This window comes from Lissotriton helveticus, chromosome 3_1, assembly GCF_964261635.1.
Source record: "Lissotriton helveticus chromosome 3_1, aLisHel1.1, whole genome shotgun sequence".
In the NCBI taxonomy this organism is placed as follows: Eukaryota; Metazoa; Chordata; class Amphibia; order Caudata; family Salamandridae; genus Lissotriton; species Lissotriton helveticus.
The window spans coordinates 1460406154-1460478242 of NC_136061.1; positions in this window are offsets into that span (position 1 = coordinate 1460406154).

Genomic DNA, 72089 nt, shown 5'->3' on the forward strand with positions numbered 1-72089 from the left:
ACAGGTACGACCTTCTGTCAGCAATGCAAATCAGAATGTCAATGGAGACAATGATATGATGTTCTCTCCGGAACAGAAATAGAGACTTTTGAGTAAACTCGCACACGGCGTTCCCTGAATTCGGCCTTCAACTTTAAAAATAAAGTCACATGAACAATTACAATCCAGTTCACGGACAGCAACTTTTTTCAGCAAGCCCCTAAAATATTTTTCTATATATTTTTTCCCGGGACACTGATTTTCTGCTTAAAGTAAGAGACTATTCCTAGAGAACTAAGATTTCTATTTTAGATACTTTATAGACTTTATAGACTTTTGCTGCCCGCTGGTATGTTCGCAATAGATTTTATGTGATGAAATGGTTTCGACTTTTTTTCTGTATAGCCATATTAAGAGCCATTTCATGTGTATTTCTCATATACCAACAAGCAATAATGCATAACAATGCGTGTTTACTTTTGCATTTAATTCATAGCTTAAGTGCATACAATATATATGACTGCAATTTTTCAGTATATTTGAAAATTTCGAAATGCATTTATGTATTTTGGGGTGGTAAGGTATACACTATACTCTATAGTATGTTGTACTATGTTATACTATGCATAGATTAGTAGATATGACCATAGTTAGCGTGGAGTGGGTGTCGTGTATTTCTATAGGTTCTGATTCGATCCCCCTATTCCTGACCCTATTCTGGTTAAACTTACTAGCTAGTTAACTAACAGTCAGCCCATGAGGCAAGAAAACCCCCATGATGCAGATACCGTTATCTGACGCAGTCACACTACGGCACAGGAACGTGTTATCTGATTAGGTCATAACGCTTGAGATCTAATTAGACAAGCGACATTCCTCCAGCCCCTGATAAGGCATACGACGTTCTCATAACAAATCAAACCTATGACAACCTGGATAATCCGTGCGGCCATTGTTTTGATTTCACAGAGAACTTTAGTAAAGAATGTGCTAACGAGCAAGTCGTATGACATCTTTATTGACGTACCTATGTCCATCCTTACGTCAATCTCGGCACCTTTAAGGTATAAATATTGCCGACCTTGCCCTATGCAAACACACGCGTGGTGACAAGACGGAGCAGCCATACTTGCCGAAGCCGAGAGCAGAAGCAGACCCCGCAGGCAGCAGCCCCGCCTTCCTGACGCGCTGAGAGACGCGCTGCTATCTCAAGCCGAGAGACCCAGCACCGGCGCTTCTGGGCAGCCCTCGCAGGCAGCCTGGAATATCGAGAGCAGAGAAAGAGATACCATTCCTCATTCATCCTAAATTCCAGGTACAGAACTGAATAACCCCTCCTAGAGAATTCTTTAGTTATTCACTTGGCAAAAACAAACTTAAACTAAACTGTAACTTTCTATTCCCGCCCACGCATTAGACTTAGGTCAGGTACACGGGGTAGGCGTATTTAGAAACACCAGTTGAGTACGTTTAGTCAAATGTATATGTGTATGTAAATATATTTTAATCATTTTAAACATCATATGGCTCAGAAACCATATCAATGTTTTTACAGTATTATTTTATACTATTGCTTCTAACGTATGCACTTTACTTAACAATAAGTATTGCAATAATATCGATCCATTTCTCTTGTACGAGAAAAGAGACTGATCAATAAATAACATCTTTTATTGAACACGCCCGTCTCTTCCTTTTCTCTACATTCTGATGAGACTAAGAATGCACGTACTGACTGAGTAAAATAATTGCCTTGTGCTCACACGACTCTCGAGATTGACTCTTGATTAGGGGAGAGCAAAGTTGTCATGTTCTATGGTTGTCAGAAACTAAATCCCTTCTTGTCTAATCAGGGGAGTTAATCCTTCCTTGAACATTCGAGAAAGTTTCTAGCGAACTCTGAGCTTAGCTGGCAAACCCAAAAATTAAGTCTAGTATCGACAGTAGTAGACCTAGTTAACGTCTGGCCTAGGCCTTTACTGCTGTAGGCACTATTCCAATGCGCAGAGCCTATTGGGAAAATAGGAGCTACACTACACTCTCTGTACCTTTCTTGACTCTTTCTGCACCCCTCTTGCCACTTTCTGCACCCTTCTTCCCTTTTCCTGCACCTCTCTAGTCTCTTTCTTCACCTTGCTTGCCTCTTTCTGTAATTGTCTTGCTTCTTTCTGCACCCCTCCTGCCTCTTTCTTCACCTTTCTTCCATCTGTCTGTACCTCTCTTATCGCTTTCTTTACCCCTGTTCCTTCTTTCTACATCCCTCTTGCCTTTGGGGAAGGGACCTACCCATCCTCCCCTTTTTTCAGTTTACCTGCACGCCGCTACTGGCTTTCATTTTCCGTCACACCCTTCCAGACCGGGTTGGAATTATCACAGGTCTCACTGTGAGTTTTCACTGTCAGGTCTCCCCTTTAGGGTCATTTACCTTTAATGTCCAGGTACATCAATTCAATTCAATTCAAAGATAGCTTTATTCGATTCATATAAAATCATAAAAGCACAGACAAGTTCATACAGTTTAAAAATTACAATTATTTATAAAATAGCTTCTAAGACAAAGTAAAAAATACACATAGATGGTTACTCTATAGCACAATTGGGTACCTGAATACAGTTCATCTTCATAATTACTGTGCGAACTCATTGAAGAACAATATTAACAATTCAAAAGTATGTTTAACCCATAGAAGCTCTGCATCTAATTACAAATTTCAGAAACTTGGATACAGCATTAATAGTCACTTCATCCTGCAATAAAAGAATCTTAAATAGGGCCGGTCTGCACTGTCTTAAACCCCAAGACTTTAAAGGGGGAATTAGGTATCTTCTCCTGCCCCAAGCATAACATTTACAGAATAGAATGCAATGTATAGTTGATTGCACGGAAAGATCATCACATGGGCAATGGCTTAGATTTTTAGACCAAGCATTAATATCTGGATGAGTAACCATCCTAAAGTAGCTACCCATTCTCAACCGTGCTAACAGCATTCTATCATAGCTAGACAGCTCAGGGGACAAGTAAGACTGTAGGCCAGGACCCTGTAATAATAAATGATGATGAATGACGGAGGCCTTCTTCCCTTCAACTGACCAACGTTGATCCTCCAGAAAAGCAGAGCATCGTTCCATCAGGGTTTTTTTTTATATTGAGGATAGCAATAAGGGCGTATTATAAAATTCTGGTTGCCCTATATTTGTTAAAAAGGCCTTGATGTACGAGAGCCACTGAATGTTTTTCGACCCCTCAAGTTTCATACAGTCTGCAATGATTACCCTGTTAAAATCAGTTTCAGTCGACGTCCAAATCTTGTGCCATAACAGCACAGGGCTGATCCTGATTAGATCAGAGATAAATACCAGAGCAAGTTCTTTGTGGCAAGCGTAACTTGACGTAGACTTAGGGACAGCCAATAAGTATCGGAGAAAAGTGTTTTCCTTTACCTGTATTTCTAGACAATCTGAAATTCCCCAAATGCCCGCCCCGTAAATTGCAGTAGATACACATTTAGCTTTGTATATATCAAGCAAAATGCGTACAGGCCTACCCCAAAGTTTATTAGCAAACTGTCCTAGTGCACCAATAGCGCGTGAGAACGCTAAGTTTCTGGTAGTAATGGCTGTAGTCCATGAGCCTCTATTGTTAAAAAGTATTCCCAAATAGGAAAAAGTACTAGTTGTCTCTATCTTTGATTGCTCTAAAAAAGTGTTGCAGGAAACCTTGCTTTTTGATGAGCAGCACATGGTAACAGTTTTCCTGATGTTTATCTTTAGGCCCCTAGATCCCATGTAAAGTGAAAAACTAGCTAACGCCTTCTGGAGGCCTATTTGGGTTCTTGCCATGATCACCGCATCATCTGTGTATAGTAGAATAGGCACCGCGGCGCCTTCAATTCTTGGATAATCCACATTTAGTTTAATTAGATGGTCTGCTACACTGTTAATATAAAGATTAAAAAGAAAAGGGGCCAGGATACAACCCTGCCGTACGCCCTTCATTATAGGGAATTTTTCTGTACAATCACCTTTCTTACCGTACCGCACCTTTGCCCCTGCACCTCTATATAATTCTTTAAGAAAGTTAAGAGTATTTAGCTCCACGCCAAGGTGTAATAAAGTGTCCCACAAAACATCGTGACTCAAACAGTCGAAGGCTGAACTGAGGTCAACAAATGTCATAAATAAATTGCCCTTTTTTGCCACTTTTTATTTCCCTATTAAAATTGCCAAGTTTAAACCTTGTTCAATAGTGCCCAATCCTGACTTAAACCTGTACTGAAATTTGGATAAAATACATTTCTCCTTGGCCCATACCTGCAATCTATTTAATATGACTCTGCCTGCTATTTTCATTAGGGAGTCAAGCAGTGAAATAGGCCTGTAACATTTGGGGTTGTTGCGGTCACCCTTTTTAAAAATAGGCACTACTATCGCATCCTGCCATGTAAGTGGAAAACCATTAGTGTTACAACTATTAAGTATGTTTGTCAGGAGCTGTGCACATAGGGCGACATTATCCTTATACATATCAATTGGTATTCCGTCAGGGCCTGGGGCTTTATTATTAGAACTTTCTTTAATGGCCAATTCGACCTCTGACACGGTAAAAGCAATCTCCAAGGGGAACAAGTCATCCTGAGAAGCAGATCCTATGGTTGCAGTCTGATCAGGGCCAAAGCTTTCTGCTCTAACCGTAACATCTTTCTTGTAAAGTTCGGTAAAATGATTTACCCAGACAGATTGATCAATGTCAATCTCTATCAAGTCACAATTCCTTTCAACAAAAAAGGAAGCGTTTACCGCTCTCCAGAAGGCATTATTATCTCTTAAAGAGTACGCCTTAAGCAGTATTCTACAGGCATCCTCCTTCAACTCTTTCTTCTTTTTCTGTAAGGCTAATTTATAACAAGCTCTGGCCGACCTAATATCAAGAACGTTTTTAGGCACTTTTTTTAAGGTTTGCTTTAAATGTGCGTGCGCCTTGCTGTATTCGGAATTGAACCGGCCCTCAACCTTGAGTATTTCCCCTTCCCGTGTAATCCCTGTTAACTTGCTGCTAATGTGTGAGGTTATTTTCGTAAAAGCTGAGATAACCTCGGTTGGGTTAGGATTGTCCACAAGACAGGTCATAAAATCAGAAAGAAAATCTGTTAACAAACACTGCAAAAAATTCGTAGGATCGACCTTACTCCATTTTATTGAGTAACCATTTGTTCTATTCAAGGAGTTCCCATAACTATATATATTTTTAGCTACATCAGATGTTTGTCTGCAACTCAACTCAATAATAAATATTGACCTAATCGGGAAATGATCACTGAGGGCAATGTCCTCTGTTTTAAATGACAGGACATTGCAATGGTGGCTTGTGGAGGCTTATGTATAGTCAATAACAGACTTTACCCCCTTCCATTAAAAGTAGGTTGAAAATTACCCTGGGGGTTACATAGCTCATTTACAAAGCCTAAGTCCCGCTCAAATAATAAGTTGTTGAACAAATTTCCAGATGTAGTATGCTCAAAGTGAGTGCAGGGATCTCCGTGAAAGGTTAGCCATACCACATATATCTAAATTACTGTAGGGGCAAAGATGGCAGTTAAAGTCTCCAGTCACTATGACACACCCTCCCTCTTTCCCAGGTCCACTATCATTACAGAAATCATTATTTAATTCATCCAGGACCCTTTTTTGATCATCCCTAGAGATGTTAATATATAGATTAATCAGGGTGATATGCTGGTTTCCACCCGTCTTAATTGAGAGTGCTTGATAATGATAATTGCCCCTACTAGATAGACATTTACCAGTCAAATTAGCTGTCTTGGATATAAATGTGCATAATCCGCCTGGGCATCTACCCCTGCTAGTCTGCTGCGCTGCGTTGAAGTAGGTGCGATAACCACTAATGTGTGTCTCAAACTGTTCCCAGCACTCCTGAAGGCAAATCACGTCATCATTTTCTATAAATGCTAAGAAAATAGGATCCTTTGCCTTACCAGACAGACCCGCTATATTCCAGGATAGCAAAGCCATCCTTCCCCTGCAGTCGACCAATTGGGCAACTTCAGCTACTACTGATGGGGCAACCTTAGTTTTGCCTTTTATCTGAGCCAGAGATACTGTACTATCTCCAATGCCCCTTACTGCTTCACCTGAATGATTTGGAGGGATCAACACAGTTGTCCAGGTACTTTTCCGAGTACTCTTGTGACCTCCTCCTTCATTGTCTCCTTTCCAGATTGAACACATGCATTGTATCTACATTCAGGTTTTTAACCTGCTTATTTTACATTCATTTTGTTTCCGTTCTCCGAGTCTGGTCTCGCTTTTCGTCTCAGTTAGGCCTCACCCGAGTGTGCCTTCCCCTGTTTTCTGCTTATCCTCTTCTCACCTGCTTACCCGCCTGATTTAGTTGTCTCTACACGTGTGATTAAGCTACTTGTTCCTAATTAATAAATTTTGTTTTACTTATATAGCTGTAATCCACTTTTCGTACATTATTTAATGGTGAATCGTCCTAAGAAAATACCCAAATTAGACAGTTGGTTAGCTATCATTTCATCTACTCACATTGTAAATTTTATGTCACTTTATTTTCACGTACTCACATGTCACTCCACCATCGTCGCTATTTGTTTGGACTACGTTATGTGGTTTAGAGAGTTATCATTCTGCTGTTATTCGTTCCCTTGATGTTATACTGTTTATTTTGCCTATACACTTGCACCACATTAGGTTTCTTCCAGTTTTTTTTGTGGAGTCACTAATTTTATGTCCTTTTCACGATTCTTATAGGGTTTGCACATACACAGAGGTGTTTTTCTTAGCATCACCACACAGATTTCAGCATAAATGTCAGTCGGACTGCTTGCCTTTATTTACCATGCACTTTACTATACCTAATATGTTATCCCTAGCCCTGAAGAGTCACAGGTGATTACCCAAGTGACGAAACATGTGTCGGCTGGTTTTCCTTTGATGTTACTGTTTGAAGAAAGTTGCCAATACATTTCTAAAAAGCATCCACTGGTGTCGACCCTGTTATTATTCTTGTTCGCAATACGAGTATTATTGATTGACATTCGTAATATCTATCTAAACGTATGCCCAGGACTTGGTTTGAATCCCTCTTGCCTTTTTTGCACCCTTCTTCCATCTTTCTGCACCACTCTTGACTCTTATTGCATCCCTCTTGCCCCTTTCTGCATCTCTATTGCTTCTTTACGTGCCTCTTTTGCCTCATTCTGGACCTCTCCTGCCTCATTCTGGACCTCTCTTGCCTCTTTCTGTACTTCTGTTGCCTCTTTCTGCACCTCTGTCTCAGCACCTCACTTTCTTCTTTCTGCAACTCCTTTGCATCTTTGTGCACTTACCTTTCCTCTTTCTGCACTTCTCTTGTAGGTGGGACTTCCAGCCCATAGGTGGGACTTCCAGCCCATAGGTGGAGATTTCGGCCATTGCTAAATCTCTGTCGCCGGCCGGTATCCCCACCTCCGGGCCGGGAGTCCCATCTATGGGCCGGAAGTCCCACCTACAGGCCAGAAGTCCACCTACGGGCCCGAATCTCCGCCTCCAGGCCGGAATCTCCGGCCCAAGTGCGGACTTAAAGTTAGTAGTCGTAAATCCATTCTGTGAATACCAAAAGTAGTAAGTGCATTCTGTGAATACCAAAAGTAGTAAGTGCATTCTGTGAATACCAAAAGTAGTAAGTGTAGGATTTTGTCTTAAGTTAATTCTGTGAATCGGGCCTGCTGGCTTTATGCCCTCTGTATATTGTTTGGTAAGTAAGTAAGTAAGTAAGTAAAAATTTATTGTTTTTGATTAATTAAAACCATTACAAAAATACATTCTGATAAAATATTTTGGTTAAATTCCTTTTCGAATGATATTGTGTTAACATTTCTATGTACCAGGATATGCATGAATGATAAGAAAATGCAGAGTGTCGATAGTTCATTTTGCTCAGAGCCTCAGGAGTCTATATGCAGGTTACAGTACCGCTGATCCTTTGCTTGGATGCAATTTTAAATAAAATAGGAACTTAACAAGCTTCCCATTTAGTTGTGGATCCCTTGGGTTAAAGCATGCGAGTACTGCTTGTCTCTGAGTGCGTAGGCCATGTGCATTAAAATGAGATTTTAGAAGGCCTACCCTTTCTTCTTTTAGTTTGATGCAGGAGCATATTATGTGTTCAATGTCATCGTTCCCAACTCCGCATAGCCGGCTCGAGTCCCCATAGTTCTTTCTCAGCCATAGTGGGAGATGAGGTATGGCTGACAGGATCCCTAACCTGTGTTTTAGAAAGGCTTCTTTAGACTTCCTAGAGTACACGAGTTCAAAGTATGCCTGTGAGACAAATGATTTGTAACTGCACAGAGTCATCCATGCGTGGCTCCTGTGTGCAAAGATGGCTTTGTCTTCTGAAAGAGAAATTTTCTTAATAACCTTGTTTACGATGTGCTTAAAGTGTGAGTGCGTTGTTGGAATTTTTCCATAGTTCAGCTTGTCCTGTGACAGCCAATGATTCATCCAAGTATGTTTTAGCCAGCGTAGTGGATGTGCTGCAAAGTTCCTGCCAGAGCTGGTGGTTCAATGTATTCCTGGCGGAGTGCTTGATTTTGTGCCAGCACCTGGTGTACGAGCCTCGCCTTGCGTGGAGTTGCTTCATTAAACCAAGCTTGAGGTGAATCTGTGCTGGCGAGGTATATTGCTGGAGGTTTAGCATTACTCTATATGCCTTTGCCAAGGTGGTATCCAGCAGTGAAGCGTCCCTGCCTCTCAGTACCTCGCTGCCGTCAGTTACTGTTGATAGAATTTTTGCTTGCGCAACACAAAGGAGTGGAGCAAATATTGGTCCAGTCAATTTTGCTTTAAGAATCCTTATTGTTGTTGCAATTCTACTCCTTTCCTCTTGATGGTCTTAAGCTGGTTCGCGAATTGGCCCCCATTGTCAAACATGACACTTGGGGACTTATACACATTGCAGTTCATAATTGCTTTTTTTACGAGCGACCAAACATAGGACTGCTTTTTTCCGTTAATAGTCAAAGTTTTAATTTTGTCTATATTGACTTCTAGATGTTTTTTGTCAGCATACCCATGCAGTGTGTTAAGTAACCGTTGTAGACCCAATTGAGTATGGCTAGTTAAAACAACATCGTCCGCATACGACATGCTGGAAATGGGGTTTCCTCCTATTCAAGGGGCGTTCGCATTGCAAGCAGTGAGGGCTGTTGTTAAGTCAGCTGTGTAGAGGTTAAAAAGAAACGGTGCGAGAACGCATGCCTGCTTGGGACCTTTAGTTGTTTGCATGCGCCTCGACAGGTGGGAGCCATTACCAAGCTTAACCTTTATCCCCGTGTTGGAGTGTAGTTCTATTAGGAGATTCAGGAGGGACGAAGGTACCCCCCGGAGGGCCAATTTCCTCCAAAGATTAGCTCAGTTAACGTTGTCGAACGCCGCCTTGAAATCCACAAAGCAAAAGCAAAAATTGAGAGATTGTTTCATTAAAATTGCTTTATCGATGATTAGTGACATTGCTAAAAGGTTGGTTGTTGTTCCTGTCTCTCTACAGAACCCGGTTTGGCTAGGGGGAATTATGTTTTGCTCTGTTGCCCATTCTTGCAGCTCTGTAAGTAGATTCCCCGCAAAATATTTTGCCTCTACGTCCAGTAATGCAATTAAACTGTAGTTTTTTGGTAGGGTTTCTTCCCCCTGTGAGAAAGTGAGTTTCTGTTGCAGTACCCCCCACATTTTTTGCCTGATACCTGATACACTTTTCCTTGGTGTGCCCTGGGTCCCTGCAAATCAGGTACCCAGGGCCTGTGTTCCTTCCCTAAAAACTGTACTGAAGCCTAAACCCAATTGGCATCTCTGGCCACATGTCAGTCCCTAGTAAATGGTACCCTAGGTACCCAGGGCATTGTGACCAGAGAAGACCCTTAAGGGCTGCAGCACCTATTGTGCCACCCTTAGGGGCCCTGTACCCTGACATATACACACTGCCTTTGCAGGCTGAGTATCCTGGTGCAGAACCAAATGAAGAGTCGACATGGCACACATCCCTGTGTGCCATGCCCACAAACCCACTGCCCTGGCATACATCAGCCACCCCTCTAGCTGGGTGCCCTATGCCCGTGGTGTGGGCACAGGTGCATGAGCCCTGTGCCCCTACAGTACCCAGGGCCATTCCTGGGCACTGTAAGAGCAGTGATCCCATTAAGAGTATATGGTGCTGGGAGGTTGTCATTACGAACTCCACAGCACCATAATGGCTACACTGAAGGCTAACAAGTTTGATATCAAATTTCTCGGCACATTAAACCCACACTGATGCCAGAGTGGGATTTAATGTAAAATGCACTACAGAGGCATCTTAGAGATGCCCCCCTGTTAGAAATAGGGTAGCGTGGTGTAGAGCGGGCGGGCCAAACTCCAGAGGACATATGCAAAGCATCCACGCAGTACACACAGGCGACACACAAGGCACACCCCAAAAAGAAACACACCAGTTTAGGTGAAAAACAGCATATGTATTATGCACAACACAGCAAGAGGTAATCACAGGGAGAAGACGGCACCAATTGGCACCCGGTACTCAGGTACAGAAGGTGAATATTTACAGAGCAGGGCCACTCGGGCCGCTGCCAGAACCATCACAAGAGTATGTGGAATAAAGGTAGGTACAAGGAATAGATGTAGAGTCCATCAGTGGTAGCCTTAGGTGAAATACACTTTAAGCATAACTGTAACAACATTAGCACCACATAAGACCTAAACCTGTGGCATGAATCACATTAGTATGACGCATTAGGCAGGAACATTTCATTAGCATCAATAATGAACGCCGAGCAGCCCATACTTCCTGGTGAATAACGAAGCTCAGCTCGGCACAGTAGCATGAATTCTGTTAGCATAAATATGGCATAACAGTAGGCCTGAACACAAAGCAGTACAACTCTAGGCTTAGGCATCACGCACCCTTGCCGTAGACCTGGGATAAAAACATTAGGTTAGGCGTAATAATGCAAAATGCATAAACATATCACCGTTGGCATAAAATGCAACCTTAGGCCTACCATCATACTAGGCATAACAATAGGCAACTTAAGCCTTAAGCTTCAGGGTATGCATGCAGTGGGTGGCAGACTGGATGACTGTCAATTCCCTGAGGCTCAATGGCGAAAAAACAGAGGTACTGGTTTTTGGAAAGAACCAGGATGTGTGGTCGAGCGAGTGGTAGCCTTCGTCTCTTGGCACCTGCCCCTCTCCCTCCCAATCAGCCAGAAATCTAGGTGTGATATTTGACACCTCACTCTCTATGTCCCTTCAAGTAAACAGGACCGTGGCCACTTGCTGGGGTGTGATTAGGACTCTAAATAGAATCCGTGAATATCTTTCTCCCCAAGCTCGGAAACAAATTGCAGTCGCTCTTGTTGGCTCCAGGCTGGATTATTGCAATTCCCTGTACATGGAGTCCAACAAGAGCCTTGTGCATCAACTGCAAATTGTGCAGAATGCGGCTGCACGTTTTGTATTGGCCCTTCCTAAGGTGGCTTCTGCGACTAAAGCCAGGAAAGACCTTCACTGGCTTCCAGTGCAGCACAGAATTTCTTTTAAAATTCTTTGCATGACCTACAGAGCATTGGCGGAGGGATCAATGAGTGGGATTAGTTCCTTGCTCGCTCGTTATGTTCCAGTTAGAGGCCTTCGATCCGCTGAACTGCTCCAACTTGTCGTGCCACGGGTCAGGCTGGCTAGATGGGGAGCTAGGGCCTTTTCAGTTGTGGCCCCTCAGCTCTGGAATTCGATTCCCATCGAGCTTAAGAGGTTGCCATCAATTGATTTGTTCAAAAAGGAGCTAAAGACATGGTTCTTTAGGAAGTCTTATCTCTAACTGAACGTTCCCTGGAGTGATAAGCTGTGATTCTGATGTTAGGCGCCTTGACGCCCATGGGGCAAAGTATGCGCAGAATAAAAACATTTTCATTCATTCATTCATTCATATAAGCATTAGACATAACCAACATTAACAGGGGCCATGACCCTCTAACATCAGGGTGATACCATTAGGCCACATCACATCCGGTAGTACCTTGAGCCTAATCCTAGGTGCATAGGGCACATTCAGCTGCAGTGTAAGCATTAGGGGAGAAGCATTGGGCAGGAACAAAGCATCCCTGGGGGCGGGAGACACATAGGGCAGCCCCTCAGCAAGCAGGCATAATCATGTGGGCATCCTCTTAAGGAGACAGGAAAACATTGGTATAACAACACTTGATGCAGACCCTGCTTCGGCACTGTATCAACCATGCAACCCTTTGGAAAAAGGCATTGGATATCCTTGTTAGCCTAAATGTGCTTCATGAAACATCAATAGGGTAAACCTACAAGCATAGAGACCTAAACCATGAGCCTGAGAACATACGGTCATGGAGGTATAACATTAGGCATGAACCTCTGCAGTGAAGATAACCTCAACCTGAAAGGCAACATCACATTGGCACAGCACCCAGTAGGCCTGCAACATGAACAATACCTTAGGTCAGACATAGCAATGCGTCAGGCAGTAACCAGGAGGCAGACAACCCATGGCGTGTAAAACCAGCAGGGGTGCTATATCTTACATGAGATCAGCATTCAACACCCTTAAGCTGTACATCATATAAACATAAACTCTGTGTGCCCCCATCCATTGCTACTGCCCACTGTCCAGCCGGGCAGGGGTGTCAAGTAAAGTTGGTCCTGGTCCGTTGGAGCCTCCAAAACAACCCTGGACTGTGGGAGCCCCCTCCTCTGGGCTCTGGAGTCAGAACTAATGCCCAGCAATACTTATACAACATTTTACCCCCGGGACAGCTGCCCGCTTCTGCGGCACAGCTGGTTCACTCTGGGGAATGATGCAGGCGCCGGGGGCAGCAGCTCGCTGCGGAATGCTAGCACTGGGGGCAGGCACCGGCAATGTGCCCCCCGACACCTCCCCAACCACTGTCAGACAGAGCCCCACTCACCGGCATTCCGGGGCCTCTCACTCCAGCTTCACCTGACTCAGGTTCCTGCCTCTGGGCTGCCCTGCTTTTCTGGCCGGTCTCCTGCAGGGGTCTCACATACTTCAATATTGAGGGTGCAGGCACCGATAATGTGCCTCGAGGCCCCTCTCCGTACTCTCCAGGTAGCCTACTTCACCAGCAGTGGCGAGGTAGTCTCCTGTCCTCCGTTCTGCCCTCACCTCATGCTGTTTCACCCGAGTCTCTCTCGGCAGGCAGGACTTCTTGGCAAGCTTCAGCTGACGCCAATCGCTACGTGGCTCCCCCGGACCCGGCTGGACTGCAGAGAAGCTCTGCCCCCGTCCCGGCTGGGCTGCCTGACTTCCTTGTCGTGTCTGTGGCGCGAACTCTTCCATGGCCGCAGCGGTGACCCTGCCAGTAGTATGCGGGGTTGGCTCCCGCTTTTGAAATGAGCCTACGGGTGGCTCCACTCCTTTCTAGTCAGCAATGCGAGGTGGGCACCCGCTGTGAAAATAAAGTACCCAGGGGGCACACGCGCGGGGTAGGCACCCGCTAGTGGTGACAAGGCGGTGTAGGCTACCCCAGTAATTAAAATAGTGGAAAGGGCGCGAACACGGGGGGTAGGCACCTGCTATTCCCATGAACATGGGGGGTCCCACACGCTGGGATTCCTTTCCAGCCCAGTTCTGCACACACCAGTTCCTCTCTTCACCTGAGCAGTACTCCCAGGGCAGGGGATCAGGCAGGGAGGATACAGGCACTGCAGTTAGGGAAATATAGCACTTCACTTCCCCTGGCACTCCCCAGGTAGCACTCACGAGGCGCAAGGTCTCACCAGCAGCCTCAGGGAGCAAAGGTGGAGCTCCTTACCTCCTGGAAGTACAGTCCAGCCCCATATAGCGCTCTTCTTCTACAGGCGCTTTGATCATAACACTTCTTTCTCAGGCGCTAGTCAGCAGAGCAGCAGGCACAGTTGTAGCACTCCTGAGGCGCTAGGCAGGAGAGCAGCAGGCACTACTGTGCCAGGTCAGCCGTCAGTGGGTACTCATCAGTACAAGACAGCAGCTCCTAGGAACCATCATCCCCTGTAACGTGTCACTCCTTCTGGTACCGCAGCCTGAACTCCAGCAGCGGACTCTCACTGGCCCTGTGGACAGTGGAGGGGTGCAGATGGGCTTAGGGGCCAGCAACCAGGCCCATGTGGCGGCACCCCCTGGCAGCCGGTCCCCTCTCTCTCAAGTCAAAGCTCCGACTGAGCACATGGTGGCACAGCCCCCTTATTTATATGCCCTTCACCCCCTCCTACCAGACAGTGCCAGAAGCTGCTAGAAGCATCTGGGGAAACTGGTTCTAACTGGCTCAGGGGGAGGAATAGAGCACCCGGGGTGCCAGGCTTTCCCTCCAAAAGCTGGGATGGCTGGGAACCAAACAACTAAACTGCTAACCCACCACAGTCAGGTGGCACCACACACAGCCATGGCATCTAAGCATGGGCGTAAAATCCGTTCCGCTCGCGGATTTTGCGGATTTTCGGCAAATTCGCAATCCGCGAACTCTCGCGAATTTGTCGAAAATCCGTGAATTCGCTCGCGGCGGATTTTTTGCTTTGTGATACAATATTGCGGCGCGCCGCGTGGTGCACGGCGTTCACTTTCCGTCATTAAGCGTTTGCCGAGTTGTTTTTCTCGATCATATTTTGCGAGTGCTGTGCCATTTTGGATCTTGCTGCGGGATCCCGCGGGAGTTTGGCGCCCGCGAATACGTAATCGCGGTTTGCCACCTTGCAGAGCACGCCTCGCGAGAGTTCGCAATTGCGAACACGTAGTTGCGGCGGACAGGAACAATCTCGCACTCGCGAAATAGAGATTTTGCAATTCTGCACAAGAAATCCAAACAGCATAAACCTTCAGAAAATGATGATTTGTATCAGAATCACTCCTCAGGTTGACATTTGCATGCACTTTGTTTTTGCAAGGAGTCCATTTTTTGTGGGGGGAGGAAGGAAGTGCCCCACAGTCTCCAACTTCCTGTTCCTGTCCAGCAGGCTCCTCCCAGTGCTTTCTTCATGTGCTGGTCACTTTCATTTGGACCTTGACCTGGAAGGATTACTTTTTGTGGGTGCTGCTGGTTATTTGGATTTGAGGCCTTTTTGACATTCTTTGGATCACTTTTGGATTAGAAATCAACTTTCACAAGTAAGTTAGTTTGGGGCATTACAGTTGCTGCAACTTCAATTTTGGAACTTTTTCAGAACATTAAATAAAATATATTGTGGGCAGCCACAGTATCCAGTAGGACCAGGGTTGGTTATGGGTGCATGATGCAACTGTTTTGTTGAATTTAAACACCATTGAGGCCATGGATGGGCTGGGATTGTGCTGATTTTTGTGGTTTTTGTCGTTTTTTGGGGCTGCTGGTGGGGCCCTTTGCCCAGGGGTGGTGAGTGTTGCATGGGCCTAGTCTTTCTGTGGGGTGTCTTCTTGAATTTAAACATCATTGAGGCCATGGATGGGCTGGGATTGTGCTGATTGTTGTGGTTTTTGTCGTTTTTTGGGGCTGCTGGTGTGGCCTTTTGCCCAGGGGTAGTGGTGCATGGACTGAGTGTGCCTGTGGGGTCTCACTCTCTTTAATGTAAACATCCTGGATGGCATTGGATTGTGGTGATTTTTGGGTGTTTTTCGGTTTTTTGAGGGTGTACTGTTGATGTGGACTGGCCATGTGGGTGGTGGTGGTGGCCATCTTGAGTGCTGGTACAGGCAACATGTGCTTGGGCTGCAAGGGGCCATTTTGAAGAGAGGCAGTGTCTGAGGCCTGCACTTATTTTGCCTACTTTTCATCCATTATGCCCAGGGGTAGTGAGTGGTGCATGGGCCTAGTCTTTCGGTGGGGTGTCTTCTTGAATTTAAACACCATTGAGGCCATGGATGGGCTGGGATTGTGCTGAATTTATTGTTTTTTGTCATTTTTTTGGGGCTGCTGGTGTGGCCCTTTGCCCAGGGGTAGTGGTGCATGGACTGAGTGTGCCTGTGGGGTCTCACTCTCTTTAATGTAAACATCCTGGATGGCATTGGATTGTGGTGATTTTTGGGTGTTTTTCGGTTTTTTTGGGGTGTACTGTTGATGTGGACTGGCCATGTGGGTGGTGGTGGTGGCCATCTTGAGTGCTGGTACAGGCAACATGTGCTTGGGGTGCAAGGGGCCATTTTGAAGAGAGGCAGTGTCTGAGGCCTGCACTTATTTTGCCTACTTTTCATCCATTATGCCCAGGGGTAGTGAGTGGTACATGGGCCTAGTCTTTTGGTGGGGTGTCTTCTTGAATTTAAACACCATTGAGGCCATGGATGGGCTGGGATTGTGCTGAATTTTGTGTTTTTTTGTCGTTTTTTGGGGCTGCTGGTGGGGCCCTTTGCCCAGGGGTGGTGAGTGTTGCATGTGCCTAGTCTTTCTGTGGGGTATCTTCTTGAATTTAAACATCATTGAGGCCATGGATGGGCTGGGATTGTGCTGATTTTTGTGTTTTTTGTCGTTTTTTTGGGGCTGCTGGTGTGGCCTTTTGCCCAGGGGTAGTGGTGCATGGACTGAGTGTGCCTGTGGGGTCTCACTCTCTTTAATGTAAACATCCTGGGTGGCATTGGATTGTGGTGATTTTTGGGTGTTTTTCGGTTTTTGGGGGGTGTACTGTTGATGTGGACTGGCCATGTGGGTGGTGGTGGTGGCCATCTTGAGTGCTGGTACAGCAGGCAACATGTGCTTGGGGTGCAAGGGGCCATTTTGAAGAGAGGCAGTGTCTGAGGCCTGCACTTATTTTGCCTACTTTTCATCCATTATGCCCAGGTGTAGTGAGTGGTGCATGGGCCTAGTCTTTCGGTGGGGTGTCTTCTTGAATTTAAACACCATTAAGGCCATGGATGGGCTGGGATTGTGCTGAATTTAGTGGTTTTTGTCGTTTTTTGGGGCTGCTGGTGGGGCCCTTTGCCCAGGGGTGGTGAGTGTTGCATGGGCCTAGTCTTTCTGTGGGGTGTCTTCTTGAATTTAAACACCATTGAGGCCATGGATGGGCTGGGATTGTGCAGATTTTTGTGGTTTTTGTCGTTTTTTTGGGGCTGCTGGTGGGGCCCTTTGCCCAGGGGTGGTGAGTGTTGCATGGGCCTAGTCTTTCTGTGGGGTGTCTTCTTGAATTTAAACATAATTGAGGCCATGGATGGCTTGGGATTGTGCTGATTTTTGTGTGGTTTTCGATTTTTTGGGGTGTTCATGGGGACTGGCCATGTGGGTGGGGGCCATTTTGAGTGCTGCAACAGGCAGGCCCTGGCCATGTGCTGGGAGGCAGGCGGACATTTTGAATGCAGGCAGTGTTCTTAGGTCTGCAACCATTTTGCTTAGCTTTCAACCTTTATGCCCAGGGGTAGTGAGTGTTGCATGGGCCTAGTCTTTCTGTGGGGTGTCTTGAATGTAAACATCATGGATGGCATGGGATTGTGCTGATTTTTGTGGTTTTAGTCATTTTTTTGGGGCTGCTGGTGGGGCCCTTTGCCCAGGGGTGGTGAGTGTTGCATGGGCCTAGTCTTTCTGTGGGGTGTCGTCTTGAATTTAAACATCATTGAGGCCATGGATGGGCTGGGATTGTGCTGATTTTTGTGTTTTTTGTCGTTTTTTGGGGCTGCTGGTGTGGCCTTTTGCCCAGGGGTAGTGGTGCATGGACTGAGTGTGCCTGTGGGGTCTCACTCTCTTTAATGTAAACATCCTGGATGGCATTGGATTGTGGTGATTTTTGGGTGTTTTTCGGTTTTTTGGGGGTGTACTGTTGATGTGGACTGGCCATGTGGGTGGTGGTGGTGGCCATCTTGAGTGCTGGTACAGGCAACATGTGCTTGGGGTGCAAGGGGCCATTTTGAAGAGAGGCAGTGTCTGAGGCCTGCACTTATTTTGCCTACTTTTCATCCATTATGCCCAGGGGTAGTGAGTGGTGCATGGGCCTAGTCTTTCGGTGGGGTGTCTTCTTGAATTTAAACACCATTGAGGCCATGGATGGGCTGGGATTGTGCTGAATTTTGTGTTTTTTGTCGTTTTTTTGGGGCTGCTGGTGTGGCCTTTTGCCCAGGGGTAGTGGTGCATGGACTGAGTGTGCCTGTGGGGTCTCACTCTCTTTAATGTAAACATCCTGGATGGCATTGGATTGTGGTGATTTTTGGGTGTTTTTCAGTTTTTTTGGGGGTGTACTGTTGATGTGGACTGGCCATGTGAGTGGTGGTGGTGGCCATCTTGAGTGCTGGTACAGGCAACATGTGCTTGGGGTGCAAGGGGCCATTTTGAAGAGAGGCAGTGTCTGAGGCCTGCACTTATTTAGCCTACTTTTCATCCATTATGCCCAGGGGTAGTGAGTGGTGCATGGGCCTAGTCTTTTGGTGGGGTGTCTTCTTGAATTTAAACACCATTGAGGCCATGGATGGGCTGGGATTGTGCTGAATTTTGTGTTTTTTTGTCGTTTTTTGGGGCTGCTGGTGGGGCCCTTTGCCCAGGGGTGGTGAGTGTTGCATGTGCCTAGTCTTTCTGTGGGGTATCTTCTTGAATTTAAACATCATTGAGGCCATGGATGGGCTGGGATTGTGCTGATTTTTGTGGTTTTGTCGTTTTTTTGGGGCTGCTGGTGTGGCCTTTTGCCCAGGGGTAGTGGTGCATGGACTGAGTGTGCCTGTGGGGTCTCACTCTATTTAATGTAAACATCCTGGGTGGCATTGGATTGTGGTGATTTTATGGGTGTTTTTCGGTTTTTGGGGGGTGTACTGTTGATGTGGACTGGCCATGTGGGTGGTGGTGGTGGCCATCTTGAGTGCTGGTACAGCAGGCAACATGTGCTTGGGGTGCAAGGGGCCATTTTGAAGAGAGGCAGTGTCTGAGGCCTGCACTTATTTTGCCTACTTTTCATCCATTATGCCCAGGTGTAGTGAGTGGTGCATGGGCCTAGTCTTTCGGTGGGGTGTCTTCTTGAATTTAAACACCATTGAGGCCATGGATGGGCTGGGATTGTGCTGAATTTAGTGGTTTTTGTCGTTTTTTGGGGCTGCTGGTGGGGCCCTTTGCCCAGGGGTGGTGAGTGTTGCATGGGCCTAGTCTTTCTGTGGGGTGTCTTCTTGAATTTAAACACCATTGAGGCCATGGATGGGCTGGGATTGTGCAGATTTTTGTGGTTTTTGTCGTTTTTTTGGGGCTGCTGGTGGGGCCCTTTGCCCAGGGGTGGTGAGTGTTGCAAGGGCCTAGTCTTTCTGTGGGGTGTCTTCTTGAATTTAAACATAATTGAGGCCATGGATGGCTTGGGATTGTGCTGATTTTTGTGTGGTTTTCGATTTTTTGGGGTGTTCGTGGGGACTGGCCATGTGGGTGGGGGCCATTTTGAGTGCTGCAACAGGCAGGCCCTGGCCATGTGCTGGGAGGCAGGCGGACATTTTGAATGCAGGCAGTGTTCTTAGGTCTGCAACCACTTTGCTTAGCTTTCAACCTTTATGCCCAGGGGTAGTGAGTGTTGCATGGGCCTAGTCTTTCTGTGGGGTGGGTCTTGAATGTAAACATCATGGATGGCATGGGATTGTGCTGATTTTTCTGTGTTTTTCGATTTTTTGGGGTGTATAACTGAACTGATGTTCCTCTGTCTTCCATTGCTTTTAGGTGCACAAGACTCAAGAGAACCACCAGTGCCAGGAAGAAGTCCTGCAGAGGTGTGTGTGTGCAGCATAACGTCACGCGACGTCACGTCTGGACACAGACAACTCTGCAACTCGTGCAACTGCTGCCTGATGTTCTGACCTGCTCTGAAGAAGATGGCCCCAAAAAAAGTTACCCGTAGCTCCTCTAGCAAGAAAGTTGCCAGTAAGGAGCAGAAGAAGCAAGTTACCAAGGAGACTGGTGTGCCGGCCGCCCCTTTTTTTGGGAGTAAAAAAAAAAGTATGCCTGCAGCAGCAGTGGGATCTGCTGGGGACCAAGCTGGGAGCAGCACCCCCGCTCCATTGGGCTCAGTGCCACGACCACCACCACGCCAACTTAAGTCCAAGCCCTTCACTGCTGCAGAGGCACTTAGTCTAGTTGTTTAATCACCATCGACCAGTGATGTTGGCTCATCCCAAGAAAGTAGCAGCAATGTCCCTCAATCAACACAGGTTGTTGTAACTCATCTGACGAGTGTTGAACAACCACAGCCGCAACAAAAACCACATGTGCAAGTACAAGCCCAAGTACATGTGGAAGGAGAGGCAGCGCAAGGAGATGCGCAAGCAGAGGTGCATGGAGGGTCACAAGTGCCCACAATAGTTGTTCCTCCCGAAGTAGGGGCACATCAGGAAATCGACAATCAAGGCGAGGTATCATTTGAGGAAGCCACTCCTCCTGATGATCATTCATTGTCTTCCACACCCCTAGCAAGGAAGAGATCAAGGGTGGTGTCTACATCTTCTTCAAGCACACCTCCTTCTGATGATACGGATCAAAATTGGGAACCAGCACCACTGCCGTCTGAGAGTGAGGCACACCATGATCTGACAGAGGTAGTTAAGCGTAAAAGGAAGCTCGTCCAAAGTCTCAGAGTTATGGAGTGTGATGAGGCTCAACAAGAAGTGGCGGATACTGCTGCTGATGAAGGCTCTGACAACGACGACCCAGTCATCATAAAGGTCACTGCAGCCCCAGCGGGCATGCAGCAAACAGACATTTTGACCCTAGCCCGAAGAGCTGCTGAGCGTGATGATGATGATGTTGTCGACGAGGAGGCAGTGGAAACACCACAATCATTTGAGTTAAGTAGTACACCAACTCGTACCGCTTCCATATTTCTTTCTCGCAAGAAGGGACCTCCATCCACCTCGACCTTAATTAGTGGCGGTGAAAGTGCACAATGTACTAAAGTTCGGCAATCCACATCCTCCACTTCATCTGGCATTAGCAGCATGACCACCACCACCAGTATCGCCGCCTCCTCCGGCCACCACAGACAATTCAAGTCCACAGTTTGGGACTTCTTTACTGTTTGCCCAAAAAGGGAAAAGTTCGCCATTTGTAGCATTTGTAAGATTGCAGTTAGTCGTGGTAAGTTTGGTACCAACTATGGTACCGGAGGCCAGAGAGGTCATCTTAGGAGACAGCACGCTGTCCAATGGTTTGCGCACCGGAAGGAGATCAAGGAAGCCCGAATTGGAAGTCAACTAAACGTTGATGTTTCATCTGATGATGACGAGGAGGAAGAAGACGTGTCAAACACTTCACTTACACCCAGTACCCCTGTCAGCAGCACACCCCATGTGAGGCACACTAAGAGTGTTGGAGCGAGTGAGACACCAATGCGAAAAAGTTCACCAGCGAGCAAAATTGGGTCAACGAAGTCATTATCATCCCGTAAATGCTTGGTCCAGGGCAACATTAGAACCATGTTTTATTCAGACGCGCCATATGAACGCAACCACCCACTGACGCGTCTGTATAACACTAAGCTGGCTAAAATGCTAGCTCTGGACCTTCTCCCTTTTTCTTTTGTAGAAGCAGTAGGTTTTCTAGAATTAGTGGCAGCGCTCTGCCCTAAATGGAAGGTTCCTAGCCGGTTCTATTTTTCCCGAGTTGCGGTTCCAGCACTACATGAACATGTGCTGGAGGTGATTGGGGCAGCTTTGCAGAAGAGTGCTGTTCACACTATACATCTGACAACAGACATGTGGACCAGTGGCGCAGGCGCTGATTACATGTGCATCACTGCACACTGGGTCTCTTTTTCAGGGGTTAAAGCAAAGCTAAACGCAGGTGTTGACCCAGGCCAAGTTTTTAAAGCTGCTCGGAAACATGCAACACTAGCAATGTTTGGCTTGGAGAAACGTCACACAGCACGAAACATTTTGGACGAGTTTAACAAAAAGGTCTTTCACTGGCTGTCCCCAAAAAAATGCCAGATTGGTTATGTTTCCACGGATAATTGCGCCAATGTAGTTAAGGCCATGGCGCTGGGTGACTATTTCAGAGTGCCGTGTTTGGCGCACTGTATCAACCTGGTAGTTCAAAAATTCTTGAGTGATAAAGACAGTCCAGCGTGCGAGGTAATGGCCACCTGCCGAAAAATGTGCAACCATTTCAGCCATTCTTTTAAGGCCCGGAAGCATCTGAGGAGCCTGTTACATCAACGTCGAATGCCAGTGAAAGCACTCATCCAGGAGGTGTCAACACGTTGGAACTCAACCTTCTACATGCTTGAGCTTCTGTATGAGCAGTATACGGTACTCGATCACTATTTCTTAAAACAGGGTACAGCTCAGAAGGACCTGAGGATGGATGCGGTGCAATGGGACATAGTTAAAAGCATGACAGAAATGCTTCGTCCTTTTGAGGTCTTCAAGCGTGCAGTCAGCAAGGAGGACTGTAATTTGGGAAAAGCTATCCCATTGTTGTGCATGCTGGAGTACCAACTGAAGGCGGTGTCTTCTGAGTTAGAAAAAGATGAAAAAAACAAAGACCCTTTTGTTTTGTCGGAGAAATTATTAGAGCGCCTACGTGGTGATGAACGTCTTAAAATGATCAACTCAGAACAGCATTACATTTGTGCTACTATTCTGGATCCACTCTACAAAAAGGCGCTGGCAGGCCAAGCATTCTTTCCTTTTGCTGATGAAGATGTTAAAAAGTACAAACTTTGGCTAGCCAGGTCAGCCAAGAGGTTTGAAAAAAAGAACGGCAGGATATTGAAGGAGAAGGCAGTACATCAGCATCAGCATCAGCAGGCCATCCCCAGTCAAAAGAATCCACTTCTGCACCTGTGGCTGTGGCACAAGTGACCTCTCAGCCGTTAAAGACACCGGCAACCGGATCATCTGCACCACACACAAGAGTAACATTGGCTGCTGAAGAGGATTGGCTATCTTAGCTTGGGTATGGTTCTCGAAAAAAAGGTCACAGGCACAGCAAAAAGTAAGCAAAGTGGAGGAACCGTTGAGGACCTTGAGTCGATGGTGCAGGACTATCTGAATGACTCAACAGAGGTCTTTCTTAATGATGAGCCATTTGAGTATTGGCATGGGAAAAAAAAATTGTGGCCACAGCTCTCCAACCTGGCTATAAACTACTTGTCTTGCCCACTCGCAAGTGTGTCTTCTGAACGTGTTTTCAGTGCTGCTGGTGGCATTGTAACTCCCAAACGGAGCCGCCTCTCGCCCAAAAATGTGGAGAGGTTAACAATGATAAAGATGAATCAGCACCTCATACCACCAGATTACAAAGTACGAGAAACCACGCCGCATGAAGACGAGGAGGACAGCAACGTAGATGAGGGAATTTGTTCTCTGTTCGGTGACACTGACCGCATCCTGCCTGAATTCGCAGAGTATGATGACGAACTCTTATTCGTATTCCCTGACACCTAGCCCTGAAAATGAGACAATGAATCAATAACTTTCTTTTTCGTCCTTATTCACTTTTATTCCTGTGTGTCTGTCTTTCTTTGTTTTGCACAGTTAATTTAATTCAAACTTTAATCACCTAATGACAAAAACAAGCCCATCAGCAGAACTGTCTTCACTTGTTTGCTTATTGATTTGAAGGTGCCGCAGTGTACATTCCTCAGGTTCACAAGTTCAGAAGAACATGCTCCTCTATCCTCCTCCTCCAGACTCCTATTTCCCTCAAAGCAGAGGGCTGGATTACGCCCAATGAAGAAAGACTCAGCACTTGTAGGGGTGTTCTACTTCTTTGCGGGTGAGTTGAGGGCTCTGGGGCCATTGCTGTGAAGCTCTAATAACGGATAAAAGTGGTTTGGACCAAATATGAGGTGGAAATTTCTTGCCGTTTTTGCTGACTTGCTTGCCTTTGAGGTGCTCTTTGGCGGGGTTCCGGGTGTTTGTGGGTGAGTTTTGGGGTCTGGGAGCACTGCTGTGACAGTCTAATCTAGATTGCATTTGCTTTTCAGGAAATCCGTGGTGGAAAACAGGAGTTATGATGATGACCTAGCTGCACAGCGCGTTTGGACCGAAGGCCGAGAGATATTGTAAGTATGAGATTTTGCTTTTTGGCTGTTTGGGGGTGTAGTCACGTGCTTTTTTGCGGGTGGGTTGGCGGGTCTTGGGGCATTCCTGGGAAGGTCTAATACCGGATAGAAGTGGTTTGGACAAAATCCATGCAGAATTTTTTTTGCTATTTCTTCTGACATCTTGCTCAATGTAGCGTTTTCGGGGGCCTGTTTGGGCGGCTTCCTGGTGTTTGTGGGTGGGTTTTGGGGTCTCTGTCGGAGCACTGCTGCGACAGTCTAATCTAGATTGCATTTGCTTTTCAGGAAATCCGTGGTGGAAAACAGGAGTTATGATGATGACCTAGCTGCACAGCGTGTTTGGACCGAAGGCCGAGAGATATTGTAAGTATGAGATTTTGCTTTTTGGCTGTTTGGGGGTGTAGTCGCGTGCTTTTTTGCGGGTGGGTTGGCGTGTCTTGGGGCATTCCTGGGAAGGTCTAATACCGGATAGAAGTGGTTTGGACAAAATCCATGCAGAATTTTTTTTGCTATTTCTTCTGACATCTTGCTCAATGTAGCGTTTTTGGGGGCCTGTTTGGGGGGCTTCCTGGTGTTTGTGGGTGGGTTTCGGGGTCTCTGTCGGAGCACTGCTGCAACAGTCTAATCTAGATTGCATTTGCTTTTCAGGAAATCCGTGGTGGAAAACAGGAGTTATGATGATGACCTAGCTGCACAGTGCGTTTGGACCGAAGGCCGAGAGATATTGTAAGTATGAGATTTTGCTTTTTGGCTGTTTGGGGGTGTAGTCGCATGCTTTTTTGCGGGTGGGTTGGCGGGTCTTGGGGCATTCCTGGAAAGGTCTAATACCGGCTAGAAGTGGTTTGGACAACATCCATAAGGAAAAGCCTTTTGGCACTTTTTGTAACTTAGGGTTCGTTAGGGTTAGCCCTAGCAGCAGGATTGCATGTGTTTCGGGGTGTTCTAGATTTTTGCAAATGAGTTCTGGGGTCTTAGAGCACTCTTGGAGCGATGATGGCTATGGATACTTTTGCTTGCTTGCAAGTGGTTTGAATACAATCCACGGTGGGTAAGGGGGTATTTGGGCCTACTTTTACTTTCAAAGTACGTTTTGTCACCAGTTTTCTGCTAGGCCTCGTTTTTTGAGATCTGATTGGGGGTCTTCTACATTTTTGCGACTGGCTTTAGTAAGGGTCTGGGTGGGAGCACTGCAGGGAAGGTCTAATTTTGTTCTAAAACACAGTTTACAGTACTCCTAGCTTGAGGGGAAAGATCCGCTAAATTAATTTGGCCATACTTATTTATCCTTCAAAAGGTGACTCAGACAGAGTACGCACTTTCAAAAATATTGTACTGTCTATTAGGAAAATCAAAGTGTGACTTTTTGCACCACACAGCCTACATACCTTATATTTATTTATCAGTGGTATTGTAATAGCACTTACTGTTTTCCGTTCAATAATTACAGGCCGGGTTTCAGTCTGTGCAATGGGGAAAAAAGATGGAGTCAGGCTTCACATTAACGAGCCCCAATTCAACATCCGCCAGGCAGGCAGTGGACAGGGTGTCTTCTGTCAGTGGTCACCAACATTGATGGACGAAGCGTCAGCTGGAATGGAGGAGTGCCGCTAATAAGAGGAATTGTTTGCTGCATGCAACTTACTTACCAAATTCAACAGGACAACTCCAACAACATACAGATACAGTATCCATTTTTTTCTTCTATGATTGTGACTGCATTTCTTGGATCTCTCTCTGCTTCTAAATTGATCCCTACAGCCATTCTATAGGTTTTACTTCAGCTAATTTTTAAACCTAATTTAATGTAAGAAGTGTTTCTCTGAGTGCAGAGATAGGCTAGTGAAAACGCTGCAGCCCTGTACTGTCGCATTCTAGTACTACTTACTTTTCAGTAACAATGCATGCAGTAGGGCATGCACTTCCTTTATGTCACCTAAAAGATTTGTGGTTAGCTTTAGTTTATACCCAAAGATTTCTTTATCTTCAATTATTGTTTGTCCATGCTGTGCTTTTTTTTCTTCTCTCAACAAAACCTACCCAAAAAGAAACCCCCATTCCCATCCATTTTCCAAACCCTAACCCTCTTCCCCCGGGCTGTGTGGTTTTGCTTGATGTGTGACTAAATGACATCAATAATTCCACACACTTGCTGGGGAGGATAAGGTCATAGCAACAGGCTGGTGAAGGAATCCAAGGATATATTCTAGACTTACTCAGCTTCAGTACTATTTCTTGTAGTAGTAGGAGCCAATGTCAAATAAATTCAATGCAAGTACTAGTTATACTTGCAATACTTTACCATTTGTTAGGCTACATTGTGGCACTGTTCTAGTGTACTGTCACCTGCTATATTCTCTATCGTACCGTAACCGTTGTAATGCTACAGTAAGGACAAACCAGGTTTCGTTTTCTTTTTTTCCATATGCATGCAACTGCCACTGTGTCACACCACTAGTACCACCGCAATGAGGACATTTCATCCGCCCAGGATTGCCAACCTTAATCCCCATTTCCCGTGGAGCCAGCCCTGGGCCTAGCCCTACTTTCAAACACAAATTACAGGTAAGATAAGCGTTTGGTGGGAGGTAGTATAATGGAGTATTAGGACTAGATGAGAGATTGACGGTAGTACTACTAAAGTCCTAGGACTCTTCAGGAAAACAAACTTACTGTTAAACCCGCACCCACCAGACTCAAAAGCAGTAAAAAACAGGTATGGTCAGATAAAGTTTAAAAAAGTATATTTATGTAGCCCTAACAAAATAATCTCCCTCAAGACCCTCCCTAACCCCAACGATTGTCTTTCAAAAGTCCCAAAAAGAACCCAACTCCCTAATCCCACCCCCCAAAAGTCTCTAAAAAAAGGGCAAGGGACACTACACTACTGTAGGGTGCTGTTGAATTTAGCGCCCAGGGCATCATACTCCTTGCGGAGGGTGGCATGGTCGAAGCGGAGGCCCTCCACCAAGTTCTTGTAGCTATGGACCTCCTGCTCCAGGTAGGACACTCTGAGGGATAAGCGGCGTGGGCGTGCCTTGCAACTCCTGTGGGGGGCAGCTGATGTCTTTGCTGCTCGGCGGTGGCGGTTGGCTTTGGTAGCCCGGCTCCGTACCGCTGGAGCACTGCGCTGGCTGGCAGCCCGTGGGGGCACGGAGGAGGATGCAGCTGTCCCAGTGGAGGATGTTGTGGTTCCACCGGTTGACTGCGTGTCCTCCTCCTCCAGGGCCACCAGCCGCCGATATTCGGTGACAGTGGCATCCAGCCTCCGTTGCCGGGCCATTCGAGCCTGCTCCCTCCGTGATGTCGATTTCGAAGGAGCAACTATATGAAGAAAGAAAGACATAGTCTGTAACCAATGCTCCTTAACATTAATAACACAAAGTGATTGAGCCGAAAGTTGTGTCACAGTACAAGTAGCAAATTGAAAGCACTGTACATAACTATTGAGGACAGTATCTATCTAACCTCCCACTTCTGCATCCTTGCTCTAACATTAGTGGGAGTTTAATGAACAAATTCTACGACCACTATGGACTTCCATTACAGTCGACTATGACAGTACACCAGTCTTCTTCTTCTTCTTCTCTCTTGTTTAGGAAAATTGGTACGTTATGTTATGCAAGCCGGCAGAATGCCAGCGCAGTGAACTTGCACCCGAGAAAAACAGACGCACACCATGATGAGTGAGAAAAGACTTGCGTTACTGTACCGGTCCAGTACATGCAGGTGGTGAAGCTATTACTTTTCTATTACGGGTGGCACTGAGAATACTCTGTTACAAGGGCTACTGCTTAATTAATTTAGCTTTCACCCTACAGTGCAAATGAGTACTAGAAAAGGAAAATGAAGAAGCTAAATAATTTGATTATCTATCACTTCACATGGGATGTATTTGATGACTTATGGGATGACTTTAGGTGCTTTGCTTATTATTGAGTGAACAGTGATACACCCACACATGAATGACGTACTACTACGAAACTAAAGTTATTAAGAGAGGTACGGAGTGTCCACCGTAATAACCGGATATATGCTGTGCTTGCAGTTGCAATACAAACTACTGCTACTATTCATGGTAGTATTTGGACAAATTTACAACTTCTTTTCCTTGCCTTTCCTACACTGGAACGGACGTGCGGGTGCGGTGTTACATGCTCTTCAAGGTAACACTTAGTTCATCCAGTGCAGTGACCATCTACTCTCTCTAGATACACATATGCTATCTAAGAGTCAGATAATACCATGCTCCAGGCATCCATCCATTCAAAGTATATGCACACATACAGTTTCTGTTTCACCCACCCAGGCTGTTCTCCTTCCACCCATCCTTGCTTCATCATTGACCCAGCCATGCACCATACCATATTCTTTCCTTCCCAGCCACCTCGGGGACCAAGCAAACACATATCATTCTTCTTTGCCAGCCATCATAAAATTTCTCGTCCTTCCACACTTACTTACACCCTTCTTTCGCTTTTCGTTCATCCCATCCATCAAGTTCATCTAAGATCTTATTGGGATTCTTCTCACCAAAAACTTCACAGCTAAGTCGAAGTACATTTAGAGGAGGCTACTACCTGGTTGATTTATAATAGACCCGTGCATAAAGCACACTATGCAGTCTTCAATCTCAATAAGTAAGGAATATATATGCTTACCTCTTCCCGCCACCACCGTGTGAACCCTCACAGGAACGTCCGGCACTTGCACCGCCTCCTCCCCAGAGTCCTCCTCCAACACCACCACCTCCACGCTGGCCCCGCCACCAGATGTTCCACCTACAAAGTACATTTAAGAATGTTAGAATACACCACTCACTACTATATAATATTTGGTCTAGGAGGAATAAAGAAATGTTAAAAAAACGAAATAGAATGTAATAATTTGTAACTGTCTACTCTAAAGTAAAAATGTCCCTTTTTCCAGGGAAGGCTGTTGTCTTGCTGTACTTTTTGGCACAACTGATGAATGCTTGCTTTTTATTTTTAACACACACCACTTTTTCTCCTAACAGAAGTTTGACTTCTAAGAACACGATCAGGGTCAAGCTCAAGTTCAAACCAGGTGAGAGCTCAGCTCGACCACAAGAAATGTGTCCAATTAATCGTTAGCACTAAGCACTTTTCCATTTTCAGTTAAACGTTTACTTTTATGACAAAGTTGATTTTAATAAATGTGTTTACTTTTAATAAAGCTTTTAAACTTAAATAGACTCTGTGGTTTTTGGTCCTCCAGACTAGAGTGGATGAGCTGAAGGTTTTGGAATTTTTGCAAGCATGAGTGCCTCTGACACTTCTTGACTCTGACTCCGTACTCTTGTCCTGCGTTGGATAATCTAATCATCATTGGGGATCAATCATCTGTGACTTTGGGAGCTAAATGACTCTGCCACACTATCTAGTCAGTAAGGAGATTGGGGGTTCTTCAAAGTCTGATATCACTGAGGTATGTGGAAAGAAAGTCTACCTGCGCCTATTATAATTGATAAACAATGCACTATTTAGTGTTCATAGTTCGGTTTGTGCAGATTTGTCCCTGCAACAGTAGTAGAATGGATTGTCCTCCTATCCAAAACAAACGTAAAGTAGTATCTTATTCTTTCTTGGTGGTCATTCACCTTTTTATTGTTGGCAATTGTCAAAGCATAAACATTTAGAAGACTTGAAAAGACATTATGGACAATCCCAGAGGACTGCACTCAGTGCATAGAGCTATTGCTGACTAGAATGGGAGTCCAATGGAATTGCCAAATGTGCAATCTTAGTTAGCTACACAGACAGACTAATAAGAATAATCTAGTAATACCACAGGGAGTCATAGTCGAGGCAGGATAAGAATTTAGATCCAGTCTACAAGAAGATCAAAGACGATTTAGAAAAAATTGAATGAGGAACGCTAGGAAAAAATAGGTACTCTATATTGAAATTAAAACTTACTGGGGCCAGCAAAGGAGCCCTCGCCTGCCCGATCCTGGCCTGCATCCTCCTGAACAGCACCCTCCTCCTCCTGTGTCCTCTTGCCCTTGGGGGGAGCTGATGTACAACATGAAAGAAAGAAAGACCAGAAAACATGGATGATATTTGTCAACCAAAACAAAAATTTCAAAAGAACAATAACAAAATATTTTGGCGAAATAGCAAATAGATAGACAACTATTCCACGGGATATATTGACCAATCTCATGTGGTATACTACGTTATTCGTATTGCCTGATTTGCGGACCGTTGACTTTGAAAGTTCCTATGTAACTCACTAAACAGACTACTAAAAAGGTTTGCCTAGGCCTGGCAGGCAGCAGTCCGCAGCACGCGAAGTGACAGACAAAGTCCATCGTGCTTGCAGATCAGTGAATACTCAAACTATCAATCCACCGACCACCACCACTATTTCTTCTTATAGCCATGTGTCTAAAGGAAGTACTGGACTTCAGTCTGTTGGGGCTGATTTAGAAGTCCCTTGCGGCTCATTTTCCTCCATTGTTGCGTGACTTTTGTGACGCAGCGGCAGAACAAAAGAGGCGCCATGGTGCGGCGTATATAAAAAAAAAAATGACGCATATGGGAGATGCATCACGTTGTAAAGCCCTGCGCCATCAGGGGGCGTTCCGGCGCAAGGGTGGGCGTTCCTGCGCAGGAACGAATCCTAAAAGTGGCTGAGGGAAATCTACAAGATGTCAATCAGTCACTTTTAGGACAATGATGCGTGACTCAAACCCTGCGCCTGCTTGAAGCCGACGTACGGCTTGATTGAGCATTGGGGAGATAGGGCACCCCAGAGCATTTGCTAGAGCTGCGCCATCATTGGCACGCAACTCCAGCAATGCGCCGCCTTTACGGCACAGATGCGTAAGGCTTCTGTGACGTTTTGGGCCCATGGGTGGTGGTGGTGGCATGGCGCACAATTACTGCCGCATCCCTGCTACTTTGCAGGGATGCGCCGGTAATTGAAAATATGACCCTTAGTGTCTAGCATTACGCAGTTCTTTACACTACACTCATACATAATTTCTCAGGCCAATGAAATGAACACAAAATACAAAACAAATAAGCATAGTAGCAAGGCTACTGAGAAGGAGAGCAGTGCACCTGAAATGCATAGAAGATTTTGAAATATAGTTTACCTACAATGTAATCGGCAGCATTATTGCTCTTGGTAAAGAACAAAGATTTGCAAATAACAGAGCCGGATAAAACAGAGTAGTGATGAAATAGCTAGAAATAGCTACTACTCACCAAGCCGGGGACCTTTACGCCGAGCACGTCCAGCAAGTCGCGTTCCCGGTCCATGACATCCGTCCAGCGGTGGGTGGCCTGGTTATAGGTACGCCGGACCCCAGAGAGTTTAAATATGGCCCGGCACACCTTCTCCCACCGCTTCCGGCACTCCCGGATGCTGTAGCCGGTTGCGATCTTGCGGCCTCCCAGGATGGTCTTGGGGAGGCGGCGCTGGACGTGGAATATTAGTGCGGCCACCTCCTCCGCACTAAAAATCTCCCGGGCTGTCACTGTCTTCCCCCTCAAACGCCCGCACGGGAGCCGGGCACGGGGTGCGGGACCCTTCCCCTTCTCAGGGTGCTTCCCGGCTCCCTTTACCATGGTCTGGGCAGAAATGAAGTTAAATAATAAAGAAGAAATAGAATAGGGAAGAAGAAAAGAAGAGAGTTTAAAAAAGTAGTTTAAAATTAACAAAAAGTAGCAGAAAACACAAAAATATAGAGCTAGAAAAATAGAGGGATAGATAATAAGTAAAATAGATCAAAAAAACTTCAAACAAGCAAAGGATGGCAGAGATTCAGAGAGGATACAGAAAGCATGCCCAGAACCATAGCAATGAATGAGAAACAAGATGGCCGCGCCCGTTCACGACCGCATGGGTAAGTTCGCGCAAGATTTTCCTCGCGATCACGCGCAAAATTGTACTAGCGAGCCGCACACTTTGCGAGATTACACATAGCGGCCGGAAACGGAATTACATCACGCAAACAAGATGGCCGCGCCCGTGTACGACCGCTAAGGTAACTTGGCAAACGTATCGCTACAAGCGCCTTGCAAACACGCGAACATACACGCCGCAAAAAAAAAGTGTGTTCGCACAAATTCGCGGCTTCCGAAATCGATCTCGCACGGATTCGCGCCCCGCAAATCGCACGAAATTGCAGAAAAACGATTTTAGCAAAAATGAAAGCAATCAGCAGGTGCAAAAGTTCAAACTTAACATTAGTAACCATTCACTCTAGTACTTCCTGAGGGGCCCCTCCAGAGTTCAGTTGCCTATTTGCAACTATTCTATGACCCTGCTATGACCCAAACAGCAGGCTCATAGAATAGCTACAAGTAGACCATAAAGGTCCTGTGAAAAAAAATTGCACTGCAACAGAAAGCAAATTACAGATAAGGAAGGAAGCAGGTACCAGCCAGACTGGAAGTTTCAAAATTACTGACACATTAATCAACCCCAAATTAATTCATGGCAGTTGAAGAAGGGCAGGTGTGCTTGCTTTCACTGCAACAGATAGCAAATTACAGATAAGGAAGGAAGCAGGTGCCAGCCAGACTGGAAGTTTCAAAATCACTGACACATTAATCAACCCCAAATTAATTCATGGCAGTTGAAGCAGGGCAGGTTTGCTTGCTTTTTTTCAACCCCATAATCTACAGTGATAAACAAACCTAATGGGTGGCAGTGAGGATGTACCAGAGGGTGGCATGGGTGTACCAGAGGGTGGCAGTGGTGAAACAGAGGGTGCTGTGAACCTGTGATGATAAACCAGACGTAGAAACAACATAGTCGCGGCCGTTGCGAGCCGAAAAGTAAGTTCGCAATTGCGAAATGGTCCACAAATCCTCGCGAACGCTCGCCAACACAAAAAACATAAAAATCCGTTAATCCGCGAGAGTTCGCGGATTTTGCGGATTGCGAATCCGTAAATACGCAAATTCGCATACGCGAGATCCTCTAGATCCGCCCATGCTTAATGGCATCCATTTTAAAAGCAACATTTCACCAGGGTGCAGTCGTATGATGGGGGAATTATAGGTGCGTACACCATTGCATCACATTTAACATGGCATCTCACACCACACATGGCCTATACATTTCTCTACCATGGGGGAGACATCCTCAAATAGGGGGGTGAAAAGCGAAACATTTCAAGAAAAAGGGCCAAGTCCAACACAACTATCCCCAGCCAAAAGCCAGGGGAGACCAATCAATGCCTTGATGGGCTTCCCGGCTTGGGACGAGAAAACGTGGATGCAGGCCTGCAACTGCAGGGGCACCTACAGGTTCTTCGCCATTCTGGAACCCGATGGTTCCCTCTCTCCAACCCTCCTGGACCAACTAAACCACCCCACTGGTGCTCTCTAGCTGGTTGCGGCCAGGACCGGCCCCTAGGTCATCCAGATGTCTCTGGCCCTTGCTCTCTCGCAGAGTGGGGGGCTTAAGCCCCAGGCCCGTAGTACCTGTTTACCACTCTCCTTCTCCTCCTTGCAGTTCCAAACTGCCACCGGTCCTCCAACCTGGGTTCCGCACCGGTAGGCTGACCAGCACTCAGGGGCGAGGCTCTCCTACCCCTACCTCTCCTTCTGGGGTTCCGCCCTTCCCTCCTATGCAGGGCACCCTCAGACCACCACTCTCTCACTCGTCCAGGGCTGTGGCCCTCCAACTGCTAAACCAGCCCAGGGTCTAAACCCTTAAGCTGCACCGGTGCCAGGGGCGAGTCTTCCCTCTCCCTGCAACCTCTCCCAGAGTTCTGCATCCTCCCAACTGGAGTAGTACCCCTGGAAGTCAATTCTGGGGGGACACTGCTTACAGACGTCCCACCCGCCAGGTCAGGCAGTACCTGTCCCTGGCCTCCCAACCCAGGATCTAAGCCCTGTGGCTGAGCCGGTGCCAGAGGCCAGACCTTCCTCCCTCTACACCCCCTTCCAGAGTTCTGCACCCTCCCACCTGGAGAAGTACCCCTAGAAGTCAAACGGTAGAGACTTTGATTACAAGTAACCCTCCCTCCAGGTCAGGCAACACCTGAACCTGGCATCCCAGCCCAGGATCTAAACCTTGCGACTGAGCAGGCCCCGAACCTCTGAAGCTTGGATTACAGATGCCCCGGATTCTCCTGACACTAGGGGCTACCCTTCATTGGATGGCACATCAGGACAGCCTAGGCTAATAACCTAGGGTTTCCCTATGGAACTCTCCAGGCCCTGTGACACATCGGTTGGGGCACCTCAGGACACCTCCCCATCTCACTCCTTCCTGTAGATAGGACGTGAGGCCCTACAACCCTCTCACTTCCCTGGGACCTAGCTGGGCTATTCTGCACCTCTCCCGCCTCGCTGGGTCGAAAGATCCCTGCACCATTTCCTACAGGACCACTCCCCAATGCCATCTCAGACTCTCTGGCACTCTACCAATGGTCTACATCCTGTGCAAGTTCCCTGGGGTCGGAGAACCCACACTGTAACAGGTGGGGGCGCAACCTGGGAAAACAACTTCTTAGCATGTGCTCCTTGATAACTACCTAGCACAGCTCTTCCCAATCATTCACTGCGCTACCCACCACCCAATCCTCCAATGCAGTCCAACACACATCCGCAAACTCCCCCCAGGACTAGTGGGACAGTTTTCCACTGCCCCTAAATTTCAACATGTCCCCCTCTTCCTGGGAATCAGGCACCGTCTCCCGGGCTCTGGGAGTGGGACTCCCTACATTGGACTCACTATCACTGCCACCACTGGATCCCACCCTCACCGATGAATCCAGACTCCTGAAACCACTCTCAGGGGACAACCTACCCTCCTGAGCTAGTCTCTCCCTGGCGAAGGCCCTCATTGGCTCAGCCATCCTTTCTTCCGCTAGGACCTTCTCGGTGTCCAGCCTTCTCTCCTCCACTCTCAGCTGCGCTATCTCCTTGGCGTGCTCTAACCTGAGCCTCTCCAAAGCCAGCTGATGTTCCCTTTCCCCCTCCTACCTACCCACTCTTCTGGGGCAGGGAAAGGGATGGGCCAGTGCCCCCAGGACTGGACCCAGCATGGGACACCCTGCCTACGGCGTCCTCATTCGCTACTGGCGTCTCCGCCCTATTCACTTCTTCCTCCTCGTCAGTTTCACCACCCTCCAGGGTTATGGACGGGGACCCTCACTCTCAAAGTCCTCCTCCTGGTCTCCACCAAATCCACCCTTTAAATATGTGGTGGGGTAATCAGAAAGGTCCCCACAGGGCTCTAAGGTTTCCCCCCTCTTGAGGGCCTCATAGAGAAATAGCTTCCTGCGAGTGTTGCTTACTGGGGGTATCCCTCTCTCTCTGCAGAAATCTATCACTTCCTGCTCTGAGTACTCCATAAGGTAATTCTCATTGTAGGTTAACCCCATCCTGGCGAGGTACAAACGGGACACACCACCCACAGTGCAACAGGGGAACACAATTCAAAACACCTTTCAGGAGAAATCAATAATCAGAAAAACAATAATCCCTAAAAACCTGTGATTCTTCAATGCTCTATTTGCAGTGTAACCCATTGCCGCTGTGATACTGCGCAAACACAAGTCTTATCCTGAGGTTCCGTGAATCCTGAACCCGTTTCATAAAGGTCATGGTTTCGTTACGAATTTGGTATTAGCGAACCGTAACCAGTTAGTACGACAAGCATAAGTGTTTTCGTCACGTTACACCGATGGATTCACTACGTATTTAGGGATTCGTTCTGAACCCTTGGGTTCCATTTTGTGTATGGCAGCCATTTTGTGGTTGCCCTCACATAGGCCGATGACTACAGCCAAACGAGTCTTTAGCATACGTACACTTTAGCTGACTTCTGAACGACCCGAGCAAACGACCCTTTTGCCTGAAGCCAAACTTGTTAGGCCAGTTCCTTTCCCAGTAGCTGATCAAGATTGAGGATCAAGGCACAGGAGATCATAACCCCTTTATTGCACACAACTATGTCTTATCTTACACACACCTGTCTCTGCTCCTTACTCCTCTGGCTGTTTATGATGGGAAGGTGCCCGGTTTTATGGTGGGTTTCGATCGACCTGTCTGATGAAGAATGTTGGGTTTGACCAATGATCGATCGTGGGCTGGGCAACTGAAAAGTGGGTTTTACCGTCATGCGATACCTCTGATTTGGATACATGTGAGTGGACAGTTTGTAAATGTAAGGTATTTGTCTGGAATGTGATTTTTGGCATAAAAAGCATGGCTTGCTTTGTAAAAATTGAGCAGTCTCCTACGAATATACAGCCATTGTACTTCGTGGACCTCTGTTTCTGGTTGCAGCCAATAAATTCGTTCATTGACGTCACCAAGAAGACTTCCGTGTCTCTGTATGCCCAGACAGGTGAACTCAGAGACTTTGGGCGTGTCCCCTGACGCCGCTGGGTCTTAATTAACCCGGTTCTTCATTTGGCACCCAGCGTTGGGCGACTTCAGCGGTACCGGTCCAAGCCTGAAGATCGTGAGGAGCTTCGTGTGGAAATTCTGGAGGAGGGCCTGCCACTTCATCGACCCCTGTATGTCGTCGTGGTCTGAAAGTCTTTGCTGCGAGGTTCCCCGCTTTCCGACGGCTACGAAGGACTGCTGCCCTGACTGTCGCCCTGTCTTGGAGCCTTTGATGATTTGTAGAGCGAGACGATAGACGGATCTTCTGGCGACGTCAACGATACTTCAGTTAAGTATGAGTGGAGCGTCTCCCAGTCCTTAGTTTTGTTTTTGAGTATGCCTTGGGATCTTTGATTTGGAACTTGCAAGCTCCAAAGCCGAGGGACTTGTGTTTTCACGAGACTATCGTATTCGATACTCCCTTGAAGTTTGAAGCTAGACTAGAGAACGAAGATGTCTGGTCTTAGCAGACTTGGAAGAATATTTTGTTGTGGTCGTAATAGGGATTCCCGATTGGAGGATTCGTGTCCGGTTCCTCCGATTGGAACTCCAACTTATGAGCTCTATGTGAAACATGGCGTGGGCCCCATCACGTATAATGATGTGTGGGTTAGGTACACAAGAAAGGACGGTGTCCTCAAATGGCTCCAATATGGTAGTTTTGACACAGAAGTTTTAGATAACCTAGAAGTTAGACTTTTTAAGAAGAAAGCCCGGCCGGTGATGTTTGACTCTTTCCGCCTATGGCGGAAGGAAGCCAAACAGAAAGAAATTAAATTAGCTAAGAGGAATAAAAGAGAAAAGGGTATCTCGATAATGCAAGCTGCTATATAGTTTAAAGATAATGAAGAGGAACAAGCGAGTGAGCAGTTGCACAGGCAACGTAAAATGGCGATTGATAAATGCTATCCAGTGTTGCCACCTCTTCAGCAAGATGCGATGAAGGATCTTGTGAAAGATCCTTTGATGTCACATTTGTTGAATTCGCCACCTCCTTATGCGCAGACTGCTACAGCACCTCCGCAACCTCTAGTTGCGCAACCTCCGGTTGCTTTGCCTCTCGCCATTGCACAGCTGCAGCAGCTCCTCTTCAGTTGGCTCCTACTCCTCTGGTGCAGCCTTCTCAAGGGCTGCCACCTACTTTGCTACCTGCTCCGCCTTTACTTCCTGCGACTTTTTCGCCTGATCTCGCTGCCTCCTCTGCTACTGCTCCTACATTGACTTTTTCTCAGTCCGCTTTATCTCCTGTCCTGTCAACTTCTCCTTCTGTTCGACAGAGAATGACTGATACTGTTACTAGTATTTTGTCTCCTTTCTTTGGGTCATTTAGTACGACCCCCGTTTCAGAGCGTAAGCAGTTGCGTAGTCAACTACCTGATTCCTGAGAGAGGGAAGTATTGGATCATTTAGCTAGTAAATGGGTCACTCGTCCTTTAAGATATGATGTAGAATCTGTTATGGATGTTTTCCGTCAATGGGAAGCGCCGAAGCAGAGATATGTCTTTGATAAAAATTGCACGTTCCTTCGTGAGTAGTGGGAAGATGGTGATCTGGAACTAACTCCGCCTGAGTTGTCCAATGTGCAATCAGTGTTTGCGAAAGGCACGATTGTGGGTCCCGACGTTGAGAGAGCGGTAGAGACACTGCTTTTGTTCAGGAATGAGTCTCCTTCTCGGTCATTGTTTGAGCCTGACCCTTCTGTTAGGAGAAAGGTGAGACAGTACCCAATGAGAGAGGTTCCTCCGGTATGGAAGGAAGCAGTTCAGGCTGATGTAGGTCTTGGTATTGTAGCTGCACTGGCTCATTTTCAACGTGTATGGGTGCATGTTCCGTGGAAACAAGCTGAAATTTTGGCCCTTAAGCAGACTTTGCCTGACCCCCGTAAAAATCCTGCAGGGTATTATAAGGAATTATCACAGACTGCAGACTCATGCGTTATGAATCTAGCGGATATAGACATGTTATTTGGTAATGTGGTCCCAGAGCCTTTATGGGGTTTGATTCGTCATACTGATCATGCGCCGGAGTTAGGTGATACATGGGTTAATATTAGTGCTGCGGATGGCCGACAAGTTGGTGGTGCTAAACCTGAGCCTGTAGTCGCAGAACTTCCTGGTAGGATCATTACCTACATGAAAACTTTAATGCCTGCTATGCGAGTAAATTGGGACAAATTGTCTGCGTGTAAGCAGAAGAAGGATGAAACCGTATCCGATTTCTTCACTAGGTTTGAAGAAACGTTTATTGACCATAGTGGTCAAGACATGAGTATCGAGGGTGGTCAACGGTTGTTTGTTGATAAGTTTGTGCATAATTTACTTCCCGAATTATGTACTAAATTGAAGGATTCAGAGAGTTCTTGGGCTGTTTCCTCGTCAGCACAGATATTGGCTACTACACAATATTATGAAAATAGGGATAAGGATGAGAAGGATAGAGCAGACAAGAAGACTAAAGATTTGAAGACGAAGGTTCTTTTACAGCAAGCGTATCCGCCTCGTACTAACCAACGTGATTATCAGCAACCTCAGCAGTTTCTGCTAAACTCGCAAAGGTTCGAGCCTTCTCAACAGCGTTTTCCTGTAGGCCCTAATGAATGTGCATATTGCAAAGAAGAGGGTCATTTTAAACATAGTTGCCCTGTTTTATTACAGCGTATGAATGGCGTTTCTGGCGCAAGAGGTCGGGGTGTTCCGCAAGCTTCTAGAGGTAGGGGACGTGGAGGTCTCCCCCAGAACGCGCGTTCCTTCCCTCAACAAAAATTCAATGAATTGTTTTGATCAGCAGAATAATGCGTCTGGTAGGACGACTCAGTACTATGCTGATGACTACTATGTCGAAGGTGAGAATATGGATGTAATGATTGCTAGGACAGCCATGGACAAAGAGAGGGAGTTGTTTCAGTTCCAGTAGATCAGAGTGGACCTTATGTTGAAGTGATTACATCAGGTTTGTCTGAGCCTTTTCCGTTGGATACTGGTGCTACGAAGAGTTCTATTATGCACTCTAGACTCCTGGGCACACCTTTGTCTGGCTTAACGAATGTTTCAGTAGGTTTTTCTGGCGCCCCAGTTAGAAACCCGATTTCTAATCCTTTGTCTCTTTCTGTTGGACCTCGTGAATTCAAAGCACCCCTTATTCTGACGACAGGTTGTGGTGAGAACTTGTTGGGATTGGATCTGTTGAAAAGATTGTATGCGACATTGTATTGTTCTCCTTCGGGAGTACAACTTACATTGGGTAAGAAAGTGGTCTCTCCGATGTATTTGTCGAGGGATCAACTTCCGACAGAATTGTCTTCTCTTCCTGATACTATTTGGGCTACTGGTCTTAATGATGTGGGTCTTTTGGAGATACCGCCATATGTTGTGACGCTGAAAGCGAACGTTAAAATGCCACGCATTCCCCAATATAGGATCTCTAGTGATGGTGAAAGAGCGTTGCTAGCGATTATCCATGATCTAATTGAGAAAGGCGTAATTGAAGAAACGAGAGGTAATGTTTGTAATAGTCCTGTTTTGCCTGTCTTGAAACGCACTGACTCTTCTCAGCCACCCGTTTACAGGTTTGTGATCGATCTTAGAGAGGTAAACAAGATAGTCGTGCCACAGTTTCCTGTTGTTCCAGATATCACTGCCCTATTGACAATGATTCCAGCTTCGGCCACTTGGTTTTCGGTGATTGATTTGAAGAATGCTTTCTTCAGCATCCTGATTGCCGAGGAGAGTAGGGATATCTTTGGCTTCTCTTTAGGAGGCCGAAGCTTCCGGTTTAAGAGAGCTCCTCAAGGCTATTGCAAAAGCCCTTCTATCTATAGTCAGGCTTTAAAAACACCGCTTGATACGATTGCTTTACCGGATGGTGCTGCTCTTCTCCAGTATGTTGACGATTTGTTAGTCGCTGCCGATACTGAGGAGATTTGTAAGGAAGCTACGTTGTCATTGTTGCCTCATTTGTCTGACTTCCATCATAAGGTGTCTCTATCGAAGTTACAGTATTGTCGACAAGAAGTGACCTACTTAGGTCATCTCTTGTCGAAGGAGGGAAGAAGACTGACCCCAGAACGAATTCAAGCGATTGCGAAAATGAGTGTGCCTATTACACAGAGAGAAGTGCGTGCTTTCTTGGGTATCACGTCATATTGCAGACAATGGATACCAAATTTTTCTTTGCTGGCCAAACCTCTTGTGGCATTGACTTGTAAAGATACACCGAATCCCCTCCCGTGGTCTAACGACTGTCAGAAAAGTTTTTCTGAATTGCGCAATGCATTGTGTTCGGCTCCTGTGTTGGGTACCCCCGACTACAGTAAGCCTTTTACGCTTTATGTCCAAGAGAGAGAGGGATGTGCGTTGTCAGTGTTGACACAATCTTTTGGGGACAAACAACGCCCATGTGCGTATTTCTCGTCGACCTTGGATCCGGTAGCTAGAGCGTTGCCGAGTTGCTTGAGAGCCACAGCGGCAGCAGCTGTTTCTATTCGACAGTCTGCTGGCTTGGTGATGAATAATACGTTGATTGTAATGGTGCCACATGCAGTGGATACTTTGTTAAACAGGACTAAGACACAGCACTTAACTAGTGCTCGATTGTCAGGTTATGAGTTGACACTTTTAGCGAGTCATGTGCACATAAAGAGATGCAATACGTTGAATCCAGCGACGTTGCCGATTTCAGTAGATACAGATGTTTCTGAACAGCATGATTGTTTTCTCAGGACAGAAGAGGAAACGAAAGGGAGAGTAGATATTACGGACACTCCTCTTGTGAAGTGTGATGGTACCTTATGGGTGGATGGTTCATGCTTCAAGCTTCCAAATGGTGATACGACTGCGGCATATGCTGTTACGACTTTGCATACGATTGTTGAAGCTGCACGTATCCCACATAATTCAGCTCAAGCAGCCGAGTTGATTGCACTTACGAGAGCGTGTGTGTTATTGAAAGGAAAGAAAGTGACTATATATACCGACAGCCAGTATGCGTTTGGTGTGGCTCATAGTTTTGGACGCTTGTGGAAGGAACGTGGGTTCCTCACGTCTCATGGAACAAAGATTCAGAATGGTCAGTTGGTGAATGAGCTTCTTGAGTCACTTACCTTGCCGTTGCAAGTTGCGATTGTGAAATGCAGTGCACACAAGAAGGTTACCGATGACGTGGGTCGCCGTAATGCGTTTGCCGATGAAGTTGCAAAAGATGTGGCGAGGGATGTGATGAGTCGAATGTATGTTGCAGGCCCTGCAAGATGGATTGGTGATGTTGGAATGTGCGAGGATACGATAGAAAGTATGAAGTCTATCCAAGCTGAAGCTACAGAGAAAGAGTTGAGCATATGGAGAGAGAGTACGGGTAAATTAGATGCGAATGGTTGTTGGGTCGAGTTGTCAGAGCATCAGCGATGGTTGTTACCTGATGCGTATGTGCTTGCAGTGGTTACGATGGCGCATGGAATGGCTCATATCAGTGCGAAAGGGATTTGTAAGTTGTTGGCTCCAGTATGGCAGAATGCTGGAATTCCTAAGTGTGCAGAGACTGTGGTCAAGAATTGTATGGTTTGCCTGATGTACAATCCTGGTAAGGGAACTCCAACTCCAGCTGGTCATTTTGCGCCTCCGACGTATCCGTTTGAGGTTTTACAATTAGATTTCATTCACTTGGAGAGATGCAACAACCTGAAATAGGTGCTCGTGGTTGTTTGTGCCTTTTCGAGATGGGTAGAAGCATATCCCCTAAAAGATAACACTGCCTTCTCCACAGCTAAAGCCCTTATTAAGGAGTTTTTCCCTAGCTATGGTTTGCCGAGAATGGTCTGGAGTGACAATGGGAGTGAATTTGTGGGTCAAGTGATGAAGAGAGTGTGTGAGGCGTTAGGAATCCGACAGAAGTTCCACGCTGCAAATCACCCACAATCAGCTGGACTAGTAGAGTGCTATAATGGCACTCTTAAGTTAAAACTTGCCAAGATACAGGCGAGCTCTGGTCTTAAATGGCCTGACGCGTTGCCATTAGCACTTTTTTCAACTAGGATGACTGTCAAAGTCAAAGTCAAAGTAGTTTATTGTGATGATTATTTAAAATCTTACAACATTCCACACTAGAACAATTTAAAAGTTAAATTCCAGTTTAAAATCATATAAAATGTCATTAATGACCTTACAATCCATTAAGTATTTGCAATAATTACGTCTCCAAGTTTCCTTTTAACTAACAGTAGGAACTTTACAAAAGAGGAGTTTAAAATGAAGTAATTTGGGATCATACATTTAATCACGGCCTGCCTGCAAGACCGTATGCCACGTGACTTGAGATGAACTTTCAGCAATGTTTTTCTCTCTTGAAGGAGTACCGGGCAAATACACAGAAGGTGTTGGATGTTTTCCTCACCCCTGTTGCATAGTCTGCATAGCGTTTGGGTTTCTTGAAATTCCCATGGGGGAAGATAACATAGCCCTGGCATGGATCCAAATCTTGCTTTAAGGAGCACCTGCTTGTTTTTTTCCGTCCACGGGGTTATCAGATATTGTTGTATCTCCTTCTTCTTGTATCCGTTTAGCACTATCCAAGCATGTTTCCTCTTGGTAAGGGTAGCCTTATCCTTTATGATGGATAGGTGGGCTGCGGTTTTATTAATGATTTTCTTGAATGATGCCTTGGTTATATTCATTTCCCACATAGACATGACCCCAAACTCATTAATTGCATCTCTAAGATATAGGGCTGCAGAGGAATTGGTATCCTTATTTATTTCTCTCCATAAGAGCATCGATATCTCGTTTTTCTGGTCACTTTTTATTTGATTCCAGACTTTTATAAAAATGGCCTTGCCTTGCAAACTGTTGATTGGTTAGACCAAACTCCAGCCTTACTCGCGCCGGGGAAGCGTTCACTGGGAGATGAAATAACACTTGATATATTCTGGATATGCTTTTGTTCAAAATATCAGCGTCTTTTCCCATTAAAGCTTCACTTCCATAAGCAATAGTGGGTAGGAGTTTTGCACCGACAATGCTCAGGAGACGGGCCATACGTCAGGGTGGGAAGCCACTTCTGCACAATTCTAAATGCAGCTGCTAGTGCGTTAGCTTTTCTTTGAGCGTCGCTCTTATGTGACTGGTAATTGCCCGTTGAATCAAATAGTACGCCCAGGTATTTATAGACCTCGACTTGTTCAAGCTCTATGTTGTCCATGAACCATTGGCTTTTGTGTTTCAACTTAGCGTTTTTGGCAACTACCATAGTCTTAGTTTTGGTCTCGTTTATAACCATCCCGTTCTCTTTAGAATAGATATAGGTCCTTCTCATTAAACGCTGTAAGCCCACTTTTGTGTGGCTCATAAGTATGACATCATCCGCGTACATCAAGCTTGTGAGCCGCTTGTCAGCTAATTTCAGGGGATGTGCATTTTCCTCATCCAATATTCCTGGTAGGTCCGCAAGGAACAAGTTAAAAAGAAGGGGGCTAAAACACACCCTTGCTTAAGACCTTCATTAGCTTGGATCTCCCTGGTTAGTGTGTGACCATCCCCCATCCTCACACTCACCCATGTCTCTGAGTATAGGAGGCAGATTAACTTAAGTAGGGGGACTGGAATTTTCATTTTTTCTAATTTTTTCCAGAGTAATTTACGGTTAACACAGTCAAATGCAGATTTAAAGTCTATAAGACAAAGATACAAGGGTTGTTTTGATCTAAGCGACTTGTTCATAAGTAGAGCGAGAACCAATATGTTAGTGGTAGTTCCTAATCCTTGTATAAAACCTATTTGGTTTAAAGGCATTATTTTTGCTTCCGTGACCCAGGCAGTTAGTTTCATCAAGATAATTCTGGCAAATAGCTTGGCATCAGTGTCTTGCAATGTGATCAGTCTATAGCTTTCTGGGAGTGCCCAACATCCTTTTTTAAAAATTAGAGTTATTAAGGATCTGCGCCATGACTTGGGTACCGTTCCTGTCCGAGCCACTTCTAATTACAATTTTTCAAGGTATATTGCCCACAGTTCTGGGTTTTCTTTGAAGAGCGCAAACGGTACCCCGTTTGGTCCAGGGGCACCGTTCTTCTGCTGTTTTATGAGTTTAATTATCTCTTCTTTTCCTATATCTAATTGTGAATCCATGTCACAATCATGATAAGTAATGTCATTCACGTTATGTGTTTTACGCCCTTGTTGGATTTCGAAAGAGGTTGTATGTAGAGAGTCTTGATTCAAATGTTTCCTCAAGAAATTGTACCATTCCTGCTCCGTTATAGGTGATGAGACTGCTTGCTTGTTGGGTCGAGCAAGACCATTGATAATATACCAGAAGTCTCTTGAGTTCTTCTTGTTACTTGCGTGGAATATTTTTACCCAGATTTCTTGTTTCGCTTTGTTTTTCTCACCCCAGATCAGTTTTTTCAAATTCAGATTTAATACCTTTAACTTTCCAATCATTTCTGCGTTAACCCCCAGTTTCTTAGTTAGTCTGATAGTCCTATTACGTTCATTTTTCAGTGACCTAATTGTATGTGGTAGGTTTAAAAAAGCTTCATTTCCCTTCTTGGGTTCATTCCCATTTTTAAACCTATTTGTTTTAATTTGATTTTCTGTTTTAGTCAACATCCCAATCAGATTTTCCCATTGCTCAATTACTGTTTTTGATGCAGTGTCATTCAGGCATTTTACCAAGATCTTTTCCACTTGATCGTTCATTTCCTCTTTATTACCTGCGTTCCAGATCAATTTTTTATAGTTAATAGTACCAATATGCCCTTGGACCGTCTGATAGATTTTATTCATAGATATTCCAGTGTCCATTAGTATTAACTGCTGGGCATGGTCACTTTCAATTACTTTATTTAGTTGGTATGAGATGATGTTATGGAACATATATAGTGATGTCATAGTGTAATCGATCCTTGAGGTACTTGTAAACAACAAGGGTTCCCTGTTAGAGCAAATGACAATCAACCCCTAGGTCAGGGAATAAATTTGTGGAAAAAACTACCTAGGCAGTATTTCTAAAATATAAAACAATATTGTAAGGACCAACACTAGAATTGAACAGTTTCTAAGTAGTAACAAAGTTTATTACAGTCACATAAAAAATACATGTATCTTACATCAATAACTAAAAATATACCTTCCATAGAAAGTACACATACATAAATTATATCATAAAAATTCGTGGACATGAACGAATAAGTTGTGTGTCGACGCGTTTCGGCGACCAGCGCCTTTCTCAAGACAGTTTACAACTTTCTAACACAAAAGTGAACTAGACACAACGATTCACGACACAGTGGTTAGAATTTCAGCACTGTGGGGATCCATGTGATTCTTAAAATTGAATTACCACTTCTGTTTGAGAGTAATTCTAATAAACTAAGTTTGCAGTTCTAATATCAGAGACGGGTATTCGAGTACCTCAGCAATATGGCTGATTGGGTCTTTATTACCAGGAATCACGGACTTCCTGCACACGGAGCTCTTGAATTTCGACGCCTCCACAATCTAATTTGAATTCTAAAGCTTGAAGATACCAGCCATGTCATGTGGTTTGTAAAATCGCGAACGTTTTTGTTTAATGTCTGATGCTCAATATGCTGCTTAGTGGCCGTGCTCGGTTCCAAACCTCTAATGTCAGCTCTTTAGATCTCGACGTTGTCGCACAATGAGGATTAGAACGAGTTGAGACGATAGATGCAACTCGAAGGGTTCCTATGGTTTCTTGGATGGAAACCGCGTGGAGGCGGACGTCTGACTCGGTCAAGTTCATCACGGAACTAAGTATTTTGAGAGATGGAACATAGATTTTTTTCCGGTGATCTACCTAGTGCGTTTTTTAAGACTCATACAATCTTTGTCCCTACCGATTTATGTTTTGGTGATGTATCAACTTCTATAAAAGGGGCAGGGTAAACCTCTGGCCTTTGTTTAGTTAATATTATGCCCCATGATTTGAATGTCATTTGTTTGTTCATTATCTGTTGAGCTTTGGGTAACGATATTAATGAAATTAAGGTTGGAGTCATGGTGTTGTGTTCGTCCTCCATAAACTGTACAGAGATAATGTCTTTACTTGTAATGTTGTTCAGTGAGGGTATGGATTTAAAAAGTCGAAGTAGATTCCCTCGATTAAGTATGTCATGTCTACCTCTAGAGTGGAATTCTGGTGTAAATATAAGTTTCTCGCTAATTTTTGGACTATGACGAATAGCGGACTCCTTTTTCACGATTTGTTTCGTTGTGTAGCTGATTATTTTATTCCCATCCCTACTTTTAATCTGCAGATTGTCCCTTTCAGGTGATGTATCAGGACTGATTTCTACCCTCCGGGCTATGAGGACCCTTTTTTTTTTGTATCTTCCTCCGTGCCGACCTTGTTGTGGGAAACAATCCTTGTTTCAGTCTGTTTAAAAAGTGTGATTCCATTCGTTTTGTTAGATTTGTAAATACTGGGCTCTATTTCTTCTTTATTTTGGGTATTTTCTCAAATAGGTTCTGGTTGCAGATTGTCTGGTATGCTGTTTGTTACTTGTACTTCCCATGCTCTGTTGTCTTCCTGTACCATCATTTGAGGTTCCTTTATCCTGTCAGATGATGTTGGATTTGGGCCATTTGTTGGTTGTTTTTCAAAAATAGGGAAGAAGTTCTTTTTATCTTTTTATCTTTCTTTTTATTTCCTGAGGTAGATAGTGTCAAATCCTCAGCTGTGTTGCTTATGATATTCAGCTTCGGTTTCTCATTTTTCCTTGCTTTGCGGAGTTTTTTCTTTTGACGTTTTGACATCCTAGAGAAACCGTCTGACTCAGTGTCACTATGGTTTTGATCATTTTTGGAGGTGTTGCACAGAGTTTCACACATAGTTTCCTTTTCCGGTAGAACCTTTACCTGGGGAATGGAAGAGCGACTATGTCACCAGGTTGTTTTGTTAACTGTTGTGAATCTTCGGATTGTAGGTTATCCACGTCAACCCCAGTAGCAGTTTTTTCCATTGACCTCGTACTATCCATGTTCGTTTTAGGTTTATCCTTACTGAGTTCAATATTTCTTTTTGTGTCTTCTATTATACTTGTTAATACTGCTGGTAGGACTGATAGCTTGTCTATGATAGGAACGTAGGATGACTGTACATTCTCGAGTGGGACTTAGTCCCTATGAAATAATTTTCGTCGCCCGGCAAGCATATGGGGAGTGCCGAGGCCTACGAAATTCAGCGAGATTGAACAACTGTATTATTTGACTATCTGTATGATTTGACGGCTAAATTGCGTGTCTTACACCAACAGGTTCATGATACATTGCCTCAGACTTCTGACGACCCAGGACATGTCATCGATCCTGGCTCCTGGATGCTGATCAAGAACTTTCAGCGGACAAAGAACGATCAGCCTCGCTGGATTGGTCCCTACTTGGTGCTGTTATCAACGCGATCTGCAGTGCGAGTGCAAGGAAAAAAGAACTGGATCCACTGCGTACATTGTAAGAGGGTTCCTTTGCCTCTGCCGTACGACCGGTGGGTCCAGGAGGGCATTCCTGATTCAGAAACTGACACTGTGCCTCGTTTTCTGCCTTTTAGCTATGCACGTTTAATTGGGACAAGTTCTGAGCGAGAAAGCGACGATCTTCTGCAAGAAGCTGTGTCACCTTCAGTTCGATTGGACACTACTGAGCCTGAACTTTTATTCCGCGACTAGACATTGCCTAATAAAGGCCGTTATAATTTGCGACCAAGAGTCATGGGACAAATAAACTAAAATTTTCCTTTTGCTATTTTTGAAATTCAGCTCTCCCATCTGATAAACTGTTTTGACCGATTTTTGTTTTTCGAACCGCCATCCGGGTTCAGCTGTAGGGTCGCGGTGTAAAGACTTGGGAGTGCAAGCCAAAGACACAAGGTCGACGGTTCTGGTTGGTCCTAGGGCGTTCCCTGGACTGACAGGCGCATTCCTTAGCACGGAACACCCAACCGCCGCGAACGGCACGGTTAGAGGATGGAGTTTTTCAAGATGGAGAGACACGTTAAGGAAACGAATTTTAAGAGCAAAATGTGTCGAATAATGAGCAGAAAATGTTTTTTAATATTATGTCTTTTTATGTTACTTAGCTTAATGATGTTTTTAATGGGATATATTGTATTCTCCTTTCAAGTAACGTTTGCACCCACTACACAACCCATACCTTCTTCTACTGTTTCTTCGCATTCTTTTCATCCTCTGCCTGAACATGAATCTGTTAGAAGGTTGGAATTCATTAATAACTCCTTTGTTCAGCTCCTGCACCAACACCAACTAGTAGTGAACGCGACTAACTGTTGGGTGTGTGGCCTTATGCCTCATACTACTGATAAAGGTATTCCTTACCTGGTCCTGCCATTCAGCTACAATGGTTCTGTGTGGGCATACAGAACGATGTTCATCTATGCTCGTGAAGTCCACCCCCTACGTTCGGTAAAGGACAATCCAAAGAATAGTGCTCTAGTTAAGGGTATAGTCGACATGATTAGAGAGTTTAACTCCTATGAGACGATCCAGAGAGAAGAGACACTAGCATATATAGGATGGAACGTGACTGGATATGGAGTTAGTCTGAGTGAGAACCAGCGAGCGAAAAGATCCTCTCCAATTTGGATCGTACCCCATCAGGGTCATCTTTGTCTGTAAGGTAATGGCAAGAATCCGAGAGCTCAGTTAGGAAAAAGTATCTGCACGGAGAAGTATGTTTTTGCGTCCCAGACTTCCCCATCGTTTCTAGCAGCTAAGGGTACCTATTTTGTCTGTTACGATAGGGCATATACATGGTTGCCTCCTGACTTCTCGGGCACATGTTTTGTCTCGTTCCTGTTTGCCTCCTACCTATACAGCTGCGGCAGATTACCACAAGACGAGAATTGTTAGAGGTGTCTTCAGTAAGGAAGATACTACAGGACAAAAATTAGGAGATTTCTTGAAGGGTTTTCTGCCATTTTGGGGACCGATGGTTAACAGCAGGAACATACGGCAATTGACGAGAGTGGTTGAGTCCACCGTAGTTGAAACTGCCGGTGCCCTTAGTAACTTGACTGCTGAGCTCCAGTCGGATCATCTTATGACACTCCAGAATAGGGTTGCGTTAGACGTCATACTTGCAGATCAAGGTGGGGTATGTAAAGTGATCCAATCGAGCTGCTGTGTTTTCATTCCAGACAATGCTCCGACAGTATACCAGGCCATTCCCATGTTACATAAGATCTCCGACTCTATACACGTGGTTAAGGGAGATTGGTCGTTGATGGGATGGTTCTGGGAACTGTTATCCACCTGGGGATGGAAGATTCTGATGGTCATTGGGATGGTTTTAGCGATTCTGTTTCTGTTCTGTCTTTGTGTGCAGTGCGCTCCTGCTATATGTGGCCTCTGTGCTACTACGTGTGCAAGGAGCCCTGTCCCAAGAGAGGTACTAAGCAATAGGATTATGCTTCAACAACATCTTGATGATCTGATGAATATAGACCTGGACTCAGATTAACGTGAGTGTAGGTTATTGCCTATGTAAGGGCAAAAGGAGGGTCTGAGGTTCCGTGAATCCTGAACCCATTTCATAAAGGTCATGGTTTCGTTACGAATTTGGTATTAGCGAACCGTAACCAGTAAGTACGACAAGCATGAGTGTTTTCGTCACGTTACACCGATGGATTCACTACGTATTTAGGGATTCGTTCTGAACCCTTGGGTTCCATTTTGTGTATGGCAGCCATTTTGTGGTTGCCCTCACATAGGCCGATGACTACAGCCAAATGAGTCTTTAGCATACGTACACTTTAGCTGACTTCTGAACGACCCGAGCGAACGACCCTTTTGCCTGAAGCCAAACTTGTTAGGCCAGTTCCTTTCCCAGTAGCTGATCAAGATTGAGGATCAAGGCACAGGAGATCATAAACCCTTTATTGCACACAACTATGTCTTATCTTACACACACCTGTCTCTGCTCCTTACTCCTCTGGCTGTTTATGATGGGGAGGTGCCCGGTTTTATGGTGGGTTTCGATCGACCTGTCTGATGAAGAATGTTGGGTTCGACCAATGATCGATCGTGGGCTGGGCAACTGAAAAGTGGGTCTTACCGTCATGCGATACCTCTGATTTGGATACATGTGATTGGACAGTTTGTAAATGTAAGGTATTTGTCTGGAATGTGATTTTTGGCATAAAAAGGATGGCTTGCTTTGTAAAAATTGAGCAGTCTCCTACGAATATACAGCCATTGTACTTCGTGGACCTCTGTTTCTGGTTGCAGCCAATAAATTCATTCTTTGACGTCACCAAGAAGACTTCCGTGTCTCTGTATGCCAAGACAGGTGAACTCGGAGACTTTGGGCATGTCCCCTGACGCCGCTGGGTCTTAATTAACCCGGTTCTTCAATCCCACCGCTGCCAATAATGTTAGAAATAGGGTAGCGTGGTGCAGAGCGGGCGGGCCAAACTCCAGAGGACATGTGCAAAGCATCCACGCAGTACACACAGGAGACACACAAGGCACACCCCAAAAAGAGACCACACCAGTTTAGGTGAAAAACAGCATATGTATTATGCACAACATAGCAAGAGGTAATCACAGGGGAGAACATGGTGCCAACTGGCACCCGGTTGTCAGGTACAGAAGGGGACTATTTACAGGACAGGGCCAATCGGGCCGCTGCCAGAACCATCGCAAGAGTATGTGGAATAAAGGTCGGTGCAAGGAAAAGATAGAGAGTCCATCAGCTGTAGCCTTAGGGGAAAAACACTTTCAGCATAACTGTAACAACATTAGCACCACAGTATTGTCATAAGGCCTAAACCTGTGGCATGAATCACATTAGGATGACGCATTAGGCAGGAACATCTCATTAGCATCAATAATGAACGCCGAGCAGCCCGTACCTACTGGTGAATAACGGAGCTCAGCTCGGCACAGTAGCATGAATTCTGTTAGTATAAATCTGGCATAATAGTAGGCATGAACACAAAGCAGTACAACTCTAGGCTCAGGCGTCACTCACCATTGCCGTAGACCTGGGATGATAACATTAGGTTAGGCGTAATAATACAAAATGCATAAACATATCACTGTTGGCATAAAATGCAACCTTAGGCCTACCAGCATACTAGGCATAAAAATAGGCAACGTTAAAGTAAACATCTAAGCATTAGAAATAACAAATATTAACAGGGGGCATGACCCTCAAACATCAGGGTGATACCATTATGGCACATCACATGCGGTGGTACCTTGGGCCTCATCCTAGGAGCATAGGGCACATTCACCTGCAGTGTAAGCATTAGAGGAGAAGCATTGGGCCGGATCACGGCATCACCAGGGGGCGTGAGACACATAGGGCAGCCCCTCAGCAAGCAGGCATAATCATGTGGGCATCCTCTTAAGGAGACAGGAAAACATTGGTATAACAGCACTTGATTCAGACCCTGCTTCGGCACAGTATCAGCCATGCAACCCTTTGGAAAAAGGCATTGGATATCCTTGTTAGCCTAAATGTGCTCCACGCAACATCAGTAGGGTAAACCTGCGAGCATAGCGACCTAAACCATGAGCCTGGGAACATACGGCCATAGAGGCATTAGATTAGGCATGAACCTAAGCAGTGAAGATAGCCTCAACTTGAAAGGCAACATCACATTGGCACAGCTACCAGTAGGCCTGCAACATGAACAATACCTTAGGTCAGACATAGCAATGTGTCAGGCAGTACCCAGGAGGCAGACCACTCATGGCGTGTTAAACCAGCAAGGGAGCTATATCTTACATGAGATCAGAATTCAACAGCCTTAAGCTGTACATCATATGGGGCCTCGCAAATATAACCTCTGTGTGCCCCCTTCGTTGCCACTGCCCACTATCCAGCGGGGCATGGGTGTCAACAAAAGTTGGCCTCGGTCCGTTGGAGCCTCCAAAACAACCCTGGGCCATGGGAGCCCCCTCCTCTGGGCTCTGGAGTCAGAACTAATGCACAGCAAGACTTAAACAACGTTCTGCTCCCGGGACAACTGCCCGCTTCTGCGGCGCAGCTGGTGCAGTCTGTGGAATTATGCAGGCGCTGAGGGCAGCATCTCACCGCGGAATGCTAGTACCGGGGCAGGCACCGGCAATGTGCCCCAACCACTGGCAGACAGAGCCCTACTCACCGGCAGTCCGGGGCCTCTCACTCCTGCTTCTCCTGACTCTGCTCCCGCCTCTGTGCTGCCCCGCTCTTCTGGCCGGTCTCCTGTGTCTCACGTACTTCAATGCGGAGGGGGCAGGTACCGACAATGTACCTTGAAGCCTTCCTCCATACTCTTCAGGTAGCCTTCTTCACTGGCCGAGGCGGGGTAGGCTCCCGCCCTCCGTACTGCTTTCACCTCACGCGGCTTTACCCAGGTCCCTCTTGGCAGGTGGGACTTCCTGGCAAGCTTCAGCCAGCGCCAATCACTACGTGGCTCCCCCTGACCCGGCCGGACTGCGGAGAAGCTCCACCCCCATCCCAGCCTGGCTGCCTGACTTCCATGTCGCGTCTGCGGCACGGACTCTTTCCGGGCCGCAGAGGTGATCCTGGCAGTAGTATGCGGGGTAGGCTCCTGCTTTTGAAATGAGCCTACGGGCAGCTCCACTCCTTCCTAGGTGGCAATGCGGGGTGTGCACCCACTGTGAAAATAAAGTACCCAGGCGGCACACGCGTGGGGTAGGTACCCGCTTGCAGTGACAACGCGGTGTAGGCTACCGCGGTGATTTAAATAGTGGAAAGGGCGTGAACACGCGGGGTAGGCACCCGCTATTCTCATGAACATGGGGGGGTCCCACACACTGGGATTCCTTTCCAGCCCAGCGCTGCACACACCAGCTCCTCTCTTCACCCGGGCCGTACTCCCAAAGCGATTTCCTGGTGCCGGGGGGCAGGCAGGGGGGTACAGGTACTGCAGCTAGGGAAATATAGCGCTTGTCTTCCCCTGGCACTCACGAGGTGCAAGGTCCCACCAGCAGCCTCAGGGACCAAAGGTAGCACTCCTTACCTACTGGAAGTACAGTTCAGCCTCATATAGCGCTCTTCTACTCCAGGCGCTTTGATCATAGTACTCCTTTCTCAGGCACTAGTCAGCAGAGCAGCAGGCACAGTTGTAGTGCTCCCAAGGCGCTCGGCAGGAGAGCAGCAGGTACTACTGGGCCAGGTCAGCGGTCAGTGGGTAGTCATCAGTACAGGACAGCAGCTCCTTGGAACCATCATCCCCTGTAGCGTGGCATTCTTCCTGTTACAACAGACTGAACTCCAGCAGCGTGCTCTCACTGGCCCAGTGGACAGTGGAGGGGTGCAAATGGGCTTATGGGGCAGCACACAGGCCCATGTGATGGCACCCCCTTGCAGCAGGTCCCCTCTCTCTCAAGTCCACGCTCTGACTGAGCACATGGTGGCACAGCCCCCTTATTTATACGCCCCTCACCCCCTCCTACCAGACAGTTCCGGAAGCTTCCAGAAGCATCTGGGGAAACTGGTTCTAACTGGCTCATGGGGAGGAGTAGAGCACCCTGGGTGCCAGGCTTTCACTCCAAAAGCTGGGATGGCTGGGAACCAAACAACTAAACTGCTAGCCCACCACAGTCAGGTGGCACCACACACAGCCAAGGCATCCATTTTAAAAGCGACATTTCACCAGGGTGCATTCTTATGATGGGGGAATTATAGGTGCGTACACCATTGCATGGCATTTAACATGGCATCTCGCACCACACATGGCCTATACATTTCTCTACCATGGGGGAGACATCCTCATATAGGGGGGTGAAAAGCGAAACATTTCGGGAAAAAGGGCCAAGTCCAACACCCCCTGAAACCTAATCTGCAATCCACGTCTTGTCTGAGAGGCTGCCTAGGCTGCCACACAGCAGACATGTTACTGATCCCCTGGGTGGAGAGCCCCCACTCTCCTGGGCCTGCAACAATGCACATCCTGGGACGAGGTGCCAAGCCTCCTCCCCCAGGATGGACAGAGGAAGCTTCAAAGGCATTCCACCTTTGTGAGCTTCTCCAGACCACTTGCTGTACTCAGCAACTGGCCCCCACCAGTTCTGACCCCACCACTCTGGCGGGAAGACTGGTGGGAAACCCTACATCAGAAAGGGGGGTTGAGTCAGTTCTGCAAGAGGAGGAATCTGGTGGTTAACATAAAAAAGACAAAATATATGGTCTATATTGCGCACCCCATTACCTGCCCACACCCTAGAATGGATGGTAGACCCTTGGATACGGTGCCCATCTCCGATTACTTAGGACTTACCCTAAATGATAAAATGGGGTGGGACTCACAAATCGATAAGGCTAATTTAAAGTTAACCCAGGCCATTGGAGGGTTCTTAAAACTTTATAAAACTTCTGCCCTAAAGGCCATAAGCCCAACAGTTGAAATTTTTAAAGTTCAAGCTAGGGATTCCACCTTGCTTTTATTTTTTAACAAATGTTATTGTTATTGCAAGAGGAAGTCACAGAATCAATTAAATTCATGAAGCTTTATTCGGTACAAAAGAAATGACCATAAAAGCACATATAAAAGGTACATAATACATAAATCGTCAGTTTAAAATAGATTTCTAAAAATACAGACCAAATACACTAAAATATCATACTTTTACGTACACTGATAGATTTGAATAAAAACACAGCAGTAAAAAACAGATGTCATCAGATTTCATGTTAAAAATAAGACTCATTGCCTCTTCAACTGTACGTACCCCATATTTGACAAATAAAGGTTTAAGGTACAAAATTCGATAATTCAGGTACAGTTTACATACGAGTAAAAAGTGCAAGGTGCTCTGTTTTGATATACCGTCACACTGACACGGTCCTTTAGGGTGTTGCTTAAGGTTGGGCAGAGACACCAACTCGTGTACTATTCCGAACCTTAGTCTGGTTAAGACAAACTTGTGCGACTGCCTAGTTACCAGTGCAAGGTACGGTGGAAAGCCTTCCGTGAGGGAATATCTACTGAAAAATGTGACAGTTAACATGGACCGACATGCTAGAGCCCTCTTCTTAGCCATGTTATCCAGAAAAATTGCTTTCAATTCTGCTTTAGGTATAGTCAAAGCAGCCTTAGTGTCCAACAGAACATCAAGATTAAAAATGTGTAGATAACAGTCAGAGACATATTTTATCCATGGGATTTTTCCATACTTGTCCAGTGAAAGACAGTCTTCAATTATGGATCTGTTTAAAGTCTTTTCGTCCTGAAGCCATATAGAGCGCCATAACATTAACGGTGTTAAAGATAAAAGATCATTCAGATAGTTAATATCTAATTCCCGATGGATCAATACGGTGGCGGCAGATGTGGGTAAACATAAAAGTTTTTTTAAAAATGAATTTTCCTCCAGCTGCAATTCATGGTCACAGCTGTGGCCCCAAATAGCCGCCCCATACAATGCAATAGTGGCGCATCTCGCTTGATACATTTGCAACATGTCTCTTGTTCGCCTATCCCCGATTTTTGCTGCAAATTTAAAGATACCATGGGCACTTTTCGCCATTTTATTACTGACGTTGTTTAATTCCTTGGTCCATTTTCTATCACTAGAAAAAGTCATTCCAAGATAACAAAACGTATCAACTGGTTGCACCTTGATACCATCAATAAAAAAGGCAATGGATTTATTATTTTTTGTCCCATAGGTCATAGTATGCGTCTTATCTTTGTTGATGAGTAGTTTCCTGTCCTTAATGAACAGAGAAAATCTATCCATCAAACGTTGTAAACCCAGAGGGGTTCTAGAAAGGAGCACGGCGTCATCAGCATATAATAACACCGGCAGTGATACGCCTTTTAACCTGGGAGCATCCGCTTGAACACCTTTTTTCAAATATCATCAATTTTGTTAATAAATAAAATAAACAATAACGGGGCTAAAACACAACCTTGTCTTATGCCGCGTCGTACGCTAAATTTGGGGGTACATTCTCCCTTAGTTCCAAAATGCACACAGGTTTGCAGTTTTTTAAACAACCTGGCGAGGAAGAAAATAATACCCTCAGGGGCACCCATCCGCAGCAGAATGGGCCATAAAATGTCATGACAACCATGTCGAAGGCGCTGCTTAGATCAGCAAAGCGTAAATATAATGCGCCACCTTTGGCTTCGACATATTTCCCAATTATAAGGTCAAGATTTAAACATTGATCTAGTGTGCCCCTACCTTTCCAGAATCCATACTGGCTTTCCGCCAGAATTACCTTATCCTCAACCCACTCCTAGAGCCTTGCTAACAAAACTCGGCTCATAACCTTTACAGAGGAGTCCAGGAGGGAGATAGGGAGATAATTCTTTGCTTCAGACCTGTTACCCTTTTTGAAAATAGGGATGATAATAGATTACCCCCAGGTAGTTGGAGCGTCTGAACATACGGCTGCGTTAAAAACATTAGCAAGGAGGGGGCTCCAGATCTCCGGAACTACTTTGTAGACATCAATAGGGACCCCATCGGGTCCCTGGGCCTTCACTCCCTTGCTTGCACGGATTCCTGACTCAACCTTGGCCACAGTAAAATGTAAAGGTAGAATGGGCCAGTTGCATGAGATAGCAACTGGACCACAATCTGAACCAAAAATATTGGAAAAATGCGTTACCCAACAATCACTAGGGACATTTGAGCTCAATACGGGGATATTGTCCTCACTGAGGAAGGGAGAATTAACCGTTGCCCAGAATAATATATTATTGTGTAACTCTGAAGCTTGGTTAAGTGATTCCCATGCTTCCTGCTGTAAGTCTCTTTTCCTCTTCTTTAATGCAAGTTTATATTCTGCTCTTTGTTTAATTATTAGGTTGGTGTTCCTAGGTTTTGTGGCTAAGGCTTTTTTCAACTCTGTTAATAACTTGGTACAGGAGTGGTCGAACCAACTTTGTCCGTGACTACGTTTATCACTAATTGGTCTGGTAAACCTGGCATCAATTGTGAGGTTGATATTTTTAAAAGCAGTTAAAACACATTCACACCCAGTGTTATTTTCAAGGATTACAGTAATGTTGGTTAAACAATCAGAGACGATAGAGCCTACAAATTCATCTGCTCTATCCCCAACCCATTTGACTCTAACACCATTAGGTCTGTGGGGTTCCACGTTAATGATAGTATGACCCACATCTACAGGACTCCCACTCCATAACGAGCAATCTAGGATAATATAATTATGATCGCTCAGAGATGTGACTTCAATCCTGGGGGCTTCACAAAGAGAAGTAATACTTGATGACACAATAACATGGTCAATCACCGAGTCCAGATTTCTAGGTCATAATTGCTGATAAATTTGTACAGAATCTCTAAATAGATATTGTGCCTAAAATGGAGGTCTTCAAATCCAGCGTTGTTGACAACCCCACAGACTTTCTGAGATGACAATTCACATAAGGAAATGTTAAAATCACCTAGCCATATAAAATCAAAAGAAACATTACATTGATCGGTTAGGTCTTCAATAGTGCTAGCTAGATTTTTTACAACAGATGTCCTACTATCGTCAAAAATATTATTGTAATAGTTGATTAGGAGGATATTTCGGCCATAGCCATTGCGAAGCCACAATAGCTGCACATGCAGCCCCACGGTTAAATATTTTACAATCCTGATCTGTCTGTTGATCGACACCAAGATTATAAGGCCTCCTTTAGCTCTCCCGGGGCCAGAACTAACTGCCTGCAGATTACATGTTACAAACCCCGCAAAATGTAACTCCTCCCGGCACCATGTTTCCTGGAAGCAGAGAATATCATACGTGTTAATAAAATCCTTCCAACCCAAGGTGTCCTGTTTAGATTTTAAACCAGCGACATTCCAGCTGACTATGGAGATGCCTTCGAAATACAATAACACTAGGGATATTCAAGGGCATAGAGCCAACCACTACTTCTTCATTTATGATGTTCACTGGTGCTCCGGGGTTAGTACCTCTTAATGGGAGTTGGCCCTCCGCCATAATCGGATTGGGGTTAGAAGGCAAATCACAAGTATCGAGCACCTGGACACTAACAGGCTGGCCAGGAGCACGAACCCCTACCCTGGCGAGTCAGTCATTGGAGTCCAGAGAGCTTAAAGCTTGGAATCTATTTTGGATGGGGACCCCAAACGCCGGAAAATGGATAGGCTGGTGATTTCTGTTTCCAGGGGTATGAGGGGGAGTTTTAGCTAAATGGCTATACAAAAAGCCAAGAGGGCGTACACTTATTCTGTTTTCTCCGGGGATTAAAGACGCAGCCCTTAGCAAAACTGTGGCCACAGGCTGGGGGTGTTTAAAGTTGACAATGACACAGTCACCCCTGCAGGTTTTGCTAGAACTACCTATCCAATCAACCCTTCTGGTGGTTAGAATTTGATCAGAATAGGCAGTTGGGAAGCCACAGTTATTGTGCAACCATGAGACCGTTTTATTTTTTAACGAATCATGAGATTCAGATTGAGGCCTAATAGGATCAGTGTCATAAGATGGAATATTAGTTAAAACGGCCACATAGGGTGCACAATCTGGGGGCAGGTCAATAGGATGTTTCCTTCTAGGTTCGAAAACTCTGGCTGGTTTCAATAGACCCACCTCAGTAGCAGCTGGCTTATTCTGACGAGAGGTGGACGATAAGTCAGAAGATAATGGGGCCGATTTAACTGCCTCTTTTACTAATCCACCCCCAGTTAGCTGTTTTGGATCTACTTTGGTAGGGGCTAGGCCATCGTTAACGGGCCTAAACTTTCTGACCAGAGCAATGTGTGAGTCAAGAAGACCACCTAATCTGTTTACTTCAATTGAGATCTGGTCCAGTTTGTCCACCAGGGGTTTGATGATCTTATCAACCTTGGCATAAATGATCCTTATTAAAAGTTCAAACTGTTCAGCATTCAAAAGGGTTGGAACATTCTTAGTTGTCAACTCTTCTTCCCCAGCAACGCCTTTCGGTAAAGTGTCACCTCTTCTTTTATTACGGGGACGATACCCCCCCCCCCGATTGGTAGGTGCTTTTTCTGCATGTTCTTAATGCTCTGGGGGCAGATGTAATTTGAGTGGGTGAAACACTAGGAGATACACTGGGAGATACATTTAATGCAGCAGAAATATCTTGAATGGCAGCAGGTTGAGCTTGAGATTCTAGCGAGATATCAAGAGTAACAAGATCTAGGCGATCGTCAGTATATATTACGGTGTTGGGATCAGGCAGGGTAAGACATTTGGTTGGAGAACTCTCTTTCCCTAGTGACATCCTTCGCTCCTTGTTGATTTTACTGACCACTTTCACTAGATAGTTATCCATGGTGGACAATACTGGGGGATTTTTGGGAACCTTCTGTTTAGACATTTTGTAGATAAATACACAAGATGACCAAATAAGATATAAAATCAAAATGTAAGTATCAATATATCAATATAACAAAGATTTTCATGAACACCAACAAAGCTGGTAGAATAGAACCAGAAAAATACAAATAAAAAGAGTAAAATAGACCCTTTACGTATTAAACAGTCTAAGGTCCAAGAGTGGGCACGTAAGGATAAGTCTCGCTTTGGGCCACAATTTACCTCACCAACAGAAGCCAAGGGGGAGGCCCAGCCCAGCCTCGGCCAGTCCCGGACTGTCACAGACTGTCCGCCCTTGGTCCGGGCTTCGTCCGGCGCGTCCGGCGCGCGTCCGGCGCGCGACCTGCATCCGCGCGCGGGACGCGCCGGACGAAGCCTGGACCAAGGCGTTCCTTCCTTTTCAAGCGCCTCTGGGTGCGGTGTTACCGGCCTCAGGTGTGCGCCACCGTGGCACCTGGAAGCTGTTGTTCAGCCGTTCCCCTCACGGCGTTATCGGGACACTCTCCGGTGCAGCCGTTCCCCTCACGGCAGGATAGAGTGCCAGGTAGGTTTCCAGCAGCCTTTTCAGCGTCCCCCACTGAGCGCTCGGTGCTCCTTCCTTTTCAAGCGCCTCCGGGCGCGGTGTTACCAGCGTCCGGTGTGCGCCGCCGGGGCACCTGGGAGCTGTAGTTCAGCCATTACCCTCACGGCGTTATCGGGACACTCTCCGGTGCAGCCGTTCCCCTCACGGCAGGATAGAGTGCCAGGTAGGTTTCCAGCAGCCTTTTCAGCGTCCCCCACTGAGCGCTCGGCGCTCCTTCCTTTTCAAGCGCCTCTGGGCGCGGTGTTACCGGCGTCAGGTGTGCGCCGCCGAGGCACCTGGGAGCTGTAGTTCAGCCGTTCCCCTCATGGCGTCATCAGGACACTCTCCGGTGCAGCCGTTCCCCTCAAGGCAGGAAAGAGTGCCAGGTAGGTTTCCAGCAGCCTTTTCAGTCACAGAATCAACATTGTGAAAACATAGCAAAATACTGAATGTAGTTTTCCAAAACAAACTTAGAACAGAGGAATGCAATACATAGTTTCAAAACATTTGAAAATAAATACAAATTAATACAAAATATAAATACAAATTAATACAAAATATAAATACAAATTAATACAAAATAAATACAAATTAATACAAATGGATTCCACCTTGCATGGGGCAGAACTGTAGGGGCACTGTGCAGCGAATGTCCTCACAATAACTGAAAATAGCTTCATGAGACAGATCCTAAGCCTGCCCAAAAATACACCCCTAGTACCACTGAGAATGGATCTGTATATCTGCCCTATTGCGGATCTAATATCCTCGCGTCCACTGCTGTACTGGCGACGGCTGTGGAGCTCACCAGAATTGGCTCACCATAGGGACGAATTAAAAGGGGTACTGTCTACATTTGTGGCGGGTAGAATTCCCTGGCTGTCCTTCATTAGGGATTCATTCAGAGCAATGGGTAGGGAAGACTTATGGACTGTACCCGAAGTAACATGTCCAGAAATATAAAAAAACTCTAGCTAGCGCCATGAAGGAATATAACCTGACACGCATTTTACAGACGGTTACCCTTCCAGTCTAACATATGGGTTTCTTGATTTTAAGTGCCAGTATACGATTGAGCAAGTGATAGATACAATACAACCTGTTTTAGCTAAAAAGTTGTTCCTGCAATTTAGATATGGGACGCTCCCACTTAATGCCCAAACTTATAGGTGGGCGAGTAACATAGGCCGCCCCTGCCCTGGGTGTTAAGTGGAGGAAGAAACCGTGATTCACGTGGTCTTCTTCTGTCCGGCTTATAAGAGCCCCAGATCTAAGTGGGTGATCCAACTTTGCAGAAACCTGGGCATTAGAAATTATATAGAATTCTTTAGGATTTTAAAAACAGACACTGACCCGGTTTTTGTTGTTGTGATCTCAAACTTTTTATTTGCAATGTGGTCTAAGCGAAGGCATTTGCTTGAAAATTGCTATGAGAATTCATAACATCTGCCGCTTACCCATCCTTCTTTGTTCATGGATCATGCAATACTTATGTCCATTTGTGTAGGCACTTGTTGATCAATTGACTGAAATATATTAAATGGCTGCTAGCTGATGATGGGTTTTAGATATACTTTTATATGAATTTTTTACTTGGTTTTAATGTTAAGATGTTAAATTATATTTTTAAGAATTTTTTAGGAAATTATATATCCCATAGTGACGCTTTCCTACTGGCCAAGTTCCCTAAATTCCCTGGCCAATTCCCATATTTGTTTGTGTACTATCTAATTTTGTACCTGACAACTGATTACTTTCTTGATCATTTTTTAAGTGGTTGTAAAAACTGTGCTCTTTTTTATGTCCTTTCATGGCTGTAATAGCCGAAATAAAGTTCCAATGATGATGATGATGAAAGGGGGGTGTGCCAGCCTATGCCAACCCCACCCCTCAGGTGGGAGAGGCGAGGTAAAGCACGACCCCGCGCTCTGGCCATCTTGAAGTTGAGGAGCCCTGCCCGATCACAGCTAGGCTCCTGCCCCCCTCCCACAGGAGAGGAGCAGGCCAGGGGGTGTACCCACCCCAGGACAGGGACCCATCGGTCCCTGCCCTTGCCCTACCTGTAATGCCTCTAAATTTAGTATTTACCCTGAATCTTCCTTCTTAAGATCCAGATTCCGAAACAAGAAAGAAAAACAAGGAACAAAATGACCTGCCGTGCAGCTGCTAAGAAGAGGAAGACACCAACTGATTTGGCCCCAGCCCTAACAGCCTGTCGACCCTCGAACCTGCTGCTGCTAAACCCGGCGTCTCTAGTGGTCAGTAACCTCAAAAATGCCGGAGGACCTGACTGCCTTGTGACTCTGACCACCTGGGTCTCCCACGAGCAGTGGTACTGCTCAAAGCAAGTTACAAGCCCTGGCATCAGCCCGGAACCGCGAACCCTGCACACTCCGCACCCACCAAGTCTGGCCTGTGCTGGAGTTAATCAAGACCCTGAGGACGTCCCCCTGGCGATTCCGACCTGAAATCCAGTGCCCAGGGACCCTCCTGGATGACCCCGACAACGCCTGCAGCCTCAGGACAAAGGACCCCTCCGACCGCGAGCAGCAGGGGGTAAGATTTCCCAACCTCAAAAGACACCTCTGCACCCGGCGCCCCACGGCCCCCTGTGCCCAACTCCTGGGGGTCTACCTATCCTCCAAGATCCCAACTTACCCAACGAAGTGTCTGTCGCTCCAGAAGATCCTCCGTCCCTGAGCCTGCAGCCTTTGTTCCCTTTCCAAGATCTCCATTGAATAACATTGAGAGCCAGACGGCTCAAAAGCACCCTGCACCCAGCCGCCCGAGTGCCTCTGGCAGTACAACCTTTGTCCTATTCTACTTCCCCATTAGCCCTGAGCAAGTGACCAGGAGCCCAGCTCCCACAGCCACATGGCCTGCTAGCCAGCAGCCACCAACCGAAGGCCCCTTACCTCTCATTGGATAGCATTGGTCCTAACTACGTCTGCACCCGGCTGCCCCTGTGCCGCTGAGGGTGTATCAACTGTACCTACCTGACCCTGGGGGACCCCTGAGTCTATGCCCAGAACCTTAACTCTGCCAGTCAAGTACTTACCTAAAAGCCGATGACTCACTTTTCTTCCATAGGCTAATATTGACTGGTTCCACTTGAAATTTCTTCTAAGTGTGAAGTTTTGAAACTTTAAAATATTCATCTAAAATCAGCCGAATAACGAATTCCGAAGTACTCACCTGTGATCAGGAGAGAAGCCAGCACTGTACCTTTTAGCCCAGTACAGAACCGCAAAAGTAATCATAACCGTGTTTTACTAGTAACCTAAATTTCTTCTATAGGAAACCATTGACTGCTTTTCTGTGAAATCTCTTATCTATTTTTGCAAACTACAAATATTCCTTAAAAATCATACCAACTACTAAAACGTAATTACTTATCTGTCTTAGGTAGAGACCCAAGTAAACCTAGGAGTCCAGTCCTGGATTACAAAGGTAACGAGAACCTACTTTACCTGTTTCTTGAATTTCCTTCCATAGGATAACATTGCTAGTTTTTCACTGAAAAGTTTCTAAGTGTCAACTTTTGAAATACCTTTATATTCTTTAAAAATCACTACAATAACCAAAACGTTTTTACCAAACTGTTTTCAGCTTCGACCTCAGGACTGAATCTAGGATCCAGTCCTGGAGTTACAAAAGTAATCTATAAAGTAATCAGCTGCATTTATGTACAAAAACCCATTGAGCTCAATGTTAAATTGTGTTTAGAATTGTGTTGCCTATTGCAACTACTGTACCTATTGCGCTTAGAACGTTTATTGCCTTTCTGCAAAATAACTACCAGAGATCACTCATATTGAGAAATGTATATTTTGATACCTGTTGGTTCTAAAAATAAAACAACTATATCTTTTGATATAAAAACAATTGGCCTGGAGTTCAGCTCTTGAGTGTGTGAAACCTTTTGCTGACTAAGTGTGTACAACAAATGCTTTACACTGTCCTATGGTACTGCCTTACTGCTCGACCAAGCTACCACTTTGGAGAGTAAGGTCAGACCTGACTTTAACCTCTGTTATACCTCTGGGGATTGTGGACTCTATACACACTGTACCTTACTTTGGTCCAGTGCATATAAAGCCACTTTCTCACACCCCCGCTTTATAAACTGGTGAAATGACGGAGTCCTTCCATGATGCGGGCAAACACCCAGACTGTCTAACAGAGCTAAAGATTGGAGCTAGGGTTTCTAACCAGTATTTTAGGTCTTGTTTAAAAAGAGCTGGTGGAATACCGTTTGCCCTGGGGGCTCCTTCTTTTCTCCCTTTACGTATTTGTTCTTTGATCATAACAGCATCGATTTCAATTGCATCGGCCTCAGCGGTCATCACAGTTTGAAGTTGGGGTGCTGATTGTTCATCCTTGCTAATATTAAATCCTGATGCATGTTGGTTGAAGTGACGTTCTAAAAAAGATGTCCAGTTTTTTTCTGTTATGTATGTTGTTAACCCACCTTGTGCCGGTTGTAGGAATTTGTTCATCGTTGCCCAGAAACGTGCACTGTTATTTTCTTTGGAGTTGTAATGGAGTTCGGCCCAGAGTTCATTTTCTTGTGTTTTTCTTATGTCCCATTTACGTTTCCTGAGTTCCGCCTTGCTCTTTCAGAGCTGCAGAAGTAGGTCCGTGTCCCCCGGGTGTAACCTCAATACCCTTAGTGATTTGTTTATGACTGTTTTTAGGCTTTTCAGAGTTGACCTTTGTGCATTCGTGGCCTTCCCTGCGATTGTTGGATCGTTGAGCTGGAAGTGTCGCGCTACGGATGAGTAAGAATTTGAGAACATGGACGTAAAGGTTTCCCACATGTAAGTGTGATTTCCCGTGAGAAGGCTAAGCTCATTTAATTGCTGTTTTGCTGCCAGGAGCACCTCCCTGGAGTTTGCTATGAATGATTTAATTATTTTAAGGCTTATTGTGTGGCATGCATTCGTTCCAACTGGATTAGGGATTGATTTATCTGGTAGTGCATAAATTGAGATTTCCTGCGGCCGATGGTCACTGTCCCCTTTGTCCCCTAGACAGTAGCCTTTGATGTGTTGGAAGAATGGGAGAGACACCAAGGTGCAGTCATTCATTCAGTATTCTTTATTCTGCATTTTAATACCACCATAAAAGTATAATTTTTAAAATATACAAACATATCTTTAAACAGAAAAAGACAACACACTTAGTCCATCAATTTATAGTAATGGAAGGAATTAAAAAGACTGTTTTCTCTCCTCTCGGTACAATAACAGTTATCATCTTCCGATAGTGGACCTTAGACTAACTGAGGTTCTTAAAAAATTTGTCACGCAAAATAAAGTCAGGGGATCTCTGGACACTTTTAAAAAAACAAGGGCATCTCTCGCTGATTTAAAATTAGCCTTCTTTAAAAGATCAATTAAGAAATGGCTCCTAGGCATTAGATAAAATGGGCATAATAATACAAAGTGAAGGGTATCCTGCGGAGATCGATGATCGCAGCCGCAGGGACCCTTTCACTCAACTGAATCAGTGAAACCCACAGGGTCAGCTAATAGATGGTGAAATAAGTTGAGCCTAAAACGCGTTAATAAAAACCTATCATGTGGATTGTATACAAGAGCAAGATAGGGCTCTAGCCCACTACAGGATCTCACTGTTGCATACACCTGAATGGTCTGCATGTTGTTTGCATGAGTTTCCCGTATAGTGACTTTACGTTTGACAAAATTTTCATTCACTCTTGCTTGATCCTGTTTAGTGATACTTTGTGGGTTTCAGAACAGATTTCCACAACCAATACCCTCAAGGCCCCCTTTCACGTATTTCAACCAGGGAATGGACATACCTTTCTCTCTGCCCATGCAGTCTAGAATTATTAGCTGCGTTAAGTTGCTTCCTGGTTAACCCATAATTTTAACTAGGCCACCAAGGGCCTATTTCTTACTCTATCTTCCAAATACTTACAACCTAGTTCCTCATGTACTATGTAGGATGATACGCACTGAGGAACTTTTAAAAGCCTCCTCAAATGTTTGTTTTCCTGTTTTTGCAATTTGTCTACATTCGCCATCCCCCACACATCTGCCCCATATACAGCTTTAGCAACAGAGACCGAGGTGTACATAGTCATCATTTGCCCTGGGGGCCAATGGCCCAATCGGCGACCAAAATTCATGATCGCACCAGAACTAGCTGCTAGCTTATTTCCGTGCCCCTCAATCAAAGGTTTAACAGTCAGATTCCTATCAAATAAAATGCCCAAATATAAAAAAGTCTGAACTTTTGCCAGACTTGTGGAGCCTATTCTATAGTTAAAATCTTTCCCATTATGTTTTTGGCCCACCTCCATGACGTATGATTTCGTCAGGTTGACGGATAAATCTAAGCCATTCATGAACTCGATGAACCCATCAATCAGACGCTACAGACCCAGTGGCGTACGCGCCAGCAGGACTGCATCATCTGCGTAAAGCAGGACTTGCACTGGTCTATTTCCTATTCTGGGGAGTCCACTTTTAGATTAATTAAAAAACTTTCAAGCCCATTAATGGAAATGGAAAAAAGAAAGACTCTGACTAACTGTATACCCGTCGTAATGCAAACTCCTGACTCAGGTATGTCCCGTGACTTTTTGTTATCATTTCAAGGGCCCCGTGGCCCTTGTAATCGTTCCATACTACCTCACAGTTGGCATGGTCCTGCTAGCTGTGCCCATTGTCACACGACATTAAGCCCTGAACTAGAAACAGAGACACCCACAGACACTATTCTAGTGTGAGGTGGCTTAATTAACGCACGCTCCCTAGTGAAAAATGCCCAGAATATTTACGACCTTATCACCGATTTACATCTGGACTGGCTCTTGGTCACAGAAACGTGGTTAAAGCCGTGGTGTAATCCCGCTCTATCCATAGCCTTGCCTCACGATTATCTTATTCAGCGCTTAGATAGACATGAACGACGGGGTGGGGGCCTTGCTATTATTTATCGAAACATTTTCAAATGTTCTATCGAAGAACTGACGGAAATAAAAGAGGCAGAAGCTTTAGCCTTCTCTCTTGAAATCCGGGATTCCTTTGTTTTCTCGGGTGCCTTTATCTACCGCCCCCCGGGCTCTCCTATAAAATTCTTGGACTCTATAGGTGAGGTGCTGACCGATCTAACACTCAGGTTTTCCAACTTCTCAGTTCTGGGCGATCTCAATCTGCACCTTGAGTCCCCAAATGATTCTGGGGTCAGCGGTTTTTTAGACACAATTGAAGTGTTGGGTCTCACTCTCGTGAATCAAGAACCCACCCACCATGCAGGACATTTGCTAGACTGTATTTGTTCTAATTATCCCAGTCTGATAGCTAAACCCCCCTGTCCTCAGGTATGGACAGATCACTTTTTAATTCCTTTTAATATAATTGGGACTTCGAAACCCTCCTCAAGGCCTCTAAAGGGCAATGACACATTGCATACTAAAATTCTTCCGGATTGGAAGTTATTAGCCAGCAGACCTGACATTGTTGAGAAACTTAAGACTAGCCTACCAGTTCTAGTTGACTGTACCTCCACTGATAATCAGACTTTCTGTGACTGGATTGCTGAAGCAGGTACGTTACTTAAATCACCCAGAAATGAAAACCCCAAATCCAGGAAGCCAAAAAAGAATGCCCCCTGGTTTACAACAATTCTCAAGCTTGAATGAGGTGGCGTCGAAATTATGACACAACTGCACGTACTACTTATATAGAAGCGAGACGGAAGTACCATGCAGGAATAAAGTCAGCAAAAAAAACATATTATCTGCAGGCCATATCTATGGTTGGCCAGGAACAAAAAGCAATCTTTAAGATTGTTAAGGATTTTATGAATCCTTCGGCCCTATCGCAAGCAATCCCTCCATCGCAAGACTTCTGCAATGCGATATCTGACTATTTCGACAATAAAATCCTGGCCATTACAAATACCTTTCCATCAGGAACTGTTGCAACAATGGATGCTGAAGAGAAAGGGGAGACGATATCGTACCCTTGCTTGGATGACTTTGCCCCAGTATCTTTGGAGGAATCCGCCAAAGCGATCTTAGCTAGTAAATCAGGCTCCCCCTTTGATCCCGGCCCTACCCCGGTGTTGCATTTATTAATAGAGATGGTTAACCCAATGATAAACAAAATCATCAATTCCTCTCTAGCAACGGCTAATATCCCCAATGACTGGAAGCTGGCAGCTGTTAAGCCGCTCCAAAAAAAGGCCCTGGTCGATCCTACTACCCTGTCCAACCTACGCCCGATCTCCCTGTTACCCATTCTTTCCAAGCTGACTGAAAGGTTTGTCAACAGTCAGTTGACTAACTTTTTGGAGAAGAATAACGTTCTCCATCCCAATCAGTCAGGATTTCGGTCAGAACACTCTACCGAATCAGCCCTATTATATACTACAGAAACACTTAGGGCAGCAATGGACCAAGGAAAGAAGGCTGTCCTTATCCTATTTGACCTGTCGGCAGCCTTCGATACGGTCTCTCATAACATCTTAGTGGACCGGTTGGCTGCCGCAGGGGTAGGGGGACAGGTGTTGGCCTGGTGTAGGAATTTCCTCACCAACAGACACCAAATAACAGTTTTAGGGCCATACCAATCTGAGGCCAAAAACGTCAGCTCAAGGGTGCCGCAGGGCTCTAGTTTGAGCCCTGTTCTTTTCAATCTATATATGGCACCCCTGATGAAACTGATCGCATCATTCAAGATCAGTTCTATTTCATACGCTGACGACACCCAACTGATTTTGGTGTTGGATAAGGAGCGCCCAGGTGCCGAGGAAGATCTTAAGGATTGCCTTGCAGCAATCTTTAAATGGATGACTAACAACCATTTAAAGTGTAACGCCGGAAAAACTGAGGGGCATATTATCAAGGGGTTTTATCTCCGCTTTTTTGGCTTTAAAAGCCAAGAAAGCGGAGATAAAATTATCTCCCTATTACCAAGCTGTCGCTAACACCAGTTAGCGACAGCTAATAGGAGATAGCGACCATCATGGGCCCCACTTTGCATGTCAGTGATATTTATCACTAATGACATGCAAAGTGGGCGTGCCAAGATGTTAGCGACTGGAAACAGTCGCTAACATCGCTATCTCCTATTACCAACTTTTGGAGATATTCGCGCTAAGCGCGAATATCTCCAAAAGCTAACACCTGCCCTGAGCAGTTCTTAGCCATGTTATCCAATGGGAGGTGGATAACATGGCTAAGAGCATTTGCTCGATAATGCATGAATATCGCTGACTTTTCAGCGATATTCATGCATTGCGGCCGTTTTTTATCGCATTTGCGATAAACCTTGCTAATAGCAAGGTTTATCTGCGATAAAAATCGCCGATTTGCGGCGATAATTTTTGTCTCTAAACAAGTTAGAGACAAAAATTATCGCTAGTTGTTGGTAATATGCCCCTGAGATCCTTCCTATTGGGAATGACAATCTTTTTTCCCCAATAGCATGTTGGCCTTCGGATGCTGAAGTGCCCCCCAATACAATTGCATCTGTTCGCAATTTGGGCATGAAATTTGATAACCAGCTATCCTTTAAACCCCAGGCTGTAGCAGTAGCAGGCATGTGCTTTCAAATCATCAAAGCACTAAGGAAGTTTTTTGATCTTCTCCCTTTATCGGCAAGGAAAACTGTCGCAGTGGCCTTAATAAGTTCTAGGCTGGACTACTGTAACGGATTATACGTTGGAGCTAATAAATCTGTCCTCCACAAATTACAGATGGTCCAAAAATGCGGCAGACCGCCTTGTTCTACGCCTGCCTCGTAGATCGTCAGCCTCAGCAGCCCTAAACACCCTTCACTGGCTGCCAATAGGTAAAAGAATTTTGTTTAAACTGCTTCTAATTACCTTTCGGGCTTTTCACCAACGAGGCCCTACCTATTTATATAATGGGTTTAAAAGATATTATCCATCACGAAGTCTGAGATCTGCAAGTCAGAACTTACTTTCCCTCCCCTATTTTAAACTAGCCACAAAAGGTGGCAAATCCCTTTTTGTACTCGGGTCTAAAGCCTGGAATAAACTTCCGCTCTTTCTACGGTCCTTTTCTCAAGAAGCCCCCTTCAGGAAGGCATTGAAAACTTGGATCTTCTCATTGCCCGACGCCACTTGCAGGACTTTAGTGTAATGTGTGATCAGAAATCAGAGCACCTCTTTTTCCCCTTCCGACTCCTCCATCTGAGTTGTGTAATGCGCCAAGATACTCCTTGGAGTGGAAGCTGCGCGGTAGAAATGCTCATTACATTATATTACATTACAAAGGGTGCTAGTATACATCCTTGCCTAACCCTGCTCGTACATTGAAAAGACTCGGTCAGTCCTCCCTCCAGGTTGTACCTCACTTTTGCAGTTGTGTTCTGATGGAGGACTCTCAGGATGTGAATGAGACCGGCATCAACACCAAGACCCGACAATATAGCTCACAGCTTTGATCGATTTACACAGTCGAATGCCACAGCCAGATCCATAAAGGCTAAATATACTTTCTCATTACTGGCCACTGTGTACTTTGTGACCAATAAATATAAATTTAGGCACTGGTCTGTCGTGGATCTGCCAGCCCGGAACCCATACTGTACTTCAGTTAAAATACAGTTTTCTTCTTCCCAACTCATGAGACGGTTCAGGATAGCCCTACCCATTACCGTGGCTGTTACATCTATCAAGGAAATGGGCCTGTAACATTGAGAGTTATCCCTACTGCCCTTCTTAAAAATTGGGACTATTATGGCAGTCGACCATGAGCGGGGTAGACCTGAGGCTATAGCAGCATTAATTACACTTGTCAATACCGGGCCCCATAATTCTATCTTGCTTAAAAAGAGGTCCAGCGGGATCCCATCTGGGCCAGGAGCTTTGTTACGGGTAAGGCCCTTAATACCCCCCTCAATCTCTTTTAGAGTAAAGTATTTGTCTCTATGCTCATCTCCCTACAGGCATCCTGCTCTCCTTCCATCAGGGTGCCTCTATTATATAGGCCACCAAAATGCTCCACCCATTGATCGGGCAGTACCGTTGACGCTATACTAGGGCTGTTCCCTTCTTGGAAGCAGGGTCTGTTAATTATTGACCAAAACCCAGAAAAATCCCTTTTTTCCGCTGCCTCATGTAAATCTTCCCACGTCTCAAATTGTAGGGCTTTTTTACGACGCCTAACTTCTTGTTTATATTGTAGTCTGCAGCGAATGATCCTTAAGCCGTCTTTAGGTTTTTGTTTTAGTGCTGCTCTAAGCTTACTCTGGGCTAAAGAACATCCTTTGTCAAACTATTTAGGCTTAATTGATGCCTTACCATTCCCCGTCGTATGCAATAGGCTATCTACTAGCCGTCCTATATCCTCAAAAGCCTCAACCAGCGGAGGCCCACTAATCTCCAAATTAAAACACACCTCCAAAAACTTTGTACCCTTAATCACTAGTGATTTGTAGAAGCTTTCCCCATCCAATTTTGCCCATTTTAGACGTCTACCCTGGTCAGTGACCGTCTCCCTGACATCGGTTACTCTCCTCTTTATTTCTCTGTTCACCCACGACATTACCATTGTCACAATAAGGGGGTTATGGTCACTAAAACCACTACACTCAATATTGAATTCCAATATTCTTTGTTTTATTGAGTGGGACACGATTACAAAATCAATGTAGGAGCAGCACCCACTTCCCTTAAAGGTGGGGTTAACCCCACTTTCGAGTTAAGAGGTATAAGGACCATTGAGTGTACCAAATCAAAGTTTGTCATCATTGTATTAAATTTGCCCCCCTCTATTGTGTGGTCAAAATGGGCACCCTCCTCCATATTGCAAGAAGACCAGTTATCCGTAAAGGG